The sequence below is a fragment of the Mustela nivalis genome (assembly GCF_964662115.1).
Source record: "Mustela nivalis genome assembly, chromosome: 9".
Classification (NCBI taxonomy): Eukaryota; Metazoa; Chordata; class Mammalia; order Carnivora; family Mustelidae; genus Mustela; species Mustela nivalis.
In genome coordinates this window covers 102,973,625-103,040,924 of record NC_139028.1, presented here as the reverse complement: position 1 = coordinate 103,040,924, position 67,300 = coordinate 102,973,625, and the positions used below count along the sequence as shown (strand labels likewise).

At 51.0% G+C, this 67,300-nt stretch overlaps 4 protein-coding genes and 1 long non-coding RNA gene across 65 annotated transcripts in view; 3 read left to right on the top strand and 2 right to left on the bottom strand.

The window, feature by feature from the left end:
* Window positions 1–20,321, top strand: part of CELF1 (CUGBP Elav-like family member 1) — a 74,935-nt gene extending 54,614 nt beyond the window's left edge. For 19 of the 50 annotated variants that reach the window (XM_082747670.1, XM_082747700.1, XM_082747680.1 and 16 more), the window contains 12 exons: window positions 1,122–1,204; window positions 1,578–1,626; window positions 4,015–4,149; window positions 4,697–4,776; window positions 5,111–5,272; window positions 7,973–8,048; window positions 9,527–9,655; window positions 9,999–10,109; window positions 10,836–11,021; window positions 13,221–13,364; window positions 13,806–13,972; window positions 14,061–20,321. In XM_082747670.1, coding sequence (XP_082603796.1) covers window positions 1,122–1,204; window positions 1,578–1,626; window positions 4,015–4,149; window positions 4,697–4,776; window positions 5,111–5,272; window positions 7,973–8,048; window positions 9,527–9,655; window positions 9,999–10,109; window positions 10,836–11,021; window positions 13,221–13,364; window positions 13,806–13,933 — 1,283 coding nt within the window. In that variant the 3' untranslated portion in view covers window positions 13,934–13,972; window positions 14,061–20,321. Of the gene's footprint in view, window positions 1–1,121; window positions 1,205–1,577; window positions 1,627–4,014; window positions 4,150–4,696; window positions 4,777–5,110; window positions 5,273–7,972; window positions 8,049–9,526; window positions 9,656–9,998; window positions 10,110–10,835; window positions 11,022–13,220; window positions 13,365–13,805 lie in introns of all 50 variants that reach the window. The other 31 variants (XM_082747689.1, XM_082747668.1, XM_082747665.1 and 28 more) reach the window with 5 other exon arrangements.
* Window positions 20,322–30,653: 10,332 nt separating this feature from the next.
* On the top strand, window positions 30,654–40,338 carry RAPSN (receptor associated protein of the synapse). Of its 2 annotated transcripts, XM_082747769.1 has the most exons (9): window positions 30,654–30,704; window positions 30,813–31,016; window positions 31,486–31,824; window positions 36,845–37,003; window positions 37,547–37,645; window positions 37,722–37,844; window positions 38,360–38,413; window positions 39,368–39,567; window positions 40,037–40,338. In XM_082747769.1, the coding sequence occupies exons 2-9, from the start codon at window positions 30,825–30,827 to the stop codon at window positions 40,107–40,109; spliced, it is 1,239 nt and encodes a 412-aa protein (XP_082603895.1). In that variant the 5' UTR covers window positions 30,654–30,704; window positions 30,813–30,824; the 3' UTR covers window positions 40,110–40,338. The 2 variants fall into 2 exon arrangements, with proteins under 2 accessions (XP_082603895.1, XP_082603896.1); XM_082747770.1 differs by lacking the exons at window positions 30,654–30,704; window positions 30,813–31,016; window positions 31,486–31,824 and adding an exon at window positions 36,381–36,716.
* LOC309873037 lies at window positions 32,855–40,791 on the bottom strand. Its single transcript, XR_014316160.1, has 3 exons — window positions 40,335–40,791; window positions 36,177–36,284; window positions 32,855–33,140 (listed from the first exon to the last, which is right to left on the bottom strand). It is a non-coding gene; the product is annotated as an uncharacterized lncRNA (long non-coding RNA).
* A 711-nt stretch (window positions 40,792–41,502) lies between these two features.
* Window positions 41,503–47,742, top strand: PSMC3 (proteasome 26S subunit, ATPase 3). Its single transcript, XM_082747754.1, has 12 exons — window positions 41,503–41,771; window positions 42,104–42,187; window positions 42,766–42,891; window positions 43,328–43,432; window positions 43,545–43,607; window positions 43,871–44,008; window positions 44,447–44,590; window positions 44,712–44,860; window positions 45,986–46,082; window positions 46,303–46,448; window positions 47,289–47,370; window positions 47,554–47,742. Exons 1-12 carry the CDS (start codon window positions 41,745–41,747, stop codon window positions 47,662–47,664), a joined length of 1,272 nt encoding a protein of 423 aa, XP_082603880.1. The 5' UTR covers window positions 41,503–41,744; the 3' UTR covers window positions 47,665–47,742.
* Window positions 47,743–49,922: 2,180 nt separating this feature from the next.
* On the bottom strand, window positions 49,923–64,147 carry SLC39A13 (solute carrier family 39 member 13). Of its 11 annotated transcripts, XM_082747712.1 has the most exons (11): window positions 64,086–64,147; window positions 61,468–61,588; window positions 55,675–55,983; window positions 53,894–54,007; window positions 53,473–53,597; window positions 52,979–53,083; window positions 52,774–52,863; window positions 51,980–52,030; window positions 51,537–51,669; window positions 51,255–51,354; window positions 49,923–51,135 (listed from the first exon to the last, which is right to left on the bottom strand). In XM_082747712.1, the coding sequence occupies exons 3-11, from the start codon at window positions 55,973–55,975 to the stop codon at window positions 51,060–51,062; spliced, it is 1,095 nt and encodes a 364-aa protein (XP_082603838.1). In that variant the 5' UTR covers window positions 55,976–55,983; window positions 61,468–61,588; window positions 64,086–64,147; the 3' UTR covers window positions 49,923–51,059. The 11 variants fall into 11 exon arrangements, 9 of the variants coding, with proteins under 9 accessions (XP_082603838.1, XP_082603842.1, XP_082603841.1 ...); XR_014316119.1 differs by lacking the exons at window positions 61,468–61,588; window positions 64,086–64,147 and adding an exon at window positions 57,431–57,510 and having other exon boundaries at window positions 51,561–51,669; window positions 53,473–53,612; XR_014316120.1 differs by lacking the exons at window positions 61,468–61,588; window positions 64,086–64,147 and adding an exon at window positions 57,431–57,510 and having other exon boundaries at window positions 51,561–51,669.
* Between the last annotated feature and the right edge of the window lie 3,153 nt (window positions 64,148–67,300).

Sequence of the window (67,300 nt, the reverse complement as noted above, 5' to 3'; positions counted from 1 at the left end):
TGGCTTAGCAACCAGGACGGTAACCTGTTTGTTGTAGCTTACATGATGAATGGAAAAAAGACGGAGCTACTTGCCGAAATACCTACCAGAGTGGAAGCTTTAGGAAAGCAATGGTAGAAAAGCCATTAGCTTTGCCCTGTACATGCACCTACAGTATTCCTTCCAAATAACCGATTTCAGAATAATACTCTGGGGATGTTGTTCTGCAGTGCAGATGGGAGCAAGCAGGATTGCTATGTTTGAAGCCAGCTTAGTAACAGGACCTAGGAGCAGAGACATTATTTTTTTTTTTTTGTGGCATAGTTAACAAAAAATATAAAGAATTGTAGTTTCTGAAAATGACTGGTAATATAACATGCAGTGATTTAGAATCTTAATTGCAGTGATTTTGAAAGGAATCAGTATTGTGTGTCGTGGGACTCGGAGCCCATATTTATAAGACGCACTTCTCCCTTCCTGTCCCTAATACAGATACAAAGAACAAAATTTGCAGATCTCCTCAGGGCCATGTGCTGTTAGAAGCTTAATTATATTTGATTAAAACCAAGGGTCCAAAAAAGGATATTAAGAGTTTCTTGCTCTTTAGTCATTTTATAACTTAATAAATGATCATTATGTTTGAGACATATGGTAGAAATTGGCTACAATCTAAGGAGGGATTTATTCTGAGAAAGAATGCGTTCCTGGTGGACTACAAGTCACAGGAATGCAGGGCCCCGTCTCTTTTGTTTGTTGCTGCATGTCTTGCCCAGCACACTTACCTGGTGCTCCAAGTAGGGTGGGTTAGTGGTGAATTCTTGGGTAAGGGGATCCGCAGGTCTTTCAGTACTATGGCATTGGTAAGGGAAGTTGTTTTTCCCAGAGAAGTTAGAGGAGCAGCTAAAGAATTTTAGTAGAACTCACAGACTGTAACAATAAAGAAAATGCACAGAGAGTAATGTAAGGGTTTTTCTGTTTCTCTCACTCTGCCCCTTCTCTCTCTTGGAAGCAGTTGGGATGGGGGTTGCTAATATTAATAAACCTAGCTTTCTCTTTGAAGTCCCAGTATATCCATGGAGGAGGGAGTATTCCAGGAATTGCCTGCTTTCGAAGGTGATTTGTTGAAATTTTATTTATTTCAGGGTGCTGTTTTGTTACATTTTACACCCGCAAAGCTGCATTAGAAGCGCAGAATGCTCTTCACAACATGAAGGTCCTCCCAGGGGTAAGAATTCTCCTACCAATAAGTGGAACTGTGGAGTTTTTGACATATGGAACATACTTACACATGTCAGGCACATACTGAAAAACCATTTTGAGGAAAAGCTGACTGACTGCCAGAGTCATTGATACAGAGGAGAACATAAAGGGAACATTTCAAACAAGATAGGCTGAAAGTGGTTTAGTTCTCTTTTAGCCAAGAGAATTTTGACTTCTTGATTCTCATTCTTTGATATTTTGGGAAGAAATCATGAAACAGATATAAGGCCAGAGAAGATTCTTAAGGCTCTAGTTTCAGTATTGCTTTTAGAGTCCTCATTTATGTTTCTGTGCCTTCAGTGTGTATAGTGATGATATGTATGTGTTTTCCTTTTTAGATGCACCACCCTATACAGATGAAGCCTGCCGACAGTGAGAAGAACAATGGTAAGCAGTTGTGTAAAGCCCTCCCCTGATTAGATTTTTTCTAGTTTACTATTCGTTCTGATGGCATCTGGATTGTATTTGCTTTAAGCAGTCATTTGTTTTTGTTTTTTTTAACTGACATCTAAGTGACAAAATGTGTGCAGCATAATGATTCAGTCCTTGTTTATATTAGAAATGATCTCCCATGGTAAGTCTGGTCAGTATCTGTCACCATACAAAGTTCTAAAAATGTTTTATTTTTTTATAAGAATTTTTAAGATCTACTTTCTTTTCTTTCTTTCTTTTTTTTTTTAAAGATTTTATTTATTTATTTGACAGAGAGAAATTACAAGTAGATGGAGAGGCAGGCAGAGAGAGAGAGAGGGAAGCAGGCTCCCTGCCGAGCAGAGAGCCCGATGCGGGACTCGATCCCAGGACCCTGAGATCATGACCTGAGCCGAAGGCAGCGGCTTAACCCACTGAGCCACCCAGGCGCGCCCCCTAAGATCTACTTTCTAAGCAACTTTTAAATATACAATACAGTACTGTTAACTAGCGACCGTGCTAAATTATTTTATAATGGGAAGTTTGTACCTTTTGATCCATTTTGCCTTTTTCCCCAGTCCCTTATGCCCGACCTTTGGCAACCACTAGTCCTGTTCTGTGTATCTGTGAACCTCAGGGGTGTGTGTGTGTTTTGTTTTGTTTTTTAAGGTTTTACTTACAAGTGAGAGCATACAGTATCTTTCTCTGACTTATTTCACTTAGCATAATGCCCTCAGGATCCATCCATGTTGTCACAAATGACAAGATTCCATGCTTTTTTATGGCTGAATAATATCTGCAGTGTATGTATGTGTGTACACACATTTTCTTGATCCATTCATCTGTTGATAGACACATTTCCATTTCTTGGCTCTTGAAAATAATGCTGCAGTGAACATGGGTGTACAGCTTTTTTTTTTTGTAAGATTTTATTTTTACATAATCTCTACAACCAGTGGGGGACTCGAACTCACAACCCCATGATGGAGAGTCGCACGTTCCACTGACTCAGCCAGCCAGGCGCCCTGGGTGTGCAGCTTTTTGAGTTAGTGTTTTCATTTTCTTCTATCTCTATTCTTATTTGCACTCACTTTCTCCCTCTCTCAAATATTTATCTTTTTTTAAAGATTTCATTTATTTGAGAGAGTGAGAGAAACAGAATGAGCAGGGGGAGAGACAGAGGGAGAGGGAGAAGCATACTCTTTGCTGACCAGGGAACCCAACCTGGGGCTTGATCTCAGGACTCCAGGATCATGACCTGAGTTGAAGGCAAATGCTTAACCGACTGAGCCACCCAGGTGCCCCTAAGTAAAATCTTTAAAAACAATAATAATAAATTGGTTTTTTTTCCCCTTAAATATGGTAAATAATGAGATAGAGTTCATAGGTAAACGGTATAAGAACATTTTAGAGTGGGGCACCTGGGTGGCTCAGTGGGTTAAGGCCTCTGCCTTCAGCTCAGGTCGTGATCTCGGGGTCCTGGGATCGAGCCTCGCATCTGGCTCTCTGCTCGGCGGGGAGCCTGCTTCCTCCCCCCGCTCTGCCTGCCTCTCTGCCTGTTTGTGATCTCTCTCTCTGTCAAATAAATAAATAAAATCTTAAAAAAAAAAAACATTTTAGAGTAAAATGGTATGTCTTTGATCAATATAATTTCTTATGGACAGAAAGGACTAAGGAGAACTTAGTCCTTAAGAGATGAATCAGAAAAAGAAAAATGACAATTACACTCACTGAAATGTGTGTTGTGTTTCTCTTGTCATATCAGGTCAGTGTGAAAACTTGTCCTTTGGTACAGTAGTACTGCTAGTAAGAACAAACATCACAAGTGCTACACAAGATGCTGAGTGCTTTGCATTTAAAACTTACAGCTGCCTCTGATTTTTTTTTTTTTTAAAGATTTTAGTATTTATTTGACAGAGATCACAAGTAGGCAGAGAGAGAAGGGGAAGCAGGCCCCCTGCTGAGCAGAGAGCCCAATGCGGGGCTGGATCCCAGGACCCTGGGATCATGACCTGAGCTGAAGGCAGAGGCTTTGGCACTGAGCCACCCAGGCACCCCTATAACTAGCTACCTTTGAGATGAAAGTCATTATCCCTATTAATCAGGTGCCAGTCATGGAATGGCTAAGTAACTTTGACAAGATCACAAACTATGTCATCTAAATGCTTCCAGTTTAAATTTTAAGGTACAATTGAATATAAGAGGAGGTGCTAAATGATGAAAAAATGCTTATCTTAGAATCCAAGTGATATGATATGTAGGCATAGAGCCAGGATTCAAGTATGGACAGTCTGACCCCAGAGTCTGTGCTGCACTACGTCTTGTAGTTATAATGTTCAAGCTTTTCGTGTTTTACTCTCTTAGCAGTGGAAGACAGGAAGCTGTTTATTGGTATGATTTCCAAGAAGTGCACTGAAAATGACATCCGAGTCATGTTCTCTTCATTTGGACAGATTGAAGAATGCCGGATATTACGGGGACCTGATGGACTGAGCCGAGGTAGGTATATTTCTAGCTTTTAAAGATACTTAAATTTGGAGTCTCTTTTAGTTGGACCAGTGGAAACCAATGATCCCTACCCAACATGGCCTTGTCTTGATGGAGAGGTTGGGCTTGGTGTTGTACGTCTAGCTCCCATCATGGCTCCTCCTACCAGTTGATTCCTTTAGAATTGTCCCAGCCCCCTAAGGAGTCTGCATTCTGCACTATAGTTTCATGTGTTAAAATTTTCTCTTTTTGTGCTTGGAGAGGTCCTTAATGCCAAAGTGGAACACTTTCTTCTCAAGAGGAACTAGAGGATTATGATTCCTCCTTTATCCCTTTATCGAGTTCTTTCATTCCTGTTGTGCTTCCCAGGTTATTCATGAAAGCACGTAGCACTATTATGATGTGTCTGTCTCCTCCACTAGATCTTAAGCCCCCTGAAGGCAGGAACCATATCTGTATTGCTAGCATAGTACTTGGCACATAATAGGTGCTCAGTAAATGTCTATCAGCTAATTAATAAGCAAATGAATGAATGAGTTATTGACACTTCTCTTACCAGGTTGTGCATTTGTGACTTTTACAACAAGAGCCATGGCACAGACGGCTATCAAGGCAATGCACCAAGCACAGACCATGGAGGTAGGGAGCAGATGACTGAAAAGGGAAAGTTCCTTAGCCTGAGAGTACTAGGACAGTTGGCCATCAAAGCTCTGCAGCATGTTCAGCATCCGATTGCCATAAAGGTTAAGCAGGCTAAACATCTTAAATGAAAAAAAAAAATAATGCTCTCTTTGAAATTAACGTACTAGAAGTAGCCCTTTTAAATTTGTCTTTTGCCACTTGTGTCTATCAGGAAGAGAGTCATTTGGCAGTGAATGAAATTAGAATGCATCCTGTTTGTCACTACAAAGGAGGATTTTTTTTCCTCATGCAGAAGGAGGAATTTGACCCTTTGGCTTTGGTGTTTTCATAGGGTTGCTCATCTCCTATGGTGGTAAAATTTGCTGATACGCAGAAGGACAAGGAACAGAAGAGAATGGCCCAGCAGCTCCAGCAGCAGATGCAGCAAATCAGCGCAGCATCTGTGTGGGGAAACCTTGCTGGTCTAAATACTCTTGGACCCCAGTATTTAGCAGTGAGTCTTTGTGGTTTGCTTTCTGCAGACTGTGCAAGCTCCCAGCTGTTTCTTCTTGTGCTGTCCCTAGCTAATAGATACAATGGCATTTGCAACTTGAACATGTCAAATTTTTTCATAAAACTTCAGGCAGTGCAATATTCTTTATGTTAGTATATCTGTTTCACCATCTCTCTCTTCTCTCTCATCACACATCTTGGGTTATATCTTGAGACTTCGCTACTATTAAAGTGAAATCCCGATTTCCTGATATAAAGATTTAGAAATAACCTTGTATGTCCCTGTCCCTTTAGTTTTTTTAAAAGAAAATCTTGAGGAAATTTTAACTACCAAATATCTTTCTCCATAGTTCTTTCTCCCTGATGTAGAGGCATCTTTAAAATCCTTATCGAGTCCTCCCTGAAGAGTATGATAAATGTTTCTTTCCACTGATTAAGAGGTCAAGATATTGACATGGACATTATTAAATGAGTATTACAGGTGTCTATTTGAGTTGTAGACAGAATTGTAAATAGGTAGATCCTTTAATTTGACCTTGCTTTTGTTGAGTTTGAGTCATGTAGTCCAAAGGCTCCAATTTGTTATTTAGATTCGCTAGATCTACGGTACATATTATAGGGGATCACCACTGCTTTAACCCTTAAAAGAATAGCAGACAGCGCAAGACACTTAAAACTGTCTCATCTATGAACCTATCATCGAAGGAAAATCGGTGGTGAAACCATTAGATGTGTACGGATAGTCCCAAAAATATACACACAAGAATAATTACAGTCTTTTATTCCTCATCCTTTAAAACGTTGTTCTATATAGGAACAGAAGAAAGGCAATGATTTCCGTTGCTTAGTACTGAGTTTTGGCTAATTTGATACCAAATAATGGTTTTTATATTTCTGAAATGTTAGAAGAAATCCCAGTTTTCCAGCTAGTATTTCTCTAAGTCAGGAAGTGTAGATGGGGAGGCGCCTGGATGTCTCAGTTAGTTAAGTGTCTGCCTTCAGCTCAGGTCATGATCCTGGAGTCCCAGGATCAAGTCCCACATCCGGCTTCCTGCCCAGCGGGTAATCTGCTTCTCCCTCTGATCCTCCTAGCCCCGCCATGCTCTCTCTCACTCTCACTCTCTCAGTCTCTCTCAAATAAATAAAATCTTCTTTGAAAAAAACACACATCTTTTTTTTTTTTTTTAAATGAAGATGCTTAGTATATCTCAACAGATTAAATTGTTTCTTAGTACAAGAACATAGCTGGTAAGTTAGAAAATTCAGAGAGTTTTTTTTTTTTTTTTTTTTTTAGTCTTTTGCCAAAATGATAATATGTTTAAAATTATCTCCATGATATGCATTTGCTTTTCTTAGAGAGTTTTGAAGCTCTTTTTAGGGAAGACCCCCTTTTTATTGCCATTGCCACACCCAACAGTGCGTGATGGTGTTTGTTGAGAGCTGTGGTCTCTTTATTTTAGTTAGACATGATCCCTGCCCTCAGAGCTGTTCTCATTTAGGGAGGAAATGAAGGTGCCGGGTACAGTATGCACAGTCCACCAGCTGCAATTGAGCACATTGCCTGAGGTATTTCAGACAAAAATAAAGACATATGGGTATATAAATGGTATATTATCATTAATTATGAGGTTCTTTCTGGAATAGGTGGACTTGAACCTGATCTCTTTCAGACTAGAGCAATAGTTTTTAATCTTCGTGGGGTGTGGACCCCTCTGAAAGGCTGATAAAAATTATGTGCGTGTACATTTTTTCATTCTATGTTGGAGGTTTGTGGACCTCCTGAAACCTTTCTGGACTAACGGGGTTCATGATGACAGAGGAACTAGGTCAGGTGTTTATGGGAATGAGCAACCAGGTTGAATATAGGATCCAGAAACAGGAATATCCATTGTCCATAAGAAAAAGTGATTGACTTGAAATGGATCAGAGGTTTTTAGCAGGTTTGTTGGACAAAGGTTGCTATATCCCAAGATAGTGAATAAGGTCACGAAGATCCGTAAGCTCGTGGACAGGCCTCCTTACTGTATTTGTTAGGTGACAACCATTGTATATACACTGAACTGATCTGTCAGTCATTTGGTTATCTGCAACAGTGGAGACCAATTTGGGATGGAGGAGATAAGTGGGGCTGGATGGATGTGTGGAGAGCATGGAAAGACTGATTGATTAGTCATGGGTCTGTTGTGATCAGCAAAGAATGACTCCAAGAAAGAAATAACCCTAAAATGGTTAGACTTGATATTTAAAATATTTGAAGTAGGAATTGGGTATTTAGATGGAAATAGTCTGCAAGATAAGATGTGTGGCCCAGACTAAGGAGAACTTGGGAGAGAGGGACTGGAAGTGGCAGTCATCCATGTGCAGTTGCTCGTTGCAGTGGATTGCATAGCTGCTTGAGTTGAGCTTAGTTCTCTGCTCTCCTCCTGTCCTCTGCTGTGCTGCCTTCTGTTTCCCAGGGACTGGAGCCTGGCTCAGTACTCAGTGAATGTAACTGTCTTCTGGGCCAGGGCTTTAGCTCTTGTCGTATTGTCCCGTGCTGTTATAAGCCTCATGTTTCTGTTGTGTTGGCTTGGGTTCTTGTCTTCAACTCTCTTCTCTCTGGGGGCCTCTGCACTCTCGCTTTGCTGTGCTGTAGAGTTATCCCAGATGCAGAACCAGCCCTCACTCTCACTCTTGTTCTGTTTTTTGGTGTAATGTCTAGCTTTATTTGCAGCTCCTTCAGCAGACTGCCTCCTCTGGGAACCTCAACACCCTGAGCAGCCTCCATCCAATGGGAGGTAAGTGTTTCATGGCTGCGGAGGAGCAGCAGCAACCAGGCCACCAGACCCAGCTAACAACAGTCTGAGAGTTTTGCACCGTTTGTACAGAAAACAAATTTTTCCCACCTGTTCATAAACCTGACGTAAGATGAACATCCCACGTCCCAACTGCTTTGTCTCTGGAAGGTGGTTCTTTTCGTTGCTATGCAGGATAGCTCTGAGGTTGTCTGATCCCCACCCCTTTAAATCTCTGTAGAGGAGGAAAATGGAGAAGAGCTGTTAGCAGGAGTAGACTATCTGAGGCCATTTTGATAAGGAGGAAATTGCAGGAACTCTTTTTATTTCCCCATTAAAGTGACTTTTCCAGTGACTCTTTGAAGCCTAAGAAGGCATCCATGCAAAATGGCCAGAAACTGCTAGAAACTAGGCAGTTAGTTTTTCTCTGTGTCTTATGCATATTATTTCTTAGGTGAATTACCTTTTATTGCTGTTAATGCTGTTAACATACATGGAAAACTTAATTGACAGATACTTGAGTGATGACAAAATGGGGCTCCCACAGACAAACTTGAAGGTAGGGCCATCAGACAAGTTAGCGGAGGTGGGGAGTAAAGCGTTTGCAGAGTCCCTTGCTGCTACCCCTTCTGCAGTGGATAAAGGCTCAGCAAGTACATCTGAGAAAGGGGTAGTTAGTATCAGGTGAACTGCATTTTGGTATTTGAAAATTTTTGATAGTGGTTCACTTTGTGTCAGGTACTTGGAGTTTGCTATGTTTTTGGAAATTTGCTACACTGTAAATCTGTGTTGTAGTTCAGTTTTTATTTTCACTAACTCTATCCTGACCCACCACCACCCATCTGCTTTTCCATCATCCGGCAAATGGTTTGCAATACAGTCAGTGCAGTTCAGATTCTTGCTCCTTTTAACTGTTGCTTGGAGGTTTTTCCCCCTCAGTGTTTTTTTCTCCTCCTTCTGATGAGTAATCTGTTCAAGGAGTGGTTTTTCTTCAGTCTTTCTCCTTACTGGTTTTTTCACATGCGTCCTCCTCTGTTACAACCCACCTCGGTCACCTGGATCCTGCTGTGTTTTCTGCCTGTAAACCTCCACTGGAAAGAGCAGTAGGAGTGAGGGGCTCAGATGCAGTTCTGTTCTGTGCCACAAGTTTTGTCCTTTGTTGTTCTCTTGGTCACTTGGCTTCGTGGTAAACCGCAGATCTTACCCTCTCTTGGTTTCCTAATTGCCAGTCCCTGTTAGGAATATTCACTTGGGGTGGCATGCTGTTGGATTATATATCTCTTCTCTTGAGGAAATGATGTCAAGTTTCTTGAGGAGTTGAGTGATACCTGAATCTTTTTAGAGCCTTGTAGTGTTGCTTGTAAGGCTTATTGAGAATAGTTCCTCTTTGGAACCAGCCTTTACCAGTGTTTGCTGTCATTGCTGGAACGGATACAAGGAACCCGTATGTGCTGGCTGATCTCTTGCTTTGGATGTTGCAGGGTTAAATGCAATGCAGTTACAGAATCTGGCTGCTCTAGCCGCTGCAGCTAGTGCAGCTCAGAACACACCAAGTGGTACCAATGCTCTTACTACATCCAGCAGTCCCCTCAGCGTACTCACCAGTTCAGGTAAGTGTGTCATTTAGAACCAGTATGCCCTTGTGTGCCTTGGGCAGAATCCCCAGAGAGGGTTCTGTCATTCTGGAGAGTAGTTAACATCTATTTCCAAAGGGGTCAGACTGTGAATAATTAATTTTCAAATGTCATCTTCTGACTTAAGAGAAATCTCATAATTTTTAGTTTGTTACAACTGTCTTTGACTTTATGTCCTACAGCGACAGTTATTGGAGTCAGTAACTGAAAACCTCTTTACGAAGAGAATTCTTGAGTAGTATCAGTCTCGTGTTTGGTTCCTGTTGACATCCGAAGCATGTGTTGGCTCAAGTTTTAACACCTGGCTTTCTGATCACAGGGTCCTCACCGAGCTCCAGCAGCAGCAGCTCTGTCAACCCCATCGCCTCCCTTGGAGCCCTGCAGACGTTAGCTGGAGCCACGGCAGGCCTGAATGTCAGCTCTTTGGCAGGTGAGGGACAGCCCCTGATGTGATCAGACCGTTTGTTGTGCAGGTAGCACCTTTAAACAACCTTGGTAGGTCACCATTAGACTGAATAGGGTGGCCTGGTAAAGGTAGAAATAATCATGAGATTTCAAGTTAGACCTGAGTTAAATCCCACCTCTCCCCCTTAGCTAGCTGTAACATAATACCACCTTTCTAAGGTTATTTTTTCATCTGTGAAGTGGGAAGAGGACACTTTAAGGGTTGTTAGGTAAATGAGAACATAGGTAAAGGGCTGAGCACATGACTTAGTACAGTGTCCAGCATGTAGAATGTGTTTAAATAAATATTAGCTGTTATTTTGACGATAGGGTTTACCCACATCTTGTCTGAGACCACACACACCCCTTTTCAGCACCCAAACCTGGGATGCTTCTTTTATCACATTCCAGCTCTAAGTGAGAAAATGACAGAAAAGTCAGAGAAAATGGAGCAGGTCAGGTTAAGTAGTATCACTTCTTGCACAGGTTTGAAAAAGGTAATAGGAAGAGCCACATGTGGGTGTGGCATTTTTTAATGTTCCTTATTTTTAATGTTAATAAGGCCTGATGAGTGTCCTCAGATCTGACCATTTAGATGGGTCGTCCTCCTCAGGGAGAAGCTGAAAGAGAGAGAAAAGGGAGAACTTTGGAGTTTGTTTTGGTGCCACTCAGGTCTTTCCCATATGTTAATCCTGCTCTTCCCACCATGAAGGGATGGCTGCTTTAAATGGTGGCCTGGGGAGCAGTGGCCTTTCCAACGGCACCGGGAGCACCATGGAGGCCCTCACGCAGGCCTACTCGGGAATCCAGCAATACGCTGCTGCAGCACTCCCCACTCTGTACAACCAGAACCTGTTGACACAGCAGAGTATTGGCGCTGCTGGAAGCCAGAAGGAAGGTGAGTAGAGCTGGGAGGCTACAGTTAGGGATGGGGAGGAGGGGGCAGAGGGGAGATGACTCCACCTACAGCAGAGGTGAAGGCAGGACAAAGGCCAGGAGGACCAGTCAGGCAGTCAGGCCGATTCTTTTCTTTGGCACTGTCAGACATAGATTCTGTAAGCTCCGTAAACTGTAGTCTCCTTTTGGAATGTTTTCTGGTTGTAGCTCAGATCAGAACCTCTGCCCTCCTGTGATCAGGCTGCAGGTTTTAGGTGAAGAAACGTACTGACCTTACCGTGTGATAGAATTTCACAGTCCTTTTTTTATTTGTTAGGAAGTCGTCTTTGTGGATTACAGATCTGTCAGAGGGTATTTTCTGTCTAGGTGTCCCTTTTAAGCTCTTTTATTTGGCATTTTCCTCATTTTTTGATCTCTGTTTTTCCTAATTGAGGACAGGCTGAAGTTGATGGGGCAGAAAGAGTTACAGTCCACGTTGGTGAATTAGGAAATGTGTGCTTTGACATAAATGATACTAAGTGCAGGAGAGACTTTATAGGCAGAAAGAGGCCTGACAGTGGTTCGCATGAATACATGGTCCTGCTGACACCTCTGTGCTCCTAATTGACTGGATTTCTGTAGCCAGAAGCTGGCAAGGTTTAAGCACTAATGTGGGGGAAAGACATGTATCCTCTCTTGTCACGCCAGCTAGGATTCTTGGGATAGTGCATCCTCACCTGTTCTGAGTCAAGATGCTTCTGTGCCCTAGGATATCATAGTGGGGGAACTGAAAAACCATGGAGACAGACTGTAAAGCAGGAAGAGCATGGGGTGTACCATGGTGCTCTGAGGACTGATGAATGGGAAAGAGGGATGGAGAGTGCCAGAGGCACAGCATTTTTGTAGCATGGTCAGAGGCCTCTCACTTCACATCTAAGCAGAGTCCAGAGGAAGTAAGAAAGCAAGCCATGCATGTATCTAGAGGAAGAAGAGTAATGGGGGCAGAGGAACACCAAGTGGAAAGGCCCTGAGGCAGCACTGTTCTGTAATGTGTTTGGCAACAGCAGGGAGGCCTGGTGGCTGGAAAATGGCAGGACTGCAGTTCAGTAAGGCTTCTTTGGTTAGAAAGTCTTTGAGCTTAAGTGGTTGGAAAAGGAAAGCACATTTTATTTTTGAGCTCAGTGTTAAACATGGGCACTTTTTAAAAATGTGATTTCTTTTTAATGAGGTACACTTTACATATGGTAAAATTCACCCTTTTGGGAATATATAGCTGTGTGAGCTTTAGTGAACATGTACAGTCATGTAACCACATTTCGTAGATGGAGAATGTTTCCATCACTCCCAGAAATTCCATCATGTCCTTTTGTAGTCGTTCCCTGCCCCCACCCCTGCCCTGCAGCTGCCAGTCTTTGCTCTTCCTGTAGTTTCTGGCACAGTTTGTTTTGTTTTGTTTTGTTTTTTAAAGATTTTATTTATTTGAGAGAGAGAGAGTGAGCATGAGAGGGAGAAGTTCAGAGGGAGAAGCAGACTCTCTGCAGAGCTGGGGCCCAATGTGGGACTCCATCCCCGGGACTCCAGGATCATGACCTGAGCTGAAGGCAGTTGCTTAACCAACTGAGCCACCCAGGTGCCCCTCTGGCACAGTTTTGAACCTGTTTTGTTTGTAATCTCTTTCTGCCCTTTTTCTCTGTGTCTTTATAAGCTTTTAGTCTCCGGTTTTATTGTACTACATACAAGTCTGCCAACTTTATTGTTCTTGCACTCATTCCTCCCACAAGGTTGAATTCCGATACCCCTCAGTGGGAAGGAGTCTGTTTCAGTGATTGCTCTTCAGTTTCCTGTTTTGTATTTGGAGAATCTTTAGTTCTCCAAAGGATTCTGTTTGTTGGGATACAGACAGGTTTTGTTTTTTGGGTTTTTAAGATTTATTTGAAGAGTGAGGGGGAGAGAGAAAGAGGAAGAACGGGGGGGAAGGACAGAGGGAGGGAATCCTTAAGCAGACTCCCTATAGAGCCCAACGCGGGGCTTGATCCCAGGACCCAGGACCTGAGCCAAAAATCAAGAGTTGGCTGCTTAACTGACCAAGCCACCCAGGGGTGTCAGGATAAAGACAGTTTAACTCAGGTAGAAATGAGAAACAGTGGTACCAGGGTGGGGGCGGGTAGAGTGGGAGGTCAGCTTGACATTGATGCCTTTTCAATCGATGGGTATTTTGAAGGTCCAGAGGGAGCCAACCTGTTCATCTACCACCTGCCCCAGGAGTTTGGAGATCAGGACTTGCTGCAGATGTTTATGCCCTTTGGGAATGTCGTGTCTGCCAAGGTTTTCATAGACAAGCAGACAAACCTGAGCAAGTGTTTTGGTATGTTGGCTTCTTTACTGGTGTTGGGAGGGTTAAGTGTCATTACCACTGAGAATGAGAAGGGGCTGATAGCAGGAAGAACTGGGTTTACGTTTGGGTTACTGTTTAATTCAGCCTTGGGCAAGACATCATGACCTCTTGTTGAGCCTCAGTTTTTTTTCATTTCTGTAGCAGGACGGTGGGTTTCTATCCACACTGTTGTTCCAGAGGTTTAAAAAAAAAAAAGGTATGGAAATAGCTTGGTCCAAAAACTTAAAAGTGCCTTGTAGTTGTCAAGTGGTATAGTCAGGAACCTAATCTTGATATAATTTCCGGACTTCTCATCCTGCTGAGAAGTTTGGACTATCAGACTATGCTCATAAGCTGTCTTCTGTGTAGGGAGGACGCAGAGTCTCCTTGCTTCATCATGCCCCTAACCCAGGGTTCTGCTTGGACACACAGGTTTTGTAAGTTACGACAATCCTGTTTCGGCTCAAGCTGCCATCCAGTCCATGAATGGCTTTCAGATTGGCATGAAACGGCTTAAAGTGCAGCTCAAACGTTCGAAGAATGACAGCAAGCCCTACTGAGCGTGCTCCCCTCTGAGACTGGAGTGAGAGGGTCTTCTGGTAAGTGGGGGAGGAGCACCCTTAATGATTCGAAGCCCTAAGGCTGTGTGTTGACAGCCCTGGACCCTGATCCCTGCCACTCTCGCAGGCACAGCTTGCCCTGAAGACTCGGCTACTGCCTTCTGTGGGAGTTTCGCTTCGTACAGAGGACGAGTTTGTGCTTTGGTTTCCAGTGTTTTACTTTGGAGTTTAGGTGCCATATCCTGAGTTTTTTTCTTTATTTAAAGTTTGCTGTGTTTGTAACCAGTGTGTGTTGAGAAGGACCAACATCAAACCGCCCTGGGGGAGGAGGGGGAATGGAGAAACATTAAAAAAGAAGATCAGAGCTTTCCCCAAACTGCCCCGAGAGAGAGGACTGAGTGAAACCAAAAACTGACCCCAGAATCTACCTTAGTGCAAGAGTGGGTGGAATGAGAACTGGCACCCAAGAGCCTTCGGGGGTGGAGGCAGAGCTGCCTTTGGAGGTGAGGAGAGTTGACCCACACCCAGTGGCCCTGGGAGCTGGAGGCTGAAGCACTTCCCTCGCTGCCTGCTGAGTTCTTGCCACCTATTTTTCAGATTCTTGTGCAAGATTCCTGCCCCTCTTTCCCAAGAAGGGAGGACAGTTCTTTGGGAATAAAGGACCTGTTAAATTAGCTTGACATGCAAAAAGCAGGGAGACATCACCCATTAACAGCTTTTTTAGCCACCCATTGGTGTTGGGTTGGCTCTGCCTGGCTGGTGGCTGGCTATTAGGAAGAAGAGAGGTCTAGTCAGAGAGGTCGTTTTTAGTTTATTTCAACACCACATGGCCCATTTCTAACAGGCCCTTTAAATAAGGCCTCTAGAGAAGACACTGTCTGGTTTCCTTCCTTGTAGTTGACCACAGCAGAGTGTGTCACTTCCATCCCAAGGCAGATTTCTCTTGAGGGTGAATCCGAGAAGGGCTTATGGTATGTAACTGAAGGGGGCACCTCTCCTGAGCAGAGGGATCAGAAGCCATTGCGTTAGGGAAGGAGGAGGAGGAGCCTACTTCTTGGTGGACCTGAATCGGAAGGGCTCTTTAAGCCAGAGTGCTGCGTTCCTCTGTGACCAGCACCTAACTACTTAGAAGGATGAGAAATCTGCACTTGCTTCCTTTGTTGAGGGGTTCCAGCTGTAGTACTCCCCCCAAAGGCAAGCCTCTCTACTAACCACTGCAGCCCCTTCTGCTCTTGGGGACAGAGGAGACTGCAGGACATTTACAGCCTCCAGATGGATTTCGTGTTCATTTACCTCAGTATTACCATGTTCATTTTTGTCCTCGTGCTTACAGTTAGCTCCCTGCTGCCTCCCACAGGTCTTACTCCAGCTCTTACCTGTGACCCACACAGCCTCTGGGCCCTGCCTCTGCTCCAAGAAATGCTGTGGGGGTGGAGAGCCAGAAAGGACGTGCTGTTGGGAATGTGCACCTGGGCAGAGGTAGCCCTGTGGGGATCTCTTAGCCAAGGCCGGGGAACTGGGTCCTCGCAATCTTCAACCTCACAAACATCAGTCCTGACCCCTAGCAGTAGAGATGAGACTAAAGGGGTTGGTTTGGTATTAAGTCAGATGGGGGGCTCTCTCCTTGTCATGCTGTCCATTTGGGTCACAGACAGGGATTGACCATCTTGCTGTTGTACAGGTAGTTTGGTGGTGTTGGATTATCCCATTGAAGCAGGGACAGCTGTTCCCTTCTCATAGTGATATCTTGGGTCTGTTGTCCTCTAAGAGACGTGAAACATACTTCTTAAGCTGAACCACGTAAACTTGAATTCCGCGCACTGGGAGAAATGTGTCCTGTGTTTCAAGGATAAAACTGTTCCAAAGGCTTCCAGGGTCATGATGGGATTTTTTAAATAAATGCAAAAAATAAAAATAAAAAAGAAAAAAGAAAAAAAGAAAAAAATGCTAGGTTGGGGAGGCGCTGTTCTGAATCCCAACCGGCTGGAACCAAGAATGTCGTTTCTATTTTTATAGAAGTTTTATACAGCTCCGGGGTGGAGAATATTTATTACCTAAATTATATCTCTGGAAAAGGCCAGGATTTTGTAGAATCCAGAATGTGATTGTTGTACACACAGGGTGCTGTGTATGATTGAAACTACTGACTCTCTGTGGCCCGTTTGCAGCCCAGCTAATAATCTGCCAGAGGGGAAGGAGTTAATGCTGTGAATTGGCAGAGGAGAGAGCTGTGCTCCCCAGGGTGCTGCGGGTGCTGCCGTGCTGCGATAGCTGACCTTCTGTTCTGTCTTCCTCCTTGGCCATCGCGGGGTTTTCCAAAGCCCAGAATTCCACTCCCATCCCCCACTTCCCCCATTCCACTATTATTTGTCCTGGGCTCTGGGATCTTATGAAACGGCTTTTCGAATAACATGAAAGGCAAAGGTGCAATCAGCCTGCCTTTGATAGCAAACCCAGAGGTTTCATACCTGTTTGTGGGGTTCTCTTTTCTAAAAGGAGTGTGTGCCGCAGCAGGGCCCTGGGCTGCCATAGCGGCCAGCTGGTGAGACCAGGCACTTCTCCCTGTTCTCCTTTCCCCTGCCCAGTGAGTGAGCATAGTAGCACTGCCCTTGAGCACAGTTCTCTCCCCAGGCCAAAGATGGTTTGTGAAGAAGCTGCTCCCCTGCAAGTCTCATGGTGTGGAAGGGTTCAGCTCGGAGAGTGGAGACTAGCAGTCAAGTCTTAAGCAATCCTTTTCTGTTGTGTGGGGGTTTCACTTACATAAATGTGTTTTCTGCCTATAGTTTTGTTCCTTGCTTGGGTTTCATCATGAAATTGATTTGCCTTGAATGCAGCCAGATACTGTTTCCTGGGTCCCACATGAGTGGCCAGGGCCTGCATGGAAGCTAAGAGCTTGGATTTCTGGAAACAAAAGGCCATCCCCATAGAACTGAGGAGAAATCCTGGCCCTCTCCCCTAGAGAGTTTCCCCCACCCCAGCCATTGTCTTCTACTTTCTCCTGGGTTTGAGGAAGGGAGAAGCTGGAGCTCTGCTCCACCAGAGACCTATCTTCTCCCCCTACGGACTTGTTTGGGCGCCTCAGGGGAAATCCAAGCCTTAGGTTCCCTTCTGTCTCTGGCAGTTGGATGTTTTCTTGGTGTCCTCCATGTCCTTTTTGACTTTTCCCTGTGTCCATTGTTAGCATGTGCAAAAGTTCCCTGTCATTACCCAGCCCCCGCCCCGCCCGCCTCCTCATTTCAGGGCTGTACACAGTGAGTGTTCCTTTTCTCTCTCTCTCTCTCTCTCTGTTTGGATGTATTGCTCTGTGTAACTCAGTGGGTCTCCCTCTTTCTGGTTTGTTTTTTTTTCTAGATTCCTGCCGTTTGTTCATCGTTGTGCCTAAAGCATGTCGATGTGGCGTCAAGTACATCGTCCAAATCCCTGTCTCTTCAGCTTCTCTGATGCTTGAACTCTCACCTTTGACCTTGTGTTGACCTTTGATGCTGACGTGTATTTTTATTATGTTTGTTTCTTTCTTTGTTATTTCTTTTTTCTTTTCCTTTTTTTTTCTTTTGTGCTGCCAAATTGGTTTTGCTAGAACGACTGCTGAAGGGGAAATATTTAAACTTGCATTTGAATATAAAAAAAATCTATTTTTCTAGAACTTCATAAGATAACCACTTGATTTTGTGATTCCAATTCTTTGTAACTGTCTTCAGAGCAGCCCTACTAGCACATACCGCGTGGTGTTTGTATTTCTGTGAACACACAGCCAGTCCGTTTCTAGGCTTTGTTTCTCTGTGTGCTTAGTTTTAAAGACAACTTTGAAGTAAACAATGAAATAAAAGATGTCACTAAAACCTTTGAGGCTCCTGAGCACATTTTGCTGATACAGTTTGTGGGGCTTGAGGAGACTGCATGTGTTCTTTTGTTTTTCTGAGTTCTCAACTGCAGAAAACACCTGAACCCCCTTTCCTTTTTGACCGCAGGCTGCAGTTTGGGCCCCAGCCAGCCCTTTTTCTTTTTCTTTTGTGGTTCTTCCCTGTAGTGACCCTGCAGGGAGCCTTCAGATCCCTCTGGCCCCTTCCCGTCACCCCCTCAGCCCCTCAGCCCCGCTGTGCCCACCTCTGTGCTTGTTCCTACAGTCTCCACAGCAAAATGTGATGCTTTGATTTTTTTTTTTGTTTTTGTATGGTTTTTGTGTTTTTGTTTTTAATTTTTCCTTTCCTACTAAGATTATGCCCAGAAAAAACAAGTTTTGCATGTTTCCTGCTGTTTCTTCACACCTTCGTATATATCACCTTCACCTCTCTGTTTTCTATAGTTTGTGCAAAAACTGACCGATTTAAAAGGGTTTCAAAGAAGCTGTTTTAAATTGTTGTGGGGTTATTTTTTTCAAGATTGTATTGTTTTATTTTGAAGTGGCAACTTTCTCCTCTATTGCCCTTAGAGTGTTTGCCTGTGCACTTAGACTGTCCCCTCGTGTGGCCTCCGGGCCTCAGCGGGGGGCCCCCCAAGAGGCTGGCTGCTCTGCTCAGAGGTGGGTGGGAAGGGGACCGGGAGAGGCATGAGGAGCAGAGATAGAACCCAGAAGGTGGCTGCAGGGGTGGGGGTAGGGGGTGGGCAAGAGGTTTAGTTTAGTGCATGGGGTAGTGAGCACCCCTCAGCCCTGAAGAAGGAGGGTGCTCTTAACCACTCGGAGGACGCCATCCGTGCACTAAGTGGCAACATACCTGCCAGCGCTTTTCCTAGGCGAAAGCACAATACTACAGTCTTCACACTGTTTACAGCCCTGGGCACCACCTACCCCACACTGGCTCTTCACCACAGCTCTGCTCTTGCTTAGCTAGTGGGGTGGGGGGTGAGGGCAGGGATTTCTTCTTCTAATTCTTTTTTTTTTTTTTTTTTTTTGAGTGAAGAGCCAAATAGCTACTGTCCCTGGGTGCCAGGCAAGCCAGTTCCTTGGTTCCCTGAAGGGAACTTGCCCTCCTCTCTTGTGGCACCATCCAGCCTCAGGGTCTTAGGGACTTTTGAGTAAGAATGTGAATGATGGAGGGAGAGGCCAGAGGAGACTAGAGGTCACAGGATGGATCTGTGGAGGTAAGAGGTTTCAGAGGGAGGAGTTTGATGGATTCCACCCAGACCTAAGCTGCTGGTGGGTGGGACAGCTGGGAAGTAGGATTATCCAGGGAAGGGTGAAGAGGGGGTAGCCGAGGGACTGGGGGGGGCGGGGGGATGGGGAAGGTAGAAGCACTGTTAGCATCATCCACGCAGGGGTTGATGAAGGAAAGGATCATGGCAGAATTTCTGCTCTGGGACCCGCAGGTTGCCTAGTAGTATGCTTGAGGCCACTCTCACTAGGAAGAAAGGGCGGCCAATGGAGGCCCAGTGTATGGTAGGCTGCTTAATTTCCTGGAAGGGGTGATTGGGTGGAAAGAGGCCAGGAACCCCAGCCTGAGCGAGACTGCCGTGCACCCCACAGTCTGACTGCACAGAGCCGCCTCTGTTGGCAGAAGGCGCTGAGGCTCCCCTTCCTGTGTATTCAGAATCCGTGTTTGCCAATATATTTTGCTTTCAATTCCAAGAGGAGCTCTGGGAAAACCTGTGGATAAAACCAAATGCCAAACGTTGGACGTTGTTTCCTTTTCCTTTTCTCTCTCTGATTGTTTTAATTGTTCTGTGGTGGTTTTAATGGATTTGAGACCCTGGAGCGGCAGCTGCCTTTCTGATTTCCAGCTGCTTTTTGTGAATAATTTAAAAAGAAAAAAAAAAAAAAAAGAAACTTTACATTTTGGAGACAAACCTGTGTGAGTTTTTTATTGGTACAAACGTTGTATTTAACACTAGGGGTTTTGTACAGTTTTTTGCCTTTTCTACTAGAAAACAATGTAAAGTGATTTCACAATGTGAAGAGAAAAAAAAATTGCCACTATGACCAAACGCACAGTCTGTTCTGCAGCAACAACGGGATTCAATCAACTCAAAAGTCGTGATTCAGCCGTAGAAATGCTTTTCCTTTACCTTGTTTGAGCTTTTCCTTTCTTTCCTGTTTTGATTTGCAAAAGAAAATGTCTTTTTTGTGTGAACTTGTGTTGTACTATGTAGAAAATTATGGATTTTACTTTAATGGTTTAAAAAAAAAAGGCAAGAAGAACCTTTGTCGCTTTTCTGACCTGATCACAGAGTTTGTGTAGTGGATTAAAAAAGAAAAAAAAATTGTTACAAGTTTGGAGCAAGGGAGTATGTGTTTAAAAGGAATCTCCTTCCTTTTTTGTGTGTTTTTCCTTTTGTCCCAATGGGGAACCTAAATCTGTTTTAATTGCACAGACACACGGACAAAAAGTCATTTTGTATCTGCCAAGTGTGGTACCTTCCTTTGTTTATTTGCTATTAAACTGTTTGAGAAGAACTGATGTTGTCTTCAGAGTTGTTACTGATTTGTTGGGGTGGTCAGTGGGGTCCGTGGGGCTGGTGGGGGTTGGTGGCATCCCTGAGGAAGGGGTAGGAGATCCTGGTAAGATTTCATCTTGATATGCCGGTTTCATGAAACTAAACTCGCCTAAGGCTCCTGCAAGAACAGAATTTCTCCCAGAAAACTACCTTCTTCGTTGTCCTCCATTCTTCTGACAATGTCCCTGCTGACACAGGAGCACCTTCAAACTTTTTTGGCAACCTTAATTTTTGTGGTTCTTCCATTTCTAGTATAGTGGCTACCACACTGCAGAATTGGCCAAACTTGTGAGTGCAGATCCCCTCTCTGGGCCTTTTCATGCTCCACCCCAAAGTGGTTTAGCACGTTTCCCCGCTCATCCTGAACTCAGAACAAGGTCACAGAAGGGCATTTCTAAGATTTAGTTTACTACTCAAATTCTAGGATCAGGCTCCTAAGTGAAGCCCAAGGTCTGAGCCTCCTCAGGCATCTGAGAACTGCAGGCTCAGCTCTGGACTGACAGCGCAGGGGCTTGCAGCCAGCACAGGGGCTGTGGGGTGGGCGGGGCCTCAGCCTCCTCAGAGTTCCTCTTTGTGGGGGTGACTGGAGGAGCATTTCTATAACATCCCTCGGAAGGAGCTACTGTTCCCATTCCCATTTTGTAGATGAGCAAACTGAGGTTAAAAGAAATTGGATTGGGGCGGCTGGGTTCTGTGCGGAGTGTGGAGTCTGAGATTCTCTTTCCTTTCTCTGCTCCTCCTACTGGTGTGCATGCTCCCCCCCTCCCTTAAATAGGAAAAAAAAAGTGTTGCCTGCTAGAAAGCGGTGTGCACTAAGAATCAAACCAGGTCTGCCCACCTCCCAACCCCTTTCTCTTAACCACGACTGAGGAGAAATACTCCAGAAAAGCAAATAAATATGCTTTAGTTACCCAAGGTGTCTTCTCTCCACACGACTGCACAGTCCTCTAGGCTCTAGTGAAGGGAACCTGGGGAGCCTACAGCTCTGTGGCTCCCCCAGGTGGTGGATGAACCATTGCAGCCTGGCCCTCCTTAGAGCCGCCGTCTTGGTGTGGAGGGATTTACTGGTAACTACTGCTCCCAGAGAGGTGGTCAGCACGATCCATGAAGGGTCACTTCCGTGAGGAATAGGGTGCTTCCTGCGTTATTCCTGCCACTCAGGTCTTTCCTGTATCTGGTACCACCTAAACTATTCTTTACCTAATTTTTTTTCTGCTGTGGCAAAATTTTCTTCTTAAACCATTCCCCCAAGTAGATCATTCAGTGGTATTCAGCACATTCACAGTCTTTTTTTTTTTTTTTTTTTTTTACTTTATTTGACAGCACAAGTAAGCAGAGGAAGAGGGAGAGGCAGGCCTTTTGCTGAACAGGGAGCCCGATTTGGGGCCCGATCCCAGGACCCTGGAATCACGAACTGAGCCGGACGGAGGCAGCCGCCAAACCTATTGAGCCACCCAGGCACCCCTCACAGTCTTGTATAGTCCTCGCCACCTGATGTTTTAAATCCACTTGAAATGCCCCTATTCAACTTCACCTCATTCTGACCGTTAATATTTACAAAATCACAAGGTTTTGGTTTTTTTTTTTAAAGATCTTATTTATTTATTTATTTGACAGAGAGAGATCACAAGTAGAGAGGCAGGCAGAGAGAGAGAGAGAGGGAAGCAGGCTCCCTGCTGAGCAGAGAGCCCAATGTGGGACTCGATCCCAGGACCCTGAGATCATGACCTGAGCCAAAGGCAGCGGCTTAACCCACTGAGCCACCCAGGTGCCCCCAAGGTTTTGTTTTTAAATGTCCACTAATTATATGTGCTTAAATACACATTAAACTACATAACCAATATGTATGAAGTGCCCATAAGGCGCCTTCTCAAAGAGGGCGTGCCACACACTGCAAAATGGGACCAAGATGGGGAGTCGCGCTTGGAGGGCTCCTTTCCTGACCTGTTTCTTCTGTAAGGACAAGGTGGTGGAACCTGAAGTTTTCTCCATCCAGCACAGGTTCTCCTGTCACTCAAGATCCAGGTGGCAGATCTTGTCTTGAAGTCTTTGCCTTAGGACTCTTATTCTCCTGAGATAGAACTTGATATAAAAATAGAATGTGACGTACGACATACATCTTTCAATGTGACATCGTACTTAGGCTGTTGTTTCTCTAAAATTTACCAAAAAAGAGTATGCCCGCAGTACTATTTCTAACCTTTTTTAAAAATGGAGGCTTGTGCACCTTTATAGCTTTGTCTGCAACTGTATTCCTTTTTAAAACCCACACGCAGTCCCCTTTTATATTTGAATAGATTCCTCAGCGCCTAATTGTTGCCACAGCCCTGGTTCCCGGCTCTCCACAGAGGCAGCCTCTGCATCGGCTGCCCTGACCCTCCCAGCTCTTCCACACACTGTGCTCCCCTGAGCCTCTCAGTCCCTGACGAAGAAAGGCATCGGAAAGGGGACAGGATCAGATTTGTGACTTCACCGCTGGGAATGTCACACTTCGGTCTGACAGCGTTGCCCTTCCAGGAGGGATCGTAGATGGCTTTTTCTTGCACCTTCTGCCTTTCTCAAGCATCTTCTCTCGCAGGAGTCCTTTCCAACCCCCACCATCTGGTGTTTAATATCTTCTGCATACATTGACTTTTCTCTTTTCCTGGTAAAGGCTTCAGCTCTAGGGATGGCTCTTGCTTTTTCAAATCAAAGTCAGAGTCTCGGGAGGGGAAATGGAACATTTCAGCTGGGAAGAGCCCTCCTGACACTCCCACCGCCGAGGCTCCAGGGCTCCAGGGCTGCCTGTGTGCCCACCAACACTGCCTCTGCCCCCAAGGGCATCCCGCTGTCCTGACGCCTCCTGAGGCTTCAGTGTTTTTAAACCTCTACGATTCACCCAGTTACAGGGGACAAGTCCTTGGATCTTAGCATTGTGCAACCATCACCACAACCTAATTTTAGAACATTTTCATCACCCCGAAAAGAAACCCCGTACTCATTAGCAGTCACTCCCCTTCTCACCTCCCCCTCATTCCCAGCCCCTGGCAACCGCGAAACTGCTCTATAGATTTGCTTATTCTGGACGTGTCCTATAAATGCAGTCATGGGATATGTGCCTTTTGTGTCTGGCTTTCACTTAGCCTACCTCTCAAGACATGTTCTTTCCTCCCCCTCCTTGAAATCAACTCACAGCCCTAGGCTTGCGCCACCTGCTTCTGCCATTCCTGGTCTTTCTGAGCCTACCTCCTCGCAAGCCAGCCGTGGCCCTGCACCCTCGTCCCTTCCACTTCTCCAGCTCCTCCTGTTTACCTGCCACGCCGCCTGCCTCACCCTGCATCTGGCTGTCCTCCGGACCTGTCTGCGCTGTGCAGTTCTACTAGCCACCAGCCACTGTAGCTATTTAAATTAAGAGCTCTCATTCCTCACTTTCGCTCTGAAGCTCCATGTGACCAGGACACTGTACTGGCCAGTGCAGGGCCTAGAAATTTCCATCATGGCAGTCAGTTAACAGCGGTCAGGACTCTTCCAGATGTTACTCTGCAGTGAAGAAAACCAAAGAGGGGCACCTGGGTGCCTCAGTCAGCTAAGCGTCTGATTCGATCTCAAATCAGGTCTCAATCTCGGGGTCCTGAGTTCAAGCCCCATGTTGGGGCTGTTCTGCCCGTCCTCCCAGCACCTGGCAACATAGGAAGGTAGAGACTGAGGCACAGAGAAGCTAGTCCTTGTCACATAGCTGTAAGTAGGACAGTTGGGTTTTTAACCCATGTCAACCTCTGAAGTCCTGGTAGAGCATATTCCTTTGGGAGGGTCTGAGGTGGGCCCCGGTTTCAACCCCCCTCTAGAATGGAGCCTTGTGCAGCAGGGACTGTGCATGTCTTGTTTCTCGCTGGAGCCCTAGGGCCTGGCAGGCAAGTATTCAGGAAACATTTAATGAATAAGTGAAAAGACAGATACCAAAAATGATCGTTGCTTCTGTTCAAGAGCTTCCTGATGTGCTTCCCCCCACCCCACTACATTAGAGTTTGATTCAGACATTTCCACCCCCTCCGGGGGCACCCGGGGGGCTCAGTCGTTAAGTGGCTGCCTTCGGCTCAGATCATGATCTTAGCCCTGCATCGGGTGGGTGGGGAGTCTCCCCCTCCCTCTCCCTCTCCAGCTCTCCCTGCTTGTGTTCCCTCTCTTTGCTGTCTCTCTCAAATAAATAAATGAAACCTTAAAAAGAAAAAGAAATTTCCACCCACTCAGAAGAAAGAGAATAATTTCATACCTTGTTTGTGGATTGCCAGCTGCCAACCAATACCCGAGTTCTCCATAGGCCCTCAGTGGCCATGTAACAAATGACAGCCCCGTCCCTTAGAGCCACTTTACCGGAGTTCTAATACAATTGCCGAGACAGCCACCAGGGGCGCCATCCGAGAGGAAGTTGGTGCCAACCCCTGCTTGGCCATCTGGTGCTGGACAGTCTCTTTGGCAGTCTGGGAACTCCCCAAAGAGAGGCATCTACCTGTGGTCCTCCGGCCTTGAGGGTGTCACCAACCCAGTCATCCTTAAAGTCAAGTGTGCCCAGAGGCTTACTTGACACCACGACCTTTTAAAAAATCATTTTAGGGTACCTGGTGGCTCAGTCGGTTAAGCATCTGGCTTTTTTTTTTTTAAAGATTGTACTTATTTATTTGCCAGACAGCAACACAAGCAGGAGGAGTGGCAGGCAGAGGGAGAGGGAGAAGCAGTCCCCCCAGTGAGCAAGGACCCTGACATGGGGCTCCATCCCAAGACCCTGGGATCATGACTTGAACCGAAGGGAGACACTTAACCAACTAAGCCACCCAGGCGTCCCAGCATCCAACTCTTGATTTCGGCTCAGGTCATGATCTCCATTTGTGGGATTGAGCCCCCACCCAGCGGGGAGTCTGCTTCTCTCCCTCTTCCGCTCCTCTCCCCACACGCACTTACAGTCTCTCAAACAAAAGCTTAAAAAATTCATTTTAGGGTTTGAAGGTTGTTTTAAGGCAAAACATTAATACAGTTATATAGAAGAGACTTTAGAGTATGGTGGGAAAAGCTTTGTTCAGGAGTCTCTTAATCTGGTTATACCACCCGTCCCTGTGACCTTGGGCAGGTGACTTAATTCTGTCTGCCTCAGATTCCTCATCTGCCAAATGAAAGTAAAAACACCCACCCAGCTGAGCTGGGAAGATGAGAGATTGGCTCAGGGCCGCGCCTGGCAGACACGTGTTCAACTTGCTAACAGCCCTAAGTATATAAAAGTTAAAAGGGAGCGTTTCCCCATCCCACAGCCCATTGATAACTGTTAAACAGATGGGGTAAGTATGCTTCCAGAATTTTTCTCTCTATATACAAAAAACTATGTACATATATAATTTCTGTTAATAAAAATGAGATCATGCCGTAATGTACAGAATGTTCTGCTATGTGCATTTTTTCAGTTACTATGTCCTGGGCACCCTTCCATCTGGGTATGTACACCAGGATCTACAACTTTCATTTTTAGAGGCTATAGAGCATGTCATGATTTCTGAACCACTTTCCTCCTGGACATAGAGGATTTCTAGTTTTTCCACTATTACAGACAGTAAAAGCCAATTCCAGGAAGGTTCAGGAGGCCCATTATAGGGGCCTCAGTTCCACAACTTGTTTTCAAAGCAAGTTCTTGTTTTATGTCTTCATTTGATATTCATAGAAGCCTTACCAGAGAGGCGGAAAATGAATTCCTCGAGAAGGACAAACTGAGGATCCCACAAATCGTGGCAGAGGGGGCCTGGGACGGTCCCCTTGGGTTAATGTTTGTCGTGCTTCTGGAACAGGTGATGCAAGTGAATGGAAGGAGGTTCGTCTAAGATGACAAGGGACCCTCAGCCTCCGTGTCAAGGCGAGAATACTGGGAGCAAGATGGGTCTCTCCCGTGCGGAATCCCAGGGCCTGGTTTGCCTGAGCCCCTGGTCTCCAGGAGAAGCAAGAAATACAGAGTTTTGTCTGAACTCTCCCAGGTAACAGATGGAGCTCAACAGACACAGACCTCTTCAGCGCTCACGTGCCAGATGGAGACGCAAGACCCCTGCTTCAGGCCCAAACTTAGATTTTCTACTTTTGATTAGAAAGCAGGGGTCTAACCTGGGAGGCCTGTAGCTGGTGCCTGACACAGATGGCACTTGGTAGAAGGCTCTGCGCCCCTGTGTCGTACCCCCCTGGGCGGCTAAGTGGCCCAGAAAAGCCCGTTTGATTTTTGTGGCTCGTCCTTCCAATTTCCAGGGGCCATATGTCCGCTTCACTGCTGGGCATGGGTGAGTAGGCTTGACTTTTGAGCTTCTCCCTAGCCTTCTCCATATACCTCTCTTTCAGCTGCCCTGACCAGAGCCTTGGCTAGGGTTCCCAGGGAGCTTGTTGTGTGTCAGGTAAAGATCACTGTGATTTCCGGAAATCGGTCTCCCGTTCTCTTTACTTTTCTCCCTCTCCCTCCTCCTCGTCAGGAATAGTGTCTTGGTTAAGAGTGGGACCCCTAAGTCACGTCGCTCAGATCCAGTCCCTGCTCTGTCTCTGGCTGTGTGGTTTGGGGCAGGTCGTGTTACTGCTCCGTGCCTCAGTTTCCTTATCTATAAACTGGAGGAAACGCTTAGCCCAGAAAATGTCAGTTGTCATCTGCCAGTCTCTCACTTTTCCAGGGGCTGTGCGGGGGCTCAGGATACAAAGACAAATCACAGCCCTTGTCCTAACAGAGCAGGACCTTGACATAAGTGTATGCAGTAGTCAGCGAAGGGCAGAGCCTGGGGCAGAGAAAACCTTCCTCCTGTCAGATTTTCAAGTTTTGGGATCCCTTAAGTTCCCAGGTACCCAAGAAGCTCCCAGACTCCTTTGGGGCACAGAAGCAGGCTGCCCACATCCTTTCCTTCCCGCCAAGCTCGGGTCTGGACTAGTGAGTGGGAGAAAATCTGCCAGCCCTTCAGCACTTTCCATGTGGGCCCAGCTTCCTTCCCCTCCGGGAGTTAACTTTCACTGAGGACCCACCTTCCCAGATGAGAGGAAGAGCCCAGCCAACTCTCTCACTCCCTCTCGCCTCCTCTCCTAGCTTCCTGGGGTGGGGGTTGCAAAGAACTTCCCCCTGGGGAGTCCTGGTGGCCTTGCCTCATCCCCTCCACCTCCGCTGGGCTGTGACCCTGGCGCACAGACCCCTAAGCCGGTGATGTGCCCACTGCTCCAGATTGCCCCTCTCTGGACCTACTTTGCTCACAGTAAACAGGAAGCCATCTCTGCCCCGGGCTGGGGCAGGAACATGGCAGATCGGCTGTGAAACCTGCAACAGTTGCTTTACCTTTCAAAAATTAGACCTTTTTCCCATTCATTCATTCATTCATTCAGCACATTTACTGAGTAATCCGTGTGTGCCTGGCCTTGCTCTAGAGATAGTGGTGGCTGAGACATCATTGTTCACACATCTGAGTCGGAGAAACAGATGATGAGCAAATGACCTTACTGATGACTGTAAAATTATAGAGAGAAGTCTTGTATCAGAATGGAATGTAATTCTCCATGAGAGCGTAACAAGCTGACTCACCCTAACTAGAATGTCACTAGGCAGAACGTTGGGGTGGGGAGGAGGAAAAGAATCAAGATGTACAAAGGTCCTGGGGCAAACAGTTTGGCAATTCTTCAGAAGCTAAAGAAATCAACACGATGAACACAGGAAGATTTGTACACGAATGTTCATAGCGCCGTTGCTCTTTACCAAAGCCAAAAAAGTGAAACAACCCCCCAAATGTCCACCAGCTAATGAATGGCTAAATAAAATGGTAGATCCAGACCATGAATACTACTAACCATAAAAAGAAATGAAGTACTGATTTCCAGCACCAATGAACCTTGAAAACGTGAAGCTAAGTGAAAGAAGCCAGTCCCCAAAGGCAACGGATTGTATGATTGCATTTACATGAAATGGCCAGATTAGACAGTTCCATGGAAAGCAGATAGAGGCTGCGGAGTACATGGGTTTGCTCCGGCTCCCGCAGTGAACTATCAATGGGGCGCCTGGCTTCCCACAGAGCGTGCGGCTCTTGATCTCTCGGGGTCATGAGTTTGAGCCCCACAACTGGTGTAGAGATTGTTTAAATAACTAAACCTAAACATCAAAGTGCCACAGACTGAGTGGCTTAAACAATAGAAATTTATTTTCTCACAGTTCCAGGGGCCAGAAGTCAGCGATCAGGTGGTTGAGAGGGTGGCTTCCTTCTGAGGCCTCTCTCCTTCGCTTGTAGAGGGCCTGTCTTTTTCCTGTGTCTTCACTTGGTCTTACATTGTGTGTCGTGTCCTGATCTGTCACTAGTCAACCTGGATTAGGGCCCACCCTAATGACCTCACTTTACTTCGTTAGAGATGGTGTCTCCAAGTACATCCCATCTGGGGGTTAAGAACTCAACATATGAGCCTGGGTTCTTCAGTCGGTTAAGGATCTACCTCTGGCTCAGGTCGTGATCTCAGGGTCTTGGGATCAAGTCCCAGGTTGGGATCCCATGCTCCGGATCCCTGCTGATTTGCTTCTCTCTGCCTCTCACCCTGCTTGTGCCCTCTCTCTGTCAAGTAAATAAATAAAATCTTAAAATACACACACACACACACTCAGAGGAGTCTCTGAGGTTTTAAAAACAACAACAAAAAAGAATTCAATTTATGAGCCTGGGTGGCTCAGTTGGTTAAATGTCTGACTCTTGATTTCGGCTCCAGTTGTGATCTCAGGACGGTGAGATTGAGCCCCGAGCACTGGACTCCGTCCTCAGCATGGAACGTGCTTGAGATTCTTTCTCTCCCTCTTCCTCTGCCCCTTCCCTGGGTCCATGTGTGCACACTCTCTCGCACCCTCTCCCTCTCTCTCAAGTAACTAAATAAATCTTTAAAAATTAAAAAAAGAATTGGGGCACCTGGGTGGCTCAGCCAGTTAAGCATCTGCCTTCAGTTCAGGTCATGTTCTTGGGGTCCTGGGATCGAGCCCTGCGTCGGGCTCGCTGCTCGGTGGGGAGCCTGCTTCTCTCTCTGCCTCTTTCCCTGCACATTCTTTCTCTTTCTCTCTCTCTCAAATAAATAAAGAGGATCTTTAAAAAGAGAATTCAGCATATGAATCAGGGAGGACACAATTCCACTATAACTGGGGGAATGGAGTGACTGGTCATCAGTATGGGCTTCTTTTTGACATGGTGAAAACGTTCTGGAATGAGTGGTGATCAATGCACAAATTTGTGAATGTACTAAAAACTGTCCACACTGAAAGGATGAACTTTGCCCCGGAGCAAGAAGGAGCCTCTCTGGTGTGCAGAGAGGAAGGAGAAAAATGGGGGAGGCGAGCTGATGGAGTTGGCGGGGCCCCATTACCTGGGCCTCTCAGTACTAGGAGCCCCCACATTTTAAGAGTCTCCTCCCTGAATAAGACACTGCCCTTCTCCACAGTGTCTGGCGTTAGAGCTCATTATTAGGGACCTTTCAAACTGGGGTGGGGATTGGGATTGGGACACTTCTTAACCCTTCAGGGGTCAACTTCTGTCCCTGGTAGGCGGTGTGTCATGGAGCAGACGGACACAGCTTGGGATGACCTCCCGCTCTTCTACGTCCTCATCAACTAATAAGTCATCAGTTCCAGCAGTCCACTGCGGTGGGTAGTGGTACACTCTGGCCCAAAGTCATACTGTCCACACGGCTAATAAAAGGCAAAGTCAGCCTGGGTCCAGGGGCCCCGCTGTTCCCCACCACCCTGTGCTGCTCAAACAACCCCTGAGTCAGGGTTTATGAGGTCATGATTACCCTCATTTGACAGATGAGGAAACTGAGGCATGGAGGGGTGAATGACTTGGCTTGGGCCATACTGTGAGCTAGGACGAGATGTTGGGAATGGTGTGGGCATGCCTATGGATTAGAGCTGTCGGTGCCCAGCAAATCCCAGAATCAAAGCCGGAGGGAGGGTAGTTCTAGGGAGAGGGCTGTGATAGGGAGAGGCAGGTCTCAGGGCTGGCCACCTGCCTCACTGCATCGCTGCTTCCTCCAGGCCCTCAGCCCGTCCCTGGAGGCGGCTCCTTGGCCAGACTGCCTGGAGGGCCCACTCTGCCAGGGAAGTTGGGGTCAGTGTCAGAGGAGCTGAAGAGACACCAAAGGGGGTGCCTGGGGAGCAGGGTGCCTGGATCCCTGGGCAGCTGCCTCCCAGCTTGGGGGTGGGTACAGCTGAGGCCCGCGTGACATTGTGGCTGACATTCCTCCGCGGCCACGTGGCCCCAACTGGCAGGGACAGCTGCAGACAGGGGCCGGACCAGCTTTGTTCCCAGGGTGGCGCCCGCTCTCCATCCAGGCCCTGCTCGGCTCCTGCCTGGTGCGGCTCTCCTTCCTGGGGCTCCGTGGGCAACTGGCACTAGGGGCCCTGCCATGAACGCCTAGAAGCCCAGAGCCACCAGGGTCTCTCCGTCCTCCTGTGGCCCAGGGCTCTGGAAGGATGGGGCAGGACCAGACGAAGCAGCAGATTGAGAAGGGGCTCCAGCTGTACCAGTCTAACCAGACAGAGAAGGCACTGCACGTGTGGATGAAGGTGCTGGAGAAGAGCGCGGACCTCGTGGGGCGTTTCCGCGTGCTGGGCTGCCTGGTCACAGCACACTCGGAGATGGGCCGCTACAAGGAGATGCTGAAGGTGGGCCCAGGCTGGTTATCCCCAGGCTTCCGACCCTCCCGCCGCCTCAGACACCCCCTGTCCCCCAGGCTAGCCGCCCCACGGGGGCTCGGAGTCTAGTCGAACACCCTGCGGCCTTGAACTTGGCCCTGAGACTGAGGCAGAGCTTTTCCACTTCAGGGTTTGGCCGTCTCCAGGCTGGGTCTGGCAGCTAGTTTCCAGCCTTCCCGTTTGGGATTCTGAGTTGGAGCCTGGGGCGGGTGCCTGGGCTCCAGGTTTGGGGCTGGGGGTAGAGGGTGGGTGGGTGGCCCAGGTAGGCTGAGACCGAAAGGTGAGGGCTATGGGTCTGAGTGTGGCTCTGAGTCTGGCGCATCCAGCCCATGGCCAGAGAGCAGAGGACTCACCCGAGGCCTTGGCTGTGAGGCAGGGAGGAGGCCCTGGTGTGAAGCTCGGAGGCCGGGCTGACCGCCCCGCCCCCACCCGCGGGCAGTTCGCTGTGGTGCAGATCGACACCGCGCGGGAGCTGGAGGATGCTGACTTCCTTCTGGAGAGCTACCTGAACCTGGCGCGCAGCAACGAGAAGCTCTGTGAGTTCCACAAGACCATCTCCTACTGCAAGACCTGCCTCGGCCTCCCGGGCACCAGGGCCGGCGCCCAGCTCGGCGGCCAGGTCAGCCTGAGCATGGGCAATGCCTTCCTGGGCCTCAGCCTCTTCCAGAAGGCCCTGGAGAGCTTCGAGAAGGCCCTGCGCTATGCCCACAACAATGACGACGCCATGCTCGAGTGTCGCGTCTGCTGCAGCCTGGGCAGCTTCTACGCCCAGGTCAAGGTGGGCCCGGGGCGCAGGGGCCGGGCGGGGGCAGGGGGCGGGCTCGGGTCCCCTGTCACCCTCTTGTGAGCCACGCTCCCCATTCAGAACCTTGCTCAGTCCTCCCATGCAGGACAGTCTGAGAAGGAAGGCTCACCCAGGAAGGTGGGGGCTTAGCAGGAAAGGCAGGGCCAGGATTCACACCTTGGTCTGTTTGCCTTCCTGGGGGAATGGGAGGCTCCTTGTGAGGACTGGCCATGAACCCATACTGCCCTGTGTCTGCTCTGTGGTCTTGACATCTCTTATCTCTGAACCGTGGTAGGGACATCTATAAAACCGGGGAGGATAGGGCCCACCCTCCAGCGCGGTTGTAAGGACTCATTCCTCAAGTATTTATTGACTGTTTGCTCTGTGCTGGGCTCTGTGGGCTTGGGATGCAAGCAATGAAGACAACAGCAAAGCCCTTGGCCTTGTGAAGCTTGCATTCCAGAAAAAGTCAAATAAACACAAACAGTACATCAATCATGCAGCGGGCCAGAAAGTGCTTAAGAGAAAGGAAAGCGGAAAAGGAGGTGGAAGTGCCGAGAATGGGGTGTTGCAAATTTCAAATAAGGTGATTGGAAGGCCTCATAATGGAGCTATCAGTCTGATGACTGGAAGCACATGAGAGGGTTAACCGTGACAACAGCGAAAGCAAAACCCTGCCCTGGGTTGGGACGGTGTGGGGACATAGCTGGCCTGGTTCCAGGGACGGTGGAGGCCAGCATGGCTGCTACACGTGTGTGAGAAGGATGGAGCAGGTGGTGAGAACCAAGAGGTAAGGGGGGAGGGGAGAAGGCAGGTCGGGATGAACTGATGGCTCCAGGAACCCATGGCTTGTCTCTGGTCAAGTGCTTGTTCTCCTGGGACCCCTAGGCATCCAGGCTGTGCTTGACCCATGGGGCATGTTGGTGCTGGGCACACAGTAGATGCTTAATAAATCTTGGGGCCAATGGCTATTAAATGCTGATGAATCAGAGGTGGGGTACGAGGAAACGAAGCTCATCCCGGACCAGCCCGAGGATTTTGTTTTTAGCAACCAGACATAGGAAGAACCCACTCAGATTTGCTAGATGGGAGAAGAATGGGGTGTTTTAAAACCTTTTTTATTATGAAGACAATTAACTATACAGGAAAATCGAGAGAAGGATATATGGAGACTCCACAGCCCCACCACGTAGACTGAACAATGATTAATTACTATGATGCCATATTTGATTTACGCTTTTTAACTGAAGCGTTGTGACGGGAAATTATAGACATCATGATATTTTACCCCAAAGTAGTTCAGTATGCATCTGTGAAAGAAAAAAAGAGAGACATTTTCTTATATAAGGACACTTTCTTACATAATCCCAATTATCTCTTGAGTTTCTCTGCTTATCCTGAAAACACGCCTCTACCCTTGGCTTCTATAAATTGGAACACAGACCCGAGGCACGCGAGCAGTGAGCATTGTCTCCTAAGTCTATTCCAGTGGAAGATTTCTCCCTTCCCCTTCGTTTTCCAGGATTTGTCTAACAAGGCAAACTGACTGCCCTGTAATAGCTTTCATCTCATCGTCCCATCCGTCCGCGAGGAGTCACGTGACTGTGAATTGTCTCTTTTCTTCCTCCCCTTTGCTCCCTTGCAAACTAGAGCTTAGTGACCAGGGGGGGTCACACCTTTTTGGCGAGAAGACTGTAAGCGTTGTTGCGTGTTTTATCACCTCCGGTAGCAGGGGGGCGACAACCCCATCCCTCTGTTTTAGGGTTAACGTTTTTTCCCTTTGTGACCAGCAGGTGAACTGGCGCAGGGGGCGGCGGGGGGGGGGGGGGGTAACGCTCTGGCCCCCTGGGAAAAAATTCAGTTCTGCGGCCACAGTTTCCATAATGGATTTAACATCCAGTGATGTTTCTTGCCTGAATTAGTTCTCTTATTTCAACTGAAAGGAAATGCCGATCTCAAAGTTCCACCTATCCTTCCACAGTTGTTGGGGTTTTCTCTAAGGAAGAACTCTCCCCCATCAGTTAGGGCTAGTTGGCTCCTCTGAAAGGCAGTTCCTAGAGGAAAGATGGAATAAATACTTTTTCCTTTCCTTTAGTTCCTACTTTGATGAGGAGGAGTCAAAGTCATAGCTGCCTTCAGTGACCACACTCATTTGTTTTGCTTTTTGGAGTACTGTTATGAAATCCTGGATTTTAAAGAAATATGCAGTCTTCTTCAGTTAATAGCAATATTGTGCTTTGTGATGCTCAAATTATTGTGACTTTAGGTAATGGAATTCCTTCAATAAGGCTCCTGTGTCCTTTTGGAGAGACTTAATTTAAACACTGAAAGTGCTTTTGTTTTCTGGAACAATAAACTGTCCCAGGCTCAATTTGTATATTCCCTGCCCCAGACCTGGAATCAGTCATTTCTCTGGGTTGTTTTTGGTGGGAAATTGTATTGAAGACCAAATGTGGGTTCTAAGGTGCTCATTGCTACTGGGTTGTGATGGCTTCGAAGTCTTTGTAGTTGCCAAGACCCCTGAAGTTTATGCTAATATTTGCAATTCAAATCTAATGTTTCAGGATTTTCCTTTATTTATTTATTTATTTAGTTATTTATTTATTTATTTATTTTTTAAAAGATTTTATTTATTTATTTGACAGAGAGAGAGAGGTCACAAGTAGGCAGAGAGGCAGGCAGAGAGAGAGAGAGAGAGAGAATCAGGCTCCCCGCTGAGCAAAGAGCCCGATGTGGGGCTCCATCCCAAGACACTGACATCATGACCTGAGCCGAAGGCAGCGGCTTAATCCACTGAGCCACCCAGACACCCCCTTAATTTATTTTAATCTGGACTCTCTTTGTCCTTAGACTGAAAATGTTGGCTTTTAGCAACACGACTGCATATTTATTTTATCCTACAAAATACTTCCCAAAGAGGGTCGCCTGGGTGGCTCAGTTGGTTAAGCAGCTGCCTTCGGCTCAGGTCATGATCCCAGCGTCCTGGGATCGAGTCCCACATCAGGCTCCTTGCTCCGCGGGGAGCCTGCTTCTCCCTCTGACTCTGCCTTCCACTCTGTCTGCCTGTGCTCGCTCTCGCTCGCTCTCTCTCTGACAAATAAAACAAAACAAAACAAAAACTTCCCAAAGATAATACCAATATTACTTTTTATTTTATTTTATTTTTTTTTTGTTTTAAATATTTATTTGACAGAGATCACAAGTAGGCAGAAAGGCAGGTAGAGAGAGAGGGGGAAACAGGCTCTCCGCTGAGCAGAGATCCCGATCCGGGACTCGATCCCAGGACCCTGAGATCATGACCTGAGCCTAAGGCAGAGGATTAACCCACTGAGCCACCCAGGCGCCCCCCAATATTACTTTTTAAAAAAAGAGACAACTGAAGGAAGTTTAAGATTTCTTTGCCCTTCTTTTGTCTTTGTCAAATATCCCACTTTGGATGAACGTCCAAGGACATACATTCCAAGGTCATTTGAAATAATTATCTTTTTCTGTGTGGTTATAGTACTATAATGTAATATAATACTTTGTAATATAATAATATCTTATTTTAATGGTATATTGTATTATTATATTATAGTAATCCTATAATTAAACATTATCATAATTAATGGATTATGTTAATAATTCCATTTTCTATTTTTTTGCTTTTAAAAAAATTAAATTAAAAACTTCTGAAGCTGTAAAACACTTACATGCATTCAAATTTAAAAGGTGCCCCATAAGGGACACTGGGCTGGCTTGGTTGGTGGAGCGTGGGACTCTTGATCTCAGGGTCATGAGGTCCTGCCCCATGTTGAGCACAATGGTTACTTACATAAATAAAACTTTAAAAAAAAGTACGTAACAAAATTTGTGAGGAACAAGCCTTTGTTGGGGTTATCAAGAGTTCTCTTTTGGTCATATGAACTTGGAGATGCTTGTTAGATATGAAGTGAAAGATCGAATAGATTTCCCACGAGAAAGAGCAGAGCTATAGGGCTGTAGCTGAAGGGACATGAGGTTGATTTTGTTTTTTTTTTTTTTTAAGATTTTATTTATTTACTTGACAGACAGAGATCACAAGTAGGCAGAGAAGCAGGCAGAGAGAGAGAGAGGAGAAAGCAGGCTCCCTGCTGAGCAGAGAGCCCGATGCGGGGCTCGATGCGGGGCTCAATCCCAGGACGCTGGGATCAGGACCTGAGCCAAAGGCAGAGGCTTTAACCCACTGAGCCACCCAGGCACCCCTGATTGATTTTTTTTTTTTTTTTAATGAGGTAAGAAATGGCAGAATGCATTTGTACAACGATGGGAGTGATTGAGTCGAAAGAGATGGAGGCTTGGTTCCAAAGCCCCGTGGAGGAACTCACTTCTGTAGGAGCCGGGGTCCTTCTCTAGAGTGGCAGGAAGGAGACAGAGTGGTCCATCTCGAGGATTTGGTGGAGAAGGGAGTCCTCTCTGACTTTCTTCTGTTTTCCCTGTGGAGTATGAAGCAAGGGCTTTAGCTGATAACAGACAAGTAGAAAGAGTACTTGGAGGTTTGAGGAGAAAGAAAGGATGATTTCACTGCCTCAGTGAGTCTGTTCCACGTTCTTCGGCGCCGACGGCGCTGGCAAGCGGGCACTGAGCCGTTGGTGAGCACCCGCTGCCGCGTACTGGAGGGCAAACACGAGTGGGGGGCCCGGTACTCCCCCTTTGTGTGAGAGGAGACGCCAGCTGTATTTTTGTGCCTTCTCACTCATTCTTTCATTCAACAAATATCCGTTGTGCTAAGAACTAAGTGCCAAGAACTGTGCTAGGCTCTTGGGATGCGTCCGCAAACAGATGAGAATTCCTCCGTTCATGGAGCGCACACCTTTCCGGTGGCCGTTCCCTCTGCCTGGACCACTCGCTCCTGGGAGCCCGAGTGAGTGAGTGAACACCAGCGGGGCCTCTGAGCTGATGGAGAAGGCAGGCCCTAGAACCCTGGACTTCAGGGCAGCTCCTCCCATTCAGTGTGCCCCATTCTTGTCCCACCTCCTCCCTGTGTCCCCCGCAGGACTACGAGAAAGCCCTGTTCTTCCCCTGCAAGGCCGCAGAGCTCGTTAGCGACTACGGCAAAGGCTGGAGCCTCAAGTACCGGGCCATGAGCCAGTACCACATGGCCGTGGCCTACCGCCTGCTGGGCCACCTGGGCAGCGCCATGGAGTGTTGTGAGGTGGGGCAGGAGGGAAGATGGGCAGGTGGAGGGTGGCGGTGTGGGCTAGGATGTCCCCCTTCCCTATCAGCCCTCTCAGGGCCCCAAGATCTCCCCTTGACCCCCTTCTCCATGAGTCCCTGGAGGATGCGTTTGTTCTAATTACCCTCCACCCCTCACCCCTGCCTCTGGCTGCAAAACTTCACTCCCTTCCAGTCCATTCTCAGGGGAGGGGGTTTCCCTCTGCCCTCCCCGGACATATCCCCTCTGTGGGGCACTTTAAGCAGGAGAGCCGGTCTCTGGAGTGCCACAGACCTGGGTTCAAATCCTGTGTTGCAACTTACCAGCCAGGTGCCCTCGATCGAGTCATCTCTGTCCACTTCCCTGGATGTTGTGAGGCCTCAGTGGGGCCGTAAGTGGGGCCACAGTACCGTGCTAGGTGTACTGGGCCCCAAGGATGTTGGCGATCCTTGGGCTGCCCTGCCAGAGGGGCTCACTGAATAATGACACCCCAGCGTTGGGGGGGCAGGTGTGCAGGCCTGAGCCTCCAGCCTCCCTTCACAGGAATCTATGAAGATTGCTCTACAGCACGGGGACCGGCCGCTACAGGCGCTCTGCCTACTCTGCTTTGCTGACATCCACCGGAGCCGTGGGGACCTGGAGGTGAGTTCCCTGGGGTGCACAGGGAGGGGTGGCAGGCCTGGCCCAGTCTGACTGCACCCTCCCCCTGGCTGTGCAGACAGCCTTCCCCAGGTACGACTCCGCCATGAGCATCATGACTGAGATTGGAAACCGCCTGGGACAGGTGCAGGTGCTGCTGGGCGTGGCCAAATGCTGGATAGCCAGGAAGGCGCTGGACAAGGTGAGGCAGGCCCGTTTCCTGCAGCCCCTGGCTCTCCCCAGTGCTCCCATTTGGAGCCAGTAGGTCAGCCTACAATCTGTGGGGCTGGTCCTGGGCAGGACTCTTTCAGAGATTTTGTCTAACATCAGCCTCACCTGAATCCCATGAGGTGAGTCCATTCCAAGTTATTTTCCAGACTCAGAGAAGTCCCATGATGTGCCCAGACCCACAGCTAGCAAAGGGCCAGAGCTGGGTTGCAACTCAGGATGTTTTAACGGCTTTCACAATTTCACGACACTCAGTAAGACAGGAATATTCTTCCCATTCTGTATCTGAGTAAACTGAGGCAGCAGGTAACTTGACCACACAGCTCTGTGACTGGGCTCCAGCCTGCTTTTGCTACGTTCATACGCAGGGCAGCCGGCCAGCGATGCTGCCCTCCCCAGGCCTGCCCCTCTCGGCCCCTTCCTTTCCTGGGGGCCAAGGCCTCTGTTAGACAGCTCTGCCTGCAGCCCTGGCCTGTGCTTGCCTTTCAGGCTCTGGATGCCATCGAGAAAGCCCAGGACCTGGCCGAGGAAGTGGGGAACAAGGTCAGACCTGATTCTGTCTCCTGGGTCTGGAATCAAGAGCCCAATGGGACCTGGGGTGTGGGGAGAGGGCTTCCCTGAACCCTTCTGGATCTCCAGGAGCTGCCCCCAACCCATTCCCAGACCCTGGCTGTTTCTCGTTCACACACAGAGCACTTTAGAGGGCAGGGAAGAATTCCACAGCTCAGAGGACATCAGAATTCCTCAGAGCTTCTTGGTGGTCATTAAAACCTCCAACAGTGGGTCTGCTAAGAGCTGGGCACACACAGGCTCTTCTAGGTATTGGTCCCACTCTTCACTGTCTACCGGCAAGGTGGGCACTCCAAGCCACATTTTACAGGTAGGGAAATTGAGGCTCAGGGAAGGTGCTCCAGGTCCCACACTTTGTACCTGGTCTGTCTTAACTCCTAAGTCCGTGCTCCTCCTGTAGTATATGTGGCCTCTCGAATTTAATGATTGTATCCAAACCTTTAAATGTTGAAAACAGGCTCAGTATCTAAAAGATACGAATTTCTTTGAGATCTGGTGCAGAGCCCAACTAAAATGCCAAAGATCTTTGTTTTTGGATAGGTTATAGCAACTCAGTTTTACCCAAGTATCTCAGGTCGGTCAGAAATGCTGACCTGATGTGTGTATTTAATTAACAAAAACAGGAGAGCAGATGGAGTCAATGCAGCGGATCTGGTCAATAAAGTCCTTCATAAACATGGGGTTCCTGGCGAGTTCTAAGGGTTTGGACCTCCTGCCTCACCCACCCTGTCATTCTGCACAAGGGGAAACCGAGGCCGGGAGAGGGCAGGACTGGTTTCCTAGGCCCATCCGAGAGGCAAGAAGGCCTCCGGGACCAGACCCTGTGTGTCCTGACCGCTGGGTGGGGCCCCGGGGACAGCTTCTCGGGCCGGGCAAGGGGGTGGTGGTGGTGCTCACCAATACTGACCTGGTCCCCGCTGGCCCCAGCTGAGCCAACTCAAGCTGCACTGCCTGAGCGAGAGCATCTGCCGCAGCAAGGGGCTGCAGCGTGAGCTGCGGGCGCACGTGGTGCGCTTCCACGAGTGCGTGGAGGAGACCGAGCTCTACTGCGGCCTGTGTGGTGAGTCCATCGGTGAGAGGAATAGCCGGCTGCAGGCCCTGCCGTGTTCCCACATCTTCCACCTCAGGTGAGGGCTCCCGGCCGGTGGGCAGGGGGCACCGACGGTATCTTTGGGGTACGCTGGGGCCCCCGCTGGCCTGACCACAGTAGTAACACTGAATGTAGCCCCCTCTGAGTTCCAAGCGTGTTCTAAAAGCTTCCCCTGTAATAACTCATTGAATCCTTCCAGCAGCCCTAGGAGGTGGCCATCACGATTCTCCCCAGAGAGAATTCAGAGAGGCCTCTCAAAGGCCATGGGACTCACACACCCAAGGCTAGACCTGCCTCAGGGCTGTGACAGCTACTGGCCTCCATGCTGACCTCCTGACTACTGACTTCCTGGAAGCCCCAGGACTGAGTGCCAGGGGCAAGCAGGGCCACCAGGAGGAGCCTGGGGGCCGTCCCAGCTCCTGCAGAGGGGAGGGAAGGAGAGAGAGCCCAGGCCCAGGACAGAAGCTTGGGTTCAGTGAATGGACAGAACTCCTTTGCCTCCCAAGGTGCCTGCAGAACAACGGGACACGGAGCTGCCCCAACTGCCGCCGCTCCTCCATGAAGCCTGGCTTTGTGTGAATCCAACCAGCAGCCTTGGGCTTCTGCCTCATCTCTCCCTGCTCCTTGTCCATCATCCTGCTGGAGGCCCCTGACTGGTCACACCTTAGACCCTGTTTAGCCCTGGGCAGCGGCCTCCTCCAACCTGCCAGGGTCCAGGGCCTGCCCACTGTTGCTCCTCCAGGCTCGGCTGCCCTCTCTGCCTCTTTGTACTTTGCTCTTTATAGAAAAATAAACTGTTTGTACCTGAGCCCAGCGATTCTGACTCTTTTTGTGGGTGTGCTGGGGCAGTGCAGACAGGACAGCTTCTTCCTCATCCAATCTTCTTGATTCCCGTCAGACAGCTCTGACAAGTGTGAATTTGGGGTCAGCAGCTTCTGGGAGGACTCACTGAACAACCTTGGGCAAGTCACTTAACCTTTAGAAAATGCTGTCATTTGAAGAAATTGCTGCTTTCAACTGCTTCCAAGAAAACCACTAGACAGGGGCACCTGGGTGGCTCAGTGGGTTAAAACTTCTGCCTTTGGCTCAGGTCATGATCCCAGGGTCCTGTGATCCAGCCCCACATCGGGCTCTCTGCTTGGCAGGGAGCCTGCTTCCTCCTCTCTCTCTGCCTGCCTCTCTGCCTACTTGTGATCTCTGTCTGTCAAATAAATAAATAAAATCTTAAAAAAAAGAAAGAAAGAAAAAAAGAAAGAAAGACAACCACTAGACAGATTCCCACCAAGTTTAGGGGTTCTTTGCGAAGGCTTGGCTGAAAATATATGTCATGTGGCTTACATGAAGTTCATTTTAGGGGTTCCCTGGGTCTTGCCTTAGAATCATAAGCAGAGATCCTCCAGAGCAATGGGACACAGATATAACAAAAATTAGTCTTATATGACCCAAAGATCTGCCCTAAGCCTTGAGATGACAAGAAACGATTACAGATGTGAGTCATAATGTTTTTTAATTGTAGAGGTTGTTGTCAATTCCGTTCTTCCCACGTGGGCAGTTCTGGGGCACCTGCTCAGAAGTTAACAGAAGCAGCGATTTCTCTTTAAAACTGGTTAATGATTCTCTCTGGTAACCTTGGGCATGTCTTTTTTTTTGGCTCTCTGCACACGGCTGGCGTATGTTGTCTATGGTTTGTGAGGCTGAGCCAGCTCCCGAATCACCGAATTCCTAGTTGCACCAGATTCTGAGGTCGAATCATCCCCTTGCAAAGCGCCCTTTCAGGTGCTGGCTAGATTAAGACTACATTTCCCAAGGGCCCTCGAGGTCCCATCCCTTCTTCCTCCCCTTCCGGTTTTGCATCCAGGCTCCGCCCACTGCGCGCCCCGACCAATAATAGCAAATCCACCTGTCCCTCCCGGCTTAAAACAGGACGAGGGTGGTTACGTTTCAAGAGTGGTGGGGGAGGGGGGGGCGGGTCCTGTGTCCCGGGTTTTGTCTTTTGAATCGGAGAAGCAGATTCGTTGCGGTAGTGGCGGCGGGAACTAATTTAGTCAGGAGTCAGGAATTGGAGAGAGAGTCTGTCCCTGGTCAGGAGCAGGCGTTCGGAAAGATAGTATTAATCTCTGGCTGAAATATCTGTCTAGTACTATTTTCGGTCTTTTCCTTCACGATATGAATCTGCTGCCTGAACTCTAGAGTCCAGTGACTCGGCAGGAGAAGATGGCGACCGTGTGGGATGAGGCTGAGGTACGCGCTGGGAGAGTTGGGGGTCCTGGAGCCGGGGCCAGCGGGAAGACGCCTTTGGTGGGAGGGTGGGAAGTGGCTGGGGTGGGGTGGGGTCAAGGTCTGGCCTGGTCCCGGGGTCGGGGCCGCTTGGGATATGGGCAAGGGTCTCGACTCCTTCATTTTGGTTTTATGGGCGGGGAAGCAGAGGCTGTGAGTGGGATCTGAGGATGCGGAATCCCCGACCTGAGTTAAATGTGTATGTGTGTATATGTATAAATATGTATATGTGTGTGTGCGCGCGCGCGTGTGTATGTATGTATGTGTATAAAATTTTTTTTTTTCTTTTTAAACAGCAAGATGGAATCGGGGAGGAGGTGCTCAAGATGTCCACAGAAGAGATTATCCAGCGCACGCGGCTGCTGGACAGTGAGATCAAGGTGGGCTCACAGACCCAGTGGCCGGCAGCGAAGCCCCCACAGGGCAGGCCCTGGAGATCCCAGTGGCTTCTTTCATATTCTCGGCCTTCCCGGGAAGACATAGGGCCCGCAGATTAGAAAAAGAGGAAAAACTAAGCCTTAAGCGAGACCTGAAGAGAGAGAGGATGGTGGAAGGGCAGGTCTGAGAGGATTCATCGGACTGCCTTTTCCGGCAGAGGTGTTTAAATATTCCTCTTGAGAATCTTTTAGAAAGTCCTCATTTATAGATGGGGAAACAGAGGTTTTTGTTGTGGTGAAGTACCCAGGCCTTAATTAGAAGCAGAAGCTAATACCTGTATTTGCTTGATTCGGGGCCCTGCTCTTTTCCCTCTGCTACAACTACTTCAGGAGGTTTCCAGACTGGCCCGTTTTACCCTCTGCTGGAGGTGGGCACAGTCAGGTTCACCCTTCAGAGAGCCTTAGAGCTGAGTGAATGGATGCGGGAAGGTCCCCTGGGCAGCCTGGGCCTCACCCGTTACAGGGCCCTTGGATAAGCTGAGCCAAGGCTGAACATTTGCTTCCACTCGCCCTCATCCCAGATCATGAAGAGTGAAGTACTGCGAGTTACCCACGAACTCCAAGCCATGAAGGACAAGATCAAAGAGAACAGTGAGAAAATAAAAGTGAACAAGACCCTGCCATACCTGGTGTCCAACGTTATCGAGGTGTGTGTGTATGTGGAGGGGAAGAGAAAGGGTCAGCCGAGCTTGGAGGCAGCCTGCTATGGGGCCATTGGAAAAAGAGTGGGTGGAAGTTTTGAGGCCCACGTTGCATGTTAGAACTCACCTCCAGGGGCCACCTCCCTCGTTTGCATTTCTAGGGTGCTATACGCGTGCGCGCGCACACACACACACACATAGATACCCTGCAGAGGCCTCAGAAACACATGTTTCCTCTTTACTTGGGGGATAGAGAGCACTTGGGGGCAGAAAAGCAACACCTAAAGGGTTCTTATCAGTCCCCTGGCTTTTAGCCATACTTTTGCTGGGGTTGGGGCTAGTCTGCAGAAGGGGATAGATTGTCTTGGCCTGGGAAATGCTAGGCCCTGAGGAGTTCAGGGGGCTGAGCAGGGCTTCTTGACTGAGCTTTTTCCCTTCCCAGCTTCTAGATGTTGATCCCAATGACCAAGAAGAGGATGGTGCCAATATTGACCTGGATTCCCAGAGGAAGGGTAAATGTGCAGTGATCAAAACCTCTACACGGCAGGTGAGGCTAGCTCAGGGATAGAACTAAGGAGGGTGAGGGGTGGATGTGGGAAAGGACTAGGGTGCTTTATTGAGGGCAGTAACCGAGATTGAGCCTAGAATTTTTCCTACAGACATACTTCTTGCCCGTGATTGGGTTGGTGGATGCTGAAAAGCTAAAGCCAGGAGACTTGGTGGTGAGTGGTGTTCCTCAGCCTGGGCAGGGCTTATCCAGTGAGGTTTCTCCCATTGGCTTGTTGAGCCTCTGCCTCAGGCGCAGGTCATTGTTGGCCCTGAATCTTGGCAGAGAGCCCAGCGAGTCCGAGCTTGTCAGCTTGCTCTTTGGTTCTTGTCTTTCCTAGTCCTGTATTTTCTTTCACTCTACAGACATCTGCCACCCAGCCAGTTAGTTAGGTCTTGAGCTGGGACAAACCTGAAGGCTTCTGTGCTCTGTCCCCAGGGTGTGAACAAAGACTCCTATCTGATCCTGGAGACCCTGCCCACAGAGTATGACTCTCGGGTGAAGGCCATGGAGGTGGATGAGAGGCCCACAGAACAATATAGTGACATCGGGGGCCTGGACAAGCAGATTCAGGAGGTGAGGGAGTCCCTGGTTGCTAGTAGCAGCCTCGCCCGCCTTTTGTGTTTTTCTTCTTCATTGACTTATTGCCAACATGCCTCTTATAGCATCCCAGGGAGGTAAGGAGGGTGCCATGCAACAGTTTAGGAGACGGAGGTCCAGAGAGATTAAGTGAGTTGTTGAAGGTCACAGAGTTTTAGGACCAGAGTCAGGACTGGAACTCAGGCTCCTGGTTCTTACTCTGGTGCTTCTCAACCATATCCTGCTGTTCCTGGAGCAGCTGTAGCCAGCCTTCGTGGGAGTGAACATTCTGTGTCCTTCTGACGCAGGGGAAGGAGAGGCAATGTCCCTGAATTGGCATTAGGAGGGTTGAGGGTTGGGGTTGAAGTCATTAAGTGTCAGGCTGTAGGAGCCCTCCAGACTTCACTGTCCTCACCCAGGACTTCTTCCTGGCAGCTGGTAGAGGCCATTGTCCTGCCAATGAACCACAAGGAGAAGTTTGAGAACTTGGGGATCCAGCCTCCAAAAGGGGTGTTGATGTATGGCCCCCCAGGTACGGGGAAGACCCTGCTGGCTCGGGCCTGTGCTGCACAGACCAAGGTAAGTGCTTTGGGGGCGAATGAAGAAGGAAAGGTCAGAAGCTAAAGCTCTACCAAGCGGGCTCAGAGGGACCTCTCTTAGTGCCTTTGGCCTGACTCTGGTCACCATGCCCCCTCACCAGGCTACATTCCTGAAGTTGGCTGGCCCCCAGCTGGTGCAGATGTTCATTGGGGATGGTGCCAAGCTGGTCCGGGATGCCTTTGCCCTGGCCAAGGAGAAAGCTCCGTCCATTATCTTCATCGATGAGCTGGATGCCATCGGCACTAAGCGGTAAGGGGGTGCTGAGTGCCACAGAGGAGATTGTTGTAAATTCCAGCTGTTTCCCACCCCGTTCGCTCCTTCCCCTGGAATAGTGGCAGCAGCTCTGCTCTTGTGGTTTTACGTCCTGAATTCTGTTCTAACTAGCTTCCTTGCTTTTTCCCTGACCATTCATTCTCCTCACGGCTGCCAGCATGTTCCTTTCATACCTGCTTGCTTTCCTCACGGGTACTCACACTCCCTCCCACAAACTTCCTACTTGAAGCCCTTCATGGGCCCCTACTGCTTCTTGGGATCATTGCTGTACTTAGCATGGCCTGCCTAGTCCCCTGTGTGGCTCTCCCTGCTCCCCTCCACTTCATCCTGGACCTGTCCCCACCCCAACTTCTTCCCAGTATCCATTTGGTTTATTTATTTATTTTTTTAAAAGATTTTTTATTTATTTATTAAGGCCATTTCTTAGAGGGAGAGCGAGCGAGCAGTTGAGCACATGAGGTGGGGTGGGGCAGAGGGGAAAGGAGAAGAGGAGGGTAAGAATCCCAAGTAGACTCCACCCCTGAATGCAGAGCAGGAGCTGGGGCTCAACCTCATGACCCTGAGATTATGACTGGAGCCAAAACTGAGGGTTGGACACTTAACCAACTGTGCCACCCAGACGCCCCAGCATCCCTTTGGTTTATAGGTCCCCTCCATAATCAGTGTCCATCTGGTCCTGGTGAGAGAGATTTTGCACCTGTTGTTCCTTTTCTAGAACGTACTTTTCCCATTCTTTATTGGTTGCCTGGCCTGTGTTCTTAGGCTGAGGGATACTTCTCAGGGATGCCTGCCTGGGCTCCCACTTACGGTCCAAGTCTGGATCCCGTATTTCTAAGCTTTAGTTTGCAGTGGCACATGCATAGGGGGATAGCCCGGGCTGTGGCTGGTTTTGCTAACTGTTTTATCCTCAGCCTGGCTGATCCCAGGAGCCTCTCCAGTCTCTGACACCTGTTCTGTGTCAGTCCTGGGCTGGGGGCCCCAGGTTGAGCGAGACCTTTCCCTGTCCTGGACAGTTGGGTTAGGCTTTTGGTGGCTGGAGAAGGGGAAGGCTCTGGCCAAGTTGTGGCCTCACCAGTGTCTCGGGCTTCTTGTGTGCCCCAGCTTTGACAGTGAGAAGGCTGGAGACCGGGAGGTGCAGAGGACGATGTTGGAACTTCTGAACCAGCTGGATGGGTTCCAACCCAACACTCAAGTAAAGGTGAGTATCATCATCACAGATTAAGAAAGCGGAGTTTAGAGGGAAGGGCACCTTCTCGGTTACCCAGCTAGTGCAGCTAGAATTACAATTGAGATTGTTTTTTAACACTTGCTGTTTGATCTGGACCCTGGGCTGCCTGTCCGCCTGTCGTGGCCTTGACGGTTGTCTGTCTGGGAGCCCCATCTTCCTCATTTCATGTTGCGCTTCTCCCCTTGCTCAGGTGATTGCAGCCACCAACAGGGTGGATATCCTGGACCCCGCACTGCTCCGCTCAGGCCGTCTGGACCGGAAGATTGAATTCCCGATGCCCAATGAGGAGGCCCGGGCCAGAATCATGCAGATCCACTCCCGCAAGATGAACGTCAGGTGAGCAAGGACATGAGCAAGGCGCTGAGACCTGAAGGGGCAGCAGCGGAGCGCCCTCTGTTGCTTTTCGTACTGTGCATCCCCATCCCCTGGTCTCTGCTCACCCCTTCTCCTCTCCCTGTCCACACAGAACTAATCTACATGCCACCTCCATTTCTCCCCCAGAAGCCTGAGGTAGAGTCTTGCTGGGGTCCAGGCCCTGATTCTGGGTGCTCCGCTCCTTAGAATCACCCTGCCCCTTCCTCCCCCATGGGAGGCCCTCAGTTTCCTTGACTCCTCCACCCCAGCAGATGAGCACAGCCCAGCATGGGTCTGGGGAGTCCAGCCAGGGGCCAGATGGAATCTGGATTCAGATCTGTGTGACCTCCAGTAGGTGGTATTACCTGTTGAAGCCCGAGTTTTCTTGTCTGGTGCTTAGGGTTAATGCCACTGACCTTGTGGGGTCGTGGCACCATCAAGGGAAATGCTGGGCACATGAGAGCAAGGCAGCTCTGTGCTGATGCAGGGCCTGTGCTCCTCGAAAGAAGGGGAGACAGCCATCTTCTTGCTCCCCCGCTCCAGGCTGAATCAGTCCCTGGCATCTTAGGTGCAGATTTCCAGAAGGCTAGAGCTCAAGAGACACAAAAATAACCTGGCGTCTGCTTTGACCTACCTGCCCTTCGTCCTTGTACTGAGAAGGGAACAAGGCATAGCGGGGAAGGGGGTATTAGCCAAAGTCCTAGGGCAAGTGGACTTCCTGCTGATGGGGAGTCTGGGCGGACGTCGTCTCCCACTGCTCCCCGTAACTCTAAGTAACTTGAGTCCTGTGGGGTTCTTTCTCCCCCTCCCCCCACCCCTCAGTCCTGATGTGAACTATGAGGAACTGGCCCGCTGTACGGATGACTTCAATGGTGCCCAGTGCAAGGCCGTGTGCGTGGAGGCGGTGAGTTATGGTGTGAGGGAGTGGGTTACTTCATGCCTTCTTGCCCCTCTTCGCTGAACAGGATGGGGCATTTGGCTGGTGGAGACTGCTGGTTGGGGGGAAGAGGCTCAGAGGGCCGAGGCCTCTGGGAGCCGGGCCAGGGGTGCAGGAAGGCACCCTAGAGCCTGTCTGTCCTTGGTGCAGGGCATGATCGCACTGCGCAGGGGCGCCACGGAACTCACGCATGAGGACTACATGGAGGGCATCCTGGAGGTGCAGGCCAAGAAGAAAGCCAACCTGCAGTACTATGCCTAGGAGGTTGCCCACCACACCTGCTCCCTGGTCTGGTGCTGGTTAAAATTCATAATAAAAGATGGTTTCAGGTCCCTGCCACCTGTCTGTTGCACCTTGCCTGGCTGCAAGAGTGGGACCTGTGCAGGAGGCTCCCTCCCCAAGTGCTGCTGCTGGAAACCCCTGAAACCACTGTGGGCCTCAAAGCAGTTGTCGGGCGAGGCCCTCCGGGCAAGATGGGTGCGCGTTACAGCTGCTGCCTGGCGTCTTCCAGCCTCCCGCCACCGTGTCCCGGCCAGACCCTTTCCTGCTCCCTGCCCCACCCCTCTGCTTTAGAGGTCCCGGTCCCTGCAGCTCCAGAACCAGGAATAGAAGCCAGCCTTTCCCCTTTTTGCATTTTTGGTCCCCTCTTCCTTGGTTCCCTGTAAAGCCTGGGTTTTTGCTCCTTGAAATTCCTCCTGTTTCCTGGCCCCTGAGCCTCCTGTTTCTCCACGTGTTCCCATTAGTTCTCTTGGCTCATTTCCTTCTGAGAAACGAACCTTGAGCAAGAGCACTGAGAGCCCTTCTGAGCCTAACGTTTGGTCACGGTGTGTTCTCCCCCCGCTCCCCCCAGTTCCGCCGTCAGCCCCACTCTAAATCAGGCCCCATGTCCTGTCTCCTTGAGGATCTCCTTGGTCCTCTCTGTCTACTCAACTTTCCAGTTCCGCCCCACCCCCCAACATCGTAGCTGGCATCGTGTGGTTCACTGAGGGCCTGTTCTGGGCCCCATGCCCGACGGATCTGTGCATAATTTGGTCCTGTCATTCCAATAGCCCCCATCGGGGTACCCATTTCCAAGATGTGTGTGAGCAGCTGGGCTATGATTGCTCTTAGGTGGCCTAGCTGGGATTTAAACCCAGGACAGTAAAACACGTCTGGGTTCCATGTCTGTGCTCTTAGCAGTAGCTTTCGTGGGCCAGGGAACGCCTTCTAGAGTAAAAGACCCTCAGAACTCTTGTCAGCTCTTACATGCCCCCCTAACAAAAGCCCCTCTGCAGTTTTTCCTGCCTTCTCCCCAAGTGGACATGCACAATGAGCTACTGACCAAAACAGCCTATCTGGAGGGCTTGGCTGCTGGCTAGCTTTCCAACCCAGGAGTCCTGTCACCTCCGGACTGCCTTCTAGAGTGTTCTGCTGCTCACAGGGGCAGACCCCTGGGAAATCCCGTTGACTTCCATGCCCTGCCCAAGGCACTCCCAGCACAACCTCCAAGAGCTTCTGGTTTCTGTCCCCTTGGTGGGGATAGACCTGGCCGCTGTTGCTTCTGTGTTTTCTGTTCCCCGCCTGACCAGTCAGGGCATTTGCCTCCTGGCCATGGCACTGCAGTGAGCCCAGTCCCTGCGTCCCACCAGCTTCTTCATAAATGGCCTCACTGCCTCTCCTGGGCAGGCCGAGCCCTGTGATTGCCTGTGTACCTGTCACCTGGAAGGGCTCAACATAGGTAAGAGCCCCAGTGCCACCCCAGAGAGGTGGGGGTGGGGGACAGCCCTGGATTCCTTCTTTGGCACCATCAGGCCTGGGCTTCCCAGACCTTGGACTGTCACAGCCAGGTGGGGCGGCTCCCTTTTCGCCGACAAGCCAGCGGGTCAGAGCCAGGCACTCCCAGCTGAGCATGCCGCTGAGTGGGGCTCCAGGACGGACCGATGGACAGTTCTTATCCTGTGGGCTCCTGAAGGCCGGCTGGCCAGCCTGATTGACTCAGCACAGTGGGATCCCACTATTCCCTCCCCGCTTTCCTGGGCTAGCCCTGTGGGGGAGCAGCAGCCTTGACATTCAGAGGAAGTGAGAATCCATAGAGTAAGAAGAACCCCATGATCTTTTCAATTTCATTGAAGCAAAGCTGGAGATGACTTGGTGGATAGACCTCCCTTCCTCCATTTACTTGGGACAGGCTGGGGAAAAGCCCCTGGCTCTTAAGTCTGTAAAAAGAGGACGACCACCCCGGGGGTGATGTCGGCTACGGTGGCACGGTGCCCAGCTTGTGGGACTGGGCTCCAGAGCTAACACGCCAGGTTTAGCACGAACGGCTGCGCCCTGTTCTGAGCAGCACTGTGAGGGTAACTGTTCACAGAGGAGTGTGAAGCACAAGAGCTGGTGTGGGGCTGGGGATGACCAGATGGGCAGGGTGGCCAGCTGAGCCTGGGGGTGGGGACCCACACAGCCACCAGCCTGGCTGGAGCAAGGGGAGCCCAGGAAAGGCCTGCCTGACCAGGGACTGTGGTGTGCAGAAGAGAGGCAGCCAGTTTGTATATAATATTTATTTGCATTGTCTATAGAATAGATATTTACAGATAGAAACGGACCCACAGCAAAACTGCTGTAAACCCATTCAGACCCTCATGATGGCCGCTTCTCAGAACGTCCATGGTTGAGCAGCAGGGCTGAGCCTGGCTGTGGAGTGAGCCAGCTGAGTACCTGGGTGTCCGCCAAGGGAAATAGCTGGGGATTATGGCTTCAGCATTCTCCCAGAGCACATTCCTGAGTGCTGACAAGGCGGAGCCCTCACCTCCCCCAATCTACCCTCAGCTGCAGTGGGACAGGGAAAAGGGCCTGGGCAGGGAGGGGCGGCTACGGCCCACTCTTCCTGCCCCTGGGGTATCTCTATCTGCACCCTGGTCTGGCACCAGAGTCCCTGGGCTGAACCAGGAGGCCTGTGTGGCTCAGGGCTGCTTACTGCCCTGCAGGCTGCTGTTTGGCAGCTGGAGGTGGTGAAAGCTGCTGGCGCTGCCAGGGAGCATTTACTAGGGGAACAGGAGCTGGCCCAGGGCTGGCAGCCACGAGGAAAAGGTCTTGGAAAGCATCTGCCAGCTCCATCCCAGGCTGGGAGGACCGCCAGTGCTGAGTGGGGCGAGGGGCTACACGAGCACCTGCCTCTCCTTTCTTTGGCCTTAGAACTGGCAAAGGAAGGGCCCGGACAAGGGACACAGCAGAGAGGCTTCCCACCCTCAGCCCTCAGGCTGCCAGGCCTCGGAGTAGAAGGCCAGGAACCCCAGTGCTCCAGAGGGAGATAGCTTTGGGCTCCCCGAAGCCCTGGGCTCCTGGGGCTGTTCTCACTCCCCCTATGGTCTTTCTTGGCCGAGAGAGGCCTCCACCTGGGACCAGGGCTGCTATTCCTCACTGCTCACTGCAGGAAGTGTGGGCTGACGGGGTAACAGGACCACAGCGCGGCTGGGGGCAGGCGCCGGGATCAGGCCCCGGGCCCAGCGCGCTATCACAGTGTCGGTCTCACATACATCTCTGGTCACGGTCACAGACACGCACGCACGCAAACCACCCTCTCATCTGGTCAGAGGTGCGCTCAGGCACTCGCCCTCTGCCTCACACATGGTTACAGAGTGAATCCGAGTCTCTTATTGCTGTGTGGGGGGTGGCAGGGATGGTCACTCCACGAAAAGTGAGAAGAGCACCATCACCACGATGCCCGTGCACAGCAGCAGCACCTGCTGCAGGGAGCGCCTGCAGGGAAAGGGGCCAGGCTCAGGCTGGGGCTGAGGATGGGCCGCAGCCCGGAAGCACCAGCCCCCACCCCCGAGCTCCCAGGGGCCCCGTGAGTGATGGTGGCAAGGGGCACTCACCACGGGTCATCTTCCTCCAAGAGGTCAGGCAGCACGTTCACCAGGGCGATGTAGAGAAAGCCGCCAGAGGTGAAAGGCAGGATCCAGGCCACAGTCTCTTCTGCAGTGGGAGGAGAAGTCCTGATGGCTGGGAGCGCAGGGGAGCTGTGTGCACCACACCCACTCCCACAGGGGAAACCTGGGGCGGATCCTGGCCTGGACACTGGGATGGGGCAGCTATGCCCTCTGGCTGGGGCCCCTCTGCTGACCACCACCTGCCACCACCACCCACCACGCCCGTACCTACTCCCTTGGGGGACTGCGTACAGATGGCGAAGCAGGCGCCCAGCAGGCCCCCCAGTGCCGTCGAGAGCTGCAGCTTGGCTGCGCTCCATCGGTCAAAGCCGGCCCGGAGCAGGATGGCAAAGTCGCCCACCTGAGGGGAGGTCCAGATGATCACTCTGGGCCCCAGGGGGTCGGGTACGGACCTGCACACCGAGCCCCCTGCACCAGCCCTGCTGCTGGGCCCCCCAGCCCGCATCCCCTAGGCTGGGACCCCATTCCCTGCCCCCCTGCCCCAGAGGCCGGAGCACAGCTGAGATGGTGGCTGCAGCCTGGTGGGCTGAGCAGCTCTAGGCCTCTAAAGCCCAGCCCCCCGCAAGGCTGCCACTCAGGGCTTCCCAGCCCAAATCCCTCTCCGAAGCCCCACGCCCACACTGCCACCATGGAAACCCTCTGGCACACACCTCATGGGGGATCTCGTGCAGAAGGATGGCCATGGTGGTCAGGAGCCCAATCTGCAGGGAAGGGAGTCTGTGGGGTTCTGGGCCGAGGGCCAGGCACCCACTTGTCCACTCAGTCTACAAATATTTACTCTGCTGGGTGCTCTGGCTGGATACCGTTCAGCTACTAGAAACACAGCAGACAAGGAACCTGTCTTCACAGAGCTAACAGTCTGGAGGGGGGAGGCGAGGACTGAATGAACACACAAAGAACCACAAGATTACACAGTGCCAGGTGCTGTGGGGGAAGAGATGGACCACGTGGCATGGGAACAAGTGACAGGGGCCTCATTTAGATGAGGGGTTAGCAGAGGCCTCTCTGAGGACGTGCACGCCAGCCGAGGCCTGAAGGATAAGGAGCCAGGATTTCAAAGACTGGGAGGAGGAACATTCCAGGCAGACGGAATAGTGTGAGGTGGAGGTCGGGAGAGGGGAAAGAGCGAGGCCAGCTCAAGAGGAGGCAGAGAGGGCAGAGGGAAGAAGTGGGTGAGAAGCATCTAGAAGCAGGCAGGGCCCAAGCCTAGCAGCTTGGCAGAGGTATGTAATCCCAACCAGGAGCTTTTGCAACAAGAACAGCCCAGTGGCTCAGACAGAAGGCAGCCACGTGCAGCCCTCAGGGCCTGGATGAGGGTGTTGGTGATGGAGTGGGAAGTGCACGGACTAGAGACCTGTTTTGGAGGCCGAGCCAACTCGTTAACGCAGGCACCATCATTCCCACCAGAAATGCATGGGGCCCACCTCTCCCTACCCCTACTCACCTTCTTGCTCACAAGGAAGCTGGCAGCTACAGCCAGCCCGTGAGTGAAGTTGTCTATGGTGTTGGCCAGCAGGTTGAGATAGCCACTGACCTGCACAAGGGAAGAGGAAGCCAGGCTGACCCAGGCAGGCAGGATTCAGCTGGGCCTGCCAGTTGGGGGGTGGGGAACCGCTGCAGGAGGAAGGGGCCCTGAGTGGGCCACTCACTTTGATGGTCCGGACCACGGCACTCACGCCGGGCTCTGCAGCCGGCTGGGCCAGAGAGTGGCCTCCACTGAGCACGGCAGCAGCAGCGGGGTCTTTGCTGGGGGCCTAGGGCCAGGAGAAGGAGGGAGAGGGGGCATTAGATGTTCCCCCACTCGGCCAGGGTAGACACAGGAGAGGAGTGAGAGATGGAGAGACAGGGCCAGGGAACAGTACTTCAGCCTGGCTAGACTTCTCTCCTGCCCAGTCAGCTGTGTGCCCCGACTCAACTGACCACCTTCCACGCTGCTGTCGCTCCCAGTTTATGAGAACAAGCCACAGCAGGCGCCAACGTCATCACTCCCCGGATCTTCCCAGTTGGCCTGGCCTCCCAGAGCCCCAAGGAAATGGGAAAGAGACCCTCTTTTCAGGGCTCAACTCAGAACCTGGGTCTCCAGGTTCCCACACCACCACATAACAGAGGCTGACCTGTCCAGGCCCCGGGGTTTGGGGCTCACCTGGCTGGTCCCCTCCTTCTCCTTGCTGTCCAGGAACATCTTCTCCAACGCCAGAAAGGTCAGGAAACCAGCAATGACCCAAAGTCCCAGCTGCTGTTGCTGCTGCAGGCTCTGGCCCTCACCACCTGCAGGGGGCAGCACTGACAGGCCAGGCCAAGCCAGGGCCACAGAAGGGGGGGCCATTTGGAATGGGACCTCGTCAGGGGCAGTGACAGGGGAAGTGGGACAGGACTGGCTGGTGGGGAAGGTGGGCCCCAGGGATTCCCGCAGGGGCCGGGGAACTGGACCGGGGCAAGTTCCCTGCCATATGCCCAGATCCCCCCTCCCTGTCATTCTGGCGGAGCAGGAGGGCCTAGGCCAACCTTAGGCATGGGCACCAGCTCCCTCTGCCCTCCTGCCCCCTGACTGTGGCCTCACTCACCAGGGCTGGCACTGCATGTGTAGGCCCATGCCTCGGGCAGCAGGTGGAGAAATACATTGCCCAAAAGTCCCCCCAAGGCAAAGCTGAGCAGCTGCTTCAGGCGGCGGGCCCCAGCTACAAAAGGGAGATGTGGAGATGTGGGGCTTGCGAGCTGGCCTATCAGAGCCCCTGGGCAGACTTCTGCCCCACCCAGCTTACTGGGTGCTGTGTTTTTCCAACCAGACCGCAAGCTTCCAGAAGGCTGGACTTGGCCTGCAGCCCTTCCTGGATCACCCCCACCACCCCAGGCCCAGCACCAGCTGGGTGCTCAGCAGGAAATACATCACGGCCCGCTGGATGGCTGTGGAACCACTGCGGCTTCGGAGTTAAGAGACAGGGCTTGGGAGCCCGACGGGCCCCAGCCCCCCAACCGACCAGGGCAGGTTACTTCTGGGACTCAGTTTCCCCATCTCTAAACCCAGGATGATTGTTCTATGATAGGGACTTTGTGGGAGTTAAATGACAACACACACAGCAAGCCCTTTATAGGGGGAGTTTTTCTCTTCTTAGCCGCTGTTACTCTCAGAAAGGTGGCAGAGACTGGGGGACTTTTGCAGACTTGCAGCATCAAGAGTTGGAAGTGCGCGAAGGAGGCTATCCAGAGAAATGGGCGCAGAAGGCAGAGGCCGCTTGGGTGGTCCAGTGGGATCCCAGGTGGTCCAGTGGGATGCCACTTCCAGGCTGTGTGACCTCAGCCTGGTCAAAGAACTCCTTGGTGCCTTTGTTTCCCCATTTGTGAAATGGAGCTAACCCCCCGCGGCTGACCTCGCAGGGGCACTCTAAGAGGGGTTGAGATGATGCACAGGCCATGTTGGCAGGCCCCACGAGGACTCTCTTCACAGCTGTGGCGCCAGCCCTCAGCCTGCCATGGGCCACAGATGTGCTCATAACCATCTGCTGAACGAACAGTTCCCCGGCCTAGCAGGCGGCAGAAACACCAGATTCCTGGAGCCTGGAGCCGGACCTGCTACGCTGTACTCCTGGGAGGGGCAGCGGGCACCTGCATTTTTAGGAGCTACCCATCCAGTCTTTAGTTTTCATTACGACATGTCATTTGTGCCCCATCAGTGCACAGACACATCTGCAGTGCAAAGGGGGAGCCTCTGCCCTGGCCTGGGCAAACCCCTCACCTCCCAGGTCCCCTCCCCAGAGGGGGGCACCACCAGCCTCGCATGTATTCCAGGAAGGCTGACCCAGGGGCCTCGGTGGAAAGGCTTTTCTGCACTAAGGGCGAGGCAGGGCTCTGTTCCAGCACACGGCCAGCCCCGGGCCTTCGGACCTGGCGCCCTTCCCCCAGCACCAGGCAGCCTTCTAAGTGCTCCAGCAGCATGAGCTCCTCTCCTCTCCCCAGTAGCACGTTTGAGGCAGGTACCAGTATGATCCCCATTTTTAAGGCTGGGAGCCTAAAGTGAAGTAACTTGCCCAATGCCAGCCAGCTGGTGAGTGGCAGAGCCTGGCATGGAACCCAAGGGGATTGGCACCCATGTTTCCAACCACAATCTATATTGTTTCTTGGTGAATGTTTGCCAATTTTTATTCTTTGAGAACAAATAAATACAGAAATGAACAAACAAATGAGCCTGGTCCACCCTGGTCTCAACAAGGTGGGAAACTGTGTGCTCTGTCCCTGCCCTCCACTCCAGAAGGCTGCGTCCTGCGACGTGCGACCCCGTTCTCCCGGGAAGAGCAGCCCTGTTTTCCACGCCGCTGGCTGCCCCGAGCACCAGAGGAGGGTCACCTACCTTCTGAGCGCAGCATCGTCCCCATCTCCAAGGGAATCACCAGCAGTGGGAAGACCCCACTGAGCCCCACCATGAGGGAGCCCAGGAGGGAGCAGATCCAGGTGTCCAGCCTCTCCCCGCTCAGCAAGGCCCCCCAGGATTCGCTTTCCTTGTTGTCCAGGCGACAGGCAGCTGCAGGCCCCCGGCTCCGGAGGGCCGGCTGGGAAGCCCCAGCCCCTCCCAGGAGCTCTAGGGCAAGAGCAGTGAAGAAGAGGAGCCTCTGGCCCGCCATGCCACCGCCAGGACAGGGACATCCAGGCATGCCACGTGCTGAAAAACACAAAGGCCTCTTACGTGAGCTGCCACCCCTGGCCACACACCTGCTCAGCAAACGTGGCATCTTAACCCTCCCCCCAGACAAGCGGCCACAGCTTCCACTCCCCTGCCTGCCTTGCCCAGGGCCTCTGAGGACCCCAGTGATGGGTGCACAGAGCAAAGGGGCTCTCTCTACTCTTCCACACCCCACTCCCGAGGACCACACATTTTTTCCTCCTGAGCCTGCTCCAGACTGTGTGTCAGCGTGTCTGCCTGGGGCTAAACTTTCCCTAATGATGGGGTGAGGTGCTGGCTGGGTTCCCTTCAGCCACCGGCAGGCCCAGCCCAGTCGGGTGTCTCTAGCTGCCAGGGGAGGCTCTGCCGCCAGGATGTGCTCCAGTGAGGACACCCAGGGGACGGGGGCTGCCACTGTCTAGCCTGATGGGCAACACTGGATGGTGTGGGCGGGGAAAGCAAGCAGCGGAGCTAGAGCAGAACCATCAGAGCTTGTGAGCCTGTCTCCAGGAGACAGGACAGGAGGCAGAACTGAAGAGAAGGATCCTTCAGTCGGGAGCTGCCTCACAGATGTGCAGAGCACGGGCTTTGGAGACGGGGCCCAAACTCTGCTCTGCACCTACAGCTCTTTAAGCGTGGGCAAGTCCCCAGAGCCCCTCTCTGGGCCTCAGTTTCCTCTCTAGGCCTCAGTTTTCTAGTCTGTAAAGTGGGAGAACTGCCTCCCCACAGGCTGTGAAGATGAGAAGAGCTTGCTAAGGCAGGTGACCTGGCCTGGCAATGGGGGCAGCTCGGGAAAGCCCTCCTTACACTGCAGGCAGCCTGGGACACCGGTGGCAGGAAGGTTCCCAGCCGCTGGATCACAGGACCGCGATGTGAGTCAACCAACAGAGAAGTTCAATCTGGAAACTCAGGCATGAGATTTAAATGTGGTCTGCCCTGCCTCATCTGGCCGTGACCTTGAGCCAGCGTGTCCCTGCCTCAGTTTCCTCATCCCCTGATGGAGGTGGGAGGGATGCCCGCGTCCAGGACCTCCCGGCCTTTACGGGAGACCCTGACGAACCCCGCTGGGGCTCCCCGGGGACCAAAAGCAGGACTGGGCCGGGCCAGACTTGGAGGCCAAGGCGATGCCGGCAGAGGTGCGGGACCGCAGTCTGGGGAGAGGGGAACAGGGTACGGAGAGTGAGAGAGCGGAGGGAAAGGAGAAAGCAAGAGAAAGTCAGGAGTGAGCGCGCCAGAGAGTGGGAGATGGACGCGGAGGCGGAAAGCGAGGGAGCGATGGGCAGCGACGTGCGGGGCGACGGGGGAGAAGAGGAGCCCAAGGAAGTTGAACTCCTCAGCTCTGGGCCAGAAGGGGGGCCAGAGACCCGGGTCTGTCCGGGGCCGGCGGGGCTGGGGGCCGGGAGGGTCGGTCCGGGCGCGGGCCCCCGAGGGTCGGGCGGTCACTCACCGTGCGGCGGCGGCGGCGGCGGCGCTCCGGGCGGCCCCGGCCATCCAGCAGCGGCGCCGCGCCCCGCCCCGGGTCTGCCCCGCCCGACTCGGCCTCCCGGCCCCCAGCCCGGAGCCGCCCCCGGCGCGCGGCCACGTCACACGGGACCTGTCCGGAACCCGACGCGCCGCGCGCCGCGGGGTCGGAGGGGAGCGGCGGTCGCAGCGCGCTTCCGCCTCTCGGCCGTGGGGGACCCGGGAGGCCAGCGCACTTCCGCCCGGGCGGCCGCGGGGCGGTGCGGCGGGCCGGGCGGAAGTGGGAGCCCCAGAGGCAAGGCGCTCAGCCCCTCTGGGGAGGGCGGGGGCGGCGGCCCCGCAGGGACCGCGAGCGGCTGGGTGGCTGGACTTGCGGGTCTGGCCGCCGCTTCCTCTCTCGGGCCGCAGTTCCGCCCGCGGCCGCACGGGGGCGCGCTCGGCTGGCGGCCGGGTTCGGGTGGGTTCCTGGCTTGAGCGCTCCAGCTCTGAGTCAACCTGCCTGGCTCCTCCATGAGCAAGGGAAAGGGGAAGTGCCTGCCGCAGGGAGGGGCCTGGCCCCGGGAACCTCAGAAGAGGGAATTTTATTCTTACTCATCGAATTATTTTTATGCTTTGGTTTTTCACTGGGAACCTCAGGCCTTTGTAAGGCCTTGTAACCCTTTGGGGTCCAATGCATGGTGTCTTGACACTGCTGCTCGGAACCCCAAACCTGGGGGAGCTCTCGCTTGGGCTTTCCTCAGCAGGAGGAAACTAGGCCTGACCTCAGACTAGGGCAGCAAACAGCATTATTTAACGAGCACTACTATGTGCCATTCACTCCGTTTGCACTGTTTCGCTGAATCCTTTGATTCCACTGAGAAGCGTACCGTTAGCCCAGGGCCACACAGTGGCACAGAGGACAGAGCCCTGTTTGAATCTGGGTGTCCCTGAACCCAGAGCACGTGACAGCACCTGTCACTTTTAGGGGGTGGGAGTCTGACTTGGAGGTTCCATTTTGCATCTTTCTCTGGAAATCAGGCAAGATTGTATAATGTTCAGGATGGGGCATGTGGGGACTTGGGCAGAGACTGCCCCGGAATGGGAGTCTCCAAGCCTCTGACCTTCCTGTGTCTCCCATGGTAGCTCCCTTCAACTGTCCTGGGTTGCTCTCGCCTCCTGGGGGCTCTGCGGGCACCCTAGGCTCTCACATACTGCACCTGCTTCCCTGTTCCACTTCACACTCCAGTGTCGGCCCTTCTTAGACCGCCCCACCCAAGTCCCTCCAGGTGGGATCAGCTTTCCTCTGGAAGCCTCATGTCCGCCTCAGCACACCTGGCCCATAGGTCTGCCAGAACGCCCTCCTGGGCTTGAAGCATTCTGAAGTGGAAGCCCTGGGTTGGTTCCTTTGCAAAGGGAGGAAGACAATCAGGAATACTGCTCTGGGATCTCAAAGATGCTACCCCTCCAACCCTGTATGCAAATCACTCCATGGTATGCAAAGCACTTCACAATATACAAATGATTTCACAATAACATAGTCAGCATTCCTGCCTCTGGGGGCTGGGGGCTGGGGGCTGAGGGCTGCGGGCCACCACAAGAGGGTAGGCAAGACCCAGCCTGAAATGTCACTGACTGTCTTCTCACTGTCCTTTCCTCTCACCTGCCCTAATAGTCAAGAAAGGGGCACATTGGGGGACTCTGGAGGAGGACCTCGAGCAGGGAGGACCAGATAGGAAGACATGGTGGGTGGCCTGGTGTGTGGCTGTTAGGAACAGTGAGTTAGATCTGCCAGGGGATTCCAAGTCAAGATGAATGAGAAAAGAAATGTGCAGAAATGATTTCTTTAACATGATCTACTATTTTTAAAAAATATTTTATTTATTTATTTGACAGAGAGAGAGAGCACAAGTAGGCAGAGGGGTAGACAGAGAGAGAGAGAGAGAGAGAGCAGGCTCCCTGCAGAGCAGATGTGGGGCTCCATCCCAGGACTCTGAGATCATGACCTGAGCTGAAGGCAGACACCCAACCTACTGAGTCACCCAGGTGCCCCAATCTATTATTTTAAAACAATAACAAAAAGGGGGTGTCTGGTTGGCTCAGTCAGTTGAGCGTTTGACTCTTGATCTTAGCTCTGGTCTTGATCTCAGGGTTGTGAGTTCAAGTCCCACGTTGGGCTCCACTTGGGCATGAAGCCTACTTAAGAAAAAATGACAAGGGGCGCCTGGGTGGCTCAGTGGGTTGAGCCGCTGCCTTTGGCTCAGGTCATGATCTCAGGGTCCTGGGATCGAGTCCCGCATCGGGCTCTCTGCTTGGCGGGGAGCCTGCTTCCTCCTCTCTCTCTCTGCCTGCCTCTATGCCTCTATGCCTACTTGTGATCTCTGTCAAATAAATAAATAAAATCTTTTAAAAAAAATGACAAAAGAAACCGTGTATAAGTACATGTTATTACAGGTATCAGTATATATAAGTATAAATAAGTACATAAGTATAAATAAAAGATATAGAAAATCATACATTGGGTGATAACATGGATTCCATGGCTGGGGGAGGAAAAATATTTATTTTTTTAAAAGGTTTTATTTATTTGAGAGAGACAGAGATAGTGACAGACAGAGAGCAAGAGTGGGGAGGAAAAGAAGAAGCAGGCTACCTGCCGAGCAGAGAGCCTGACATGGGACTCTATCCCAGGACCCCAGGATCATGACTTGAGCCAAAGGCAGACGCTTAACTGCCTGAGCCACCCAGGCACCTGGGGCGGGAGAAAATTTTAAAGGAAAAATTTTAAATATGAATATCATAACATTTACATAATTATGCAAATTTATATATAAATTAAATTTGTGTGTATATAAAATCTCATATGTGTGTGTGTATGTTATGGCCTCCTAGCTTTTTTGTTAAGATAATCAGATTCTGGCACCAGACTTCCTAGAGCAAATTATTTGACTTCCTGGGGCATTTGGGTGGCTTAGTCGGTGGAGGGTCTGAGTGGGTTTCAGCTTAGGTCATGATCTCAGGGTTGTGAGATTGAGCCCCACATTGGGCTCCATGCTCAGCTAAGAGTCGGCTTCAGATTTTTTTCCCCTTTTCTCTCCCTCCCTCTCTGCCTCTCCCCCTGCTCATACATGTTCACACGTGCACACAAGCTCTATCTCTCTCAAATAAATAAATAAAACTCTTTTAAAAGAACTGCTTGACTTCCTATGCCTCAGTTTCCTCATCTGTAAAATGAATTACTGTATCAGATTGTTGTGAGGAGTAAATGAATGAATACCTACAGAGCACTTAGAACTATGCCTGGCATATGAGAAGTTCTACTTGGGGCTTGGATGTTGTTATTATTTATATGTGTGAATACACGGGTATAAAGAAAATGTTAGGGGAAAAAAAAAAAAAAGAAAACGTTACAGGGACACCTAGATGGCTCATTTGGTTAAGGGTCTGACTCTTGATTTCAGCTCAGGTCATGATCTCAGGGTCATGAGATCGAGCCCTGAGTGGGGCTCTGCGCTAGGTGTGGAGCCTGCTTCGAATGCTCTCTCTCTCTCTCTCTCCTTCTGCCCCTCCCACCCCTCTAAAAAAAAAGGAAAAGAAAAAAAAATGCTACAGCAATGGATAGATACATTAGAATACATTAGAGACACAAGATGGGGACCATCCTCTCTCCTCTCCTTGCTGAGCCAAGATGAGCGTTTTCCAATGCATTTATCAAGCAGTGTGGGGGCGTCAGGGACATTCTGGATTGAGGCACTGAGCAGAAAAGCTTTAGCAGGCCAGCTGAGCCTAGACAGTGCTTGGACATGAGTAGCAGGGAAACGTCTGACTGGGGGCGGGGGGGCTGCACACCCATTTCTCTGACTTCGCTGGGTCTGAATTTAACACATTCTTCCTGGCTCTGGTCTCTTTAGTGGGGGCTTTTTCAGCCACCAGGTCTCAGCCTTCTATTTCCAGAAGGTAGGATTGCCCGTGGGCCCGGGCCTGAGGAGGAGCCGGTCACTGCAAGACCATCACGGCTGGGCATTGCCAATGTTATGACAACCTTACCCCTCCTCCAGGAGTGCAGTGCTAGATGCGCTAGGCTGGGGGTTGATGCACATTTTCTCTGCTTCCAGAATGTGGGCCTCCTTCTCAGGGCTTTCCATGGAGTCCACTGGCGGGCAGCAACCTCGGTAAAAAGGCATCTGAGGTTCAGGGCCGGGATCACCTTGCCCAAGGTCACAGCTGAAATAAGGATGCTCTTACAATGGATTCAGGCTCCACCTCTCCATACCAAGCCTCCCCCTGGGGTACCCCTGACCTTAACCCCCCTCTCTCAAGTCATTCTTCCTAGAGTAGCCTTAGCTCTCCTCCGAATCCTGAGCCCTGGCCAGATGAGGCCCCAGCAACTCCATAGCAACCCCCCTATCCCCTAGCAACCCTTCCCAGGCAGCCCATGTGCAGCCAAGCCTCACTACTTTCTGTCCGGCCTCTCTGCCTTTATAACCCCTTTACAACCCCTTTCCCATCCCCTGGCGGGCCTGGCATGTTCTTCCCCTTTTGCTGTCTATTGATTGAAATCTAGCGCGTTTACAAGCCTGCTCCTCCCTGAAGCTTTCTGAATCTGTCCAGGCTGAAGGCCCTCGGTGTTGTGTGTCTTTGGGGTTCTTAGCCCGGTCTCCTGCATTCCCGCCTGCCCTGTGGGCTTCTGGAAGGAAAGACAAGATTGGCTTATTGATTGATTGATTTTTAGAGAATTTATTTGCTTATTTATTTGTTTTTAAGATTTTATTTATTTATTTGACAGAGAGAGACACAGCAAGAGAGGGAACACAAGCAGGGGGTGTGGGAGAGGCAGGCTTCCCTCTGGGCCCAGAACCATGGGATCATGACCCCAGCCGAAGGCAGACATTTAAAAACTGAGCCACACAGGCGCCCTAAAGATTATATTTTTAAGTAATCTTTACATCCAATGTGGAATTTGATTGTACAACCCCAAGATCAAGAGTCACACGCTCCACTCAGGCTCCACTTGGCTCTTTTTTAAAACTAAGGAAAATAAAAGTTGTTATATGGTTCTCTTTTACATTATTCAGTGAGTTTTACAATTGTTTTCATTTAGGACCTGCATAATTATTAATATTTGCTTTAAAGTATCTTATATTTTTGCAGCTATTTTGAATATGTTAATACGTATTACATTCTGGATGATTTATTGATAGCCCACAGGAAGGCAAATTATTTTTACATATTGCTTTGATATCTGGTAAACCAACTAAATTTTTTTTTTCTACCGGTTCTCCTGAATTCTCAGACGTACTCTTAAGTCTTCTGTCATCTCCTAATAACAAAAGTATTAGAAGGAAGGAACCAACCTTGCTATTTGCAGAGATACGGTTTGGCTGGATTTTGAACTTCACAGGAAGGGCAAGTATTTGTTTTCTGGAACTGGCTTTTTCACTCAAGGCAATGAATCAAGTAAGATTCATTCATATTATTATGTGAAATTGGTTCATTTGGAACTGCTGAACCACATGTGGACGGATCCACTGGAATTTATTTGCCCAATCTCTTGTTGGTGGACTTTTGGGTGACTTTGAGACTTTTGCTATAGGGAAAAAATGAAACAAGACGAAATCAGAGAGGGAGACAAACCATGAGAGACTTTTAATCTCAGGAAACAAATTGAGGATTGCTCGGGAGAGGGAATGGGGTCGCTGGATGATGGACACTGGGGAAGGTATGGTGAGCCCTGTGAATTGTGTTAGACTGATGAATCACAGATCTGTACCCCTGAAACATAATAATATATTATGTGTTAATTAAAAAAAAGGGGGGGGCAGCTTTGAACGTTCTAGCCCAGGGTTTCTTGGAGCACCTGCCAAGGTCTCTCTTTTATGCCTGGGGTGGGGTGGGGTGGGGTATGGATCTGCTGGGCCTCCGCTTTATAAGATAAGGCCAGATTGTTCTCTCTAGTGGTTACAAAGCCGCTGACTAGCAATACCCCGCGGCTCCATCACCTCTCCAACACTTGGTGCTGCCCAGCTGGGTCGTTGAAGCCCTCCCAGTGGTGTCAAAGAGCATCTCTCCCTGGTCGTCCTTGTGGTTCCTTCAACACCAATGAGCGGGAGCATCCCTCAGACGGTCACCGAACACGTGTGCCTCCTCTTCTTAAAAATGCCCGTTCAGGTCTTTTAGCAATTTTTCTGACGGATTCCCTGTTTCTCCTCCCCACCACCCCCACCGTGGGCTTCCAAAAGTTCTTTATGTATTTGTGATGCTTGAACTTTGCCGGTCGCACGTGGCGGGCGTCTCCTCCCGTTTTTGTTCTTGTTTTTTCTTTTTTGTTTTGTTTTGTTTTGTGGCTGGCTTTTCACTTTCTCCAAGGTGTCTCCACTTCTCTCTTCCCTCCCACATCTGTGCCAGGGGCGCCCGTGGGCGTTGCTAGTGCGCGCGCGCGCGTGCGTGTGGGTGGGGGGCTCGAGTCCCTCAGAAACCTGCGTAGACCGCCCCCCCCCCCGCCGCTCCTCCTGCTCCCGCGGCTTTGGGGAACCCCGCTCCCAGCGTGGGCAGGGGAGGCCAGGGCGGCGGGCTGGAGCCAGGAGGCCTCCCCGCGCCGGTGCCCCCCCCCCCGTTCCCCCAGTCTCCCCCCGCCCCGGCGTTATTGATCGCTTCCGGCTCCTCACCTGGGGGCCGGGCTCCTCTCCGCTCGGCCGGGCAGCGGCCCGCTGCAGCTCGGTGCTCCCTAGGGGCGGGCGACGGGGGAGGGCCCCTCCCCGCCACCCGGCGGGCGCTCCGGAGGCGGGGGGCGGGGGCCCGGCTTGCGGCGGGGGGCTGGGCTGGGGGGGCGGAAGCTGCCCGAGCAGATAAGCGCCGAGGTCGGTCCTGCGGTGAGACAGTGCGGGACGTCGCCTCCTCCCCCTGCCTCCTCCGCGCGGTCCCCGCATCCTCTGTTCCCCACGCCTCCCACGCCGGGCTCGCCATCCTGGGTGCAGACCCTGGGGTCGGGGTTTGGGGGAGTGCATGGAGGGAGAGGCTCCGGCCTGCGCCTTCAGTTCCCAGCCTCCCTTTCTCAGCTGGAAAGCGGGGTTAGGAGGCTCCGCTTACTCCACGGGGCTGTTGGAGATGGAACAAGTATAGGCTGGTGAAAGCCCTCGGAGAATTTGAGCCTTTAGTAAAGGCTTCTCATTGCCCCTGCTGTACCCGCCTAACGCCAGGCTTCATCCCCCTTGCATAGATGGGAAAGTGGGGTCTCGCCTAAGGTCACACAATACAGATGAAGAGGAGGATGGAACTCTTTCCACGGTCCACAGCCTGGGGACAGAGCTAGGTTTCATAGAGCCCTAGCTCTGGCTTCTACGGAGCTATACCATGCTTATACAATTTGAGGTCCTTTTGAAGAAAAAAGACTACAAAGTCACAATACAGATTTGCTGAGACCTCTCCCAGGGCCTGGGAAAGTGCCTAAACAAGAGAGAAGCTCAAGTCCAGCTTCTCCCTTTGGTTGCCCTACCAGCAGGCCCCCTAGAAGGACTTACACTCCTCCATGGCAGACGGTCAGGCACCCATCCTGGTTACAGGGTAGGGTGGCCCCGAACAATATGGCCGGGGAACCGCCTGGAGGAGTCCCTGCTGCAGCTGGTCCCAGCCCCTTGTGTGCCCAGGAAGCCGTCCGCAAGCCCAGCCCAGGAGCAAGGGCAGTCAGCCATTCCGGGACTGCACCACAGTAGGGCAGGGCCAGCCCGTCATGGTTGAACTTGTCACTCAGGGCCCTCTACCCCGTAGGCTGGCGGTGGCAGAGAACAGGAGAGCAGGAAGGGGGACCTAGGAGAGCAGGAAGGGGGACCCCTCTGAGGTGGTGTAAATGCTTCTGACTTACAGTCACTTGGGACTGGGATTCAAGCCCCTGCCCGGCTGTGTGACCTGGGGAAGACTTGTTCACCTCAGACTCCTCAGCTGTAAAATGGGAGGAATAATAATAGAGCTGTTACGAAGCTGTCTGAGACCATGCATGAAGGGGGACTGAGCCCTTGGCTTGTATTTATTTATCTATTTTTAACAATTTCATTTATTTATTTGACAGAGAGATCACAAGTAGGCAGAGAGGCACACAGAGAGAGGGGGAAGCAGGCTTCCCACTGAGCAAAGATCCCTATGTGGGGCTCGATCCCAGGACCCTGAGATCATGACCTGAGCTGAAGGCAGGGGCTTAAACCACTGAGCCACCCAGGTACCCCAAGCCCTTGGCTTTTAGAAACAAACTTCCCTTCTGTGAAATCTCCAAGCCAGGAGAGGCATTCTTCTCTCTGTTCTAGGGTTAAGTCCCTTACCCAGGGATGGACTCTGTCGCAGAGCTGAGATTTAAACCCACAAATATCTGGCACCAACGCCTTGCTTCTAACTACGGGGGGGGGGGCACGTCTCCTCTGGGGCTTTCTCCCCAGGCAGTTAAGCGCCCCTGCTAGGTGTGCATGCGTAGGGCGGGGAGCCACAGAGAGCATTTGGCTTGATTCGGGGAACTGCTCCCCTTTTCTGCTTCCCTAATCTCTCTGCTCTCATGGGCACGCGCGTCTGGACTTTTTCCAACCCCGACATCTGACAACCTGGAACAGGAGAAGCTCGAGACTCTGGTGAGGGAGACAGGGCAAGTGGAGCTGGGGCGAGGCTGTGACCACGGGGTCTGGGCAGCAGTGACCCCCCCCCCAAAAGGCTCAAAGTCTTTCTGCAAACAAAAGGCTGCTGTTCTGCCTCATGGTCTGCGCAGGATTTCCACCGGGTTAGCGGACAGAACTGAGCTCTCATGCTCAGAGCTGCTCCTTTCGGCCAGCTGACCTTCCTCCCCCATGAGCCTCAGCTTTCCCATATTTGAAATGGGGGCAAGAGACCCGCAGCTGTGAGGATGATGAGATGTTATGTGTGTAAAGCCCCTCGTGAATGCCCCAGGTGGTTCAGACCCATGTGGCTGTCTGCCAGGGGAAGTGGGGTGTTGTGTGACAGCCGGAGGTGTGTGAACAGCAGAGGGGAGTCCTGCCAAGGCACGAGTTTGGGTTTCCAAGGTCTCTCTCACGGAGGGAGTGCCTTGGGGTAGGGCTGGGAACCCCAACTCTAACACTCTCCCAAATCAGGACAGGTCAGAGCGAGGCCAGGGGCCCTGGGGTGCAGAGAAGAGCAGGGAGTGGAGGTTCTCACCCCTCCTCGGGCAGGTGAAGAGGAAAAGAGGGAGGAAGTGGGTGCTTCTAGGAGGAGATGGGAGTGGCAGCCCCTGTAGGATGCAGGCCCCACCAGCTCCCTGAGGCCCCATTCCATGACTTTACAGATTTTCAAGGTAGGCATTTTCCAAGTAGGGAAACTGAGGGCGGGAGGTGAGGTCACTTGGCCAGGGTCATGCACTGCGTGTTGTCCCATCTGTCTGGCTCTGTAGCCTGGGCTCCCAGCAGTCACGGCCTCTTTCTCATCTTATCTGCCTGACGAGGTTGTGAGTGAAGCAGCGTGATCTCAGAGGCTCAGCGGGATCCCGGGCCCTGCCGAGCCCCCGCTCTGCTCTGCACTCCTGCGTCTTGCCTTGGCCTTCCTGTCTGATCTCACAGACACCTGTCCCGCCAAGCCCGGCTGTCCACTAGGAATTCCCAGAACGCCGCACCTTCCCTTCATCAACTTGATCCCTTTGTCCTGTCCGGAGGGGCACCGGCTGTCTACATTCAGCCCTCTCTGCTGGGCAGCCTGACCGTTCTGTCTCCAAACCAGCCCACGCCCCAGGGATGTCTGTGTCCCTGAGAAGGAAACTGAGGCCCCAACCCTAGAGGCACCCGGGGGTGCACAGCGTTGCCAGGTGCCCAGGAGGTCTCTGGGCAGGTGGGGTCCCTAGGCCTGAGGAGCGAGTACCAGATCTGGGCCCTGGCCA

Excerpts from the sequence above, each read along its gene's own strand:
- RAPSN (XM_082747769.1), top strand. The coding sequence starts at position 30,825 with ATGGGGCAGGACCAGACGAAGCAGCAGATTGAGAAGGGGCTCCAGCTG. Across the intron at positions 31,017-31,485 it reads GCTACAAGGAGATGCTGAAG|TTCGCTGTGGTGCAGATCGA; the intron begins GTGGGCCCAGGC and ends ACCCGCGGGCAG. Across the intron at positions 37,845-38,359 it reads CCAGGAAGGCGCTGGACAAG|GCTCTGGATGCCATCGAGAA; the intron begins GTGAGGCAGGCC and ends CTTGCCTTTCAG.
- SLC39A13 (XM_082747715.1), bottom strand. The coding sequence starts at position 55,975 with ATGCCTGGATGTCCCTGTCCTGGCGGTGGCATGGCGGGCCAGAGGCTC. Across the intron at positions 54,008-55,674 it reads GACGATGCTGCGCTCAGAAG|CTGGGGCCCGCCGCCTGAAG; the intron begins GTAGGTGACCCT and ends TCCCTTTTGTAG. Across the intron at positions 51,136-51,254 it reads TTGGAGGAAGATGACCCGTG|GCGCTCCCTGCAGCAGGTGC; the intron begins GTGAGTGCCCCT and ends CTTTCCCTGCAG.
- PSMC3 (XM_082747754.1), top strand. The coding sequence starts at position 41,745 with ATGGCGACCGTGTGGGATGAGGCTGAG. Across the intron at positions 44,591-44,711 it reads CCTGTGCTGCACAGACCAAG|GCTACATTCCTGAAGTTGGC; the intron begins GTAAGTGCTTTG and ends CCCCCTCACCAG. Across the intron at positions 44,861-45,985 it reads GATGCCATCGGCACTAAGCG|CTTTGACAGTGAGAAGGCTG; the intron begins GTAAGGGGGTGC and ends TGTGTGCCCCAG.